The sequence below is a fragment of the Rhinopithecus roxellana genome, chromosome 7, assembly GCF_007565055.1.
Source record: "Rhinopithecus roxellana isolate Shanxi Qingling chromosome 7, ASM756505v1, whole genome shotgun sequence".
NCBI classification, from domain to species: Eukaryota; Metazoa; Chordata; class Mammalia; order Primates; family Cercopithecidae; genus Rhinopithecus; species Rhinopithecus roxellana.
In genome coordinates, this window is record NC_044555.1 from 21786605 (window position 1) to 21856335 (window position 69731).

The 69731-nt window shown below is 44.2% G+C and overlaps 3 protein-coding genes and 1 pseudogene across 9 annotated transcripts; 3 read left to right on the plus strand and 1 right to left on the minus strand.

Annotated features, from left to right (window-relative positions):
• Positions 1–1925: 1925 nt before the first annotated feature.
• Positions 1926–7462, plus strand: LOC115898706 (G antigen 10-like). Of its 2 annotated transcripts, XM_030934368.1 has the most exons (5): positions 1926–2018; positions 2495–2615; positions 5404–5529; positions 5916–5917; positions 6775–6837. In XM_030934368.1, the coding sequence occupies exons 1-5, from the start codon at positions 1938–1940 to the stop codon at positions 6835–6837; spliced, it is 393 nt and encodes a 130-aa protein (XP_030790228.1). In that variant the 5' UTR covers positions 1926–1937. The 2 variants fall into 2 exon arrangements, with proteins under 2 accessions (XP_030790228.1, XP_030790229.1); XM_030934369.1 differs by lacking the exons at positions 5916–5917; positions 6775–6837 and adding an exon at positions 7440–7462.
• Positions 7463–9780: 2318 nt separating this feature from the next.
• Positions 9781–16547, plus strand: LOC104659057 (G antigen 10-like). Of its 3 annotated transcripts, none has more exons than XM_030934371.1 (5): positions 9781–9895; positions 10932–11020; positions 11498–11618; positions 14397–14522; positions 16431–16547. In XM_030934371.1, the coding sequence occupies exons 2-5, from the start codon at positions 10940–10942 to the stop codon at positions 16451–16453; spliced, it is 351 nt and encodes a 116-aa protein (XP_030790231.1). In that variant the 5' UTR covers positions 9781–9895; positions 10932–10939; the 3' UTR covers positions 16454–16547. The 3 variants fall into 3 exon arrangements, with proteins under 3 accessions (XP_030790231.1, XP_030790232.1, XP_030790230.1); XM_030934370.1 differs by lacking the exons at positions 9781–9895; positions 16431–16547 and adding exons at positions 14909–14910; positions 15768–15830 and having other exon boundaries at positions 10928–11020; XM_030934372.1 differs by lacking the exon at positions 14397–14522 and having other exon boundaries at positions 9785–9895.
• A 31870-nt stretch (positions 16548–48417) lies between these two features.
• Positions 48418–53920, plus strand: LOC104676935 (G antigen 2D-like). 3 transcript variants are annotated; one of them, XM_030934373.1, is made up of 5 exons: positions 48418–48498; positions 48982–49102; positions 51887–52012; positions 52393–52394; positions 53233–53295. In XM_030934373.1, exons 1-5 carry the CDS (start codon positions 48418–48420, stop codon positions 53293–53295), a joined length of 393 nt encoding a protein of 130 aa, XP_030790233.1. The 3 variants fall into 3 exon arrangements, with proteins under 3 accessions (XP_030790233.1, XP_030790234.1, XP_030790235.1); XM_030934374.1 differs by lacking the exons at positions 52393–52394; positions 53233–53295 and adding an exon at positions 53898–53920; XM_030934375.1 differs by lacking the exons at positions 51887–52012; positions 52393–52394; positions 53233–53295 and adding an exon at positions 53898–53920.
• An 8793-nt stretch (positions 53921–62713) lies between these two features.
• LOC104670287 lies at positions 62714–63223 on the minus strand (annotated as a pseudogene). Its single transcript, XR_749120.1, has one exon. The product of XR_749120.1 is annotated as a 60S ribosomal protein L32 pseudogene (transcript).
• Positions 63224–69731: the final 6508 nt, after the last annotated feature.

The window sequence follows — 69731 nt, forward strand, 5'->3', positions numbered from 1 at the left end:
AAGAGCATGATGAAATTTATCATTCTGTTGATTTAAAGACAACTATCCTTGACTTACCAGTGTGTAAGTCCATGAAAGCATAATTATGTTGAAAGCATATATTGTTATGGGTGTTGGGAGCCCTGCAGTTTCGGCTGCTGTGGGAGCATGTCCTTGGAGGTACCTTTCGTCTGTTTTCTCAACTCCAAACATCTTAGGACCATGGGTTGTGACTGGTAGGACTATGTATCTTGCTAGTTTCAAGACGGAGTTGATTTTCACATGGTGCCACCCTGGCTGTCCCGTTTCCCTAATACTGTCACTTCTCCTTCTGTGATTCTGATGCTACAAATGATAGATATCGTTTTAGTATTTCTTTACAGGTCCTAGAGATTGTATTCATTTTTCTTTCAGTCTCTTTCTGTGACTTGTTCACATTGAACAATTTCCTTTTGGGGTAGGTTGCTATTGCTGTTTTTGCAGGTGGTCTACCTGTCTTCCCAGGCAGTCACCGTGCTTCTTGTCCCCATGGTGGGGCCAGGGCAAGAGAGGACCCTGGGGGTGTGTGTGTGTGTGTGTGTGAGGGGTCGGTTCAGTTGAAAATCGAGTGAGTTTTGAGGGGAGCACTACTTGAGGTATTTGAGTCCCAGAAGCATAGGAAACAGCAAAGGGAGGTTGGATTCCATTATCCTCAGTGTGGATGGGAATCGGGGGTTTGGGGCATTGGGCTGGGAACGGCAGCCCGCCCAGGCCCACAGCCGCGCATGCTCCCTGGGCCCGCGTCTCAGTGCGCATGTTCACTGGGCGTCTTCCGCCCGGCCCGTTAGCCCACGTGAAGAACGCCAGGGAGCTGTGAGGCTGTGCGGTCTCGTTCCTGCCGTCCGGACTCTCTTTCCCCTGCTGAGATTCATCTGGTAGGTCTGCAGGCCAGTCATCCCGGGGGCTGAAGTGTGAGTGAGGGTGAAGAGGGCCTCGGGTGGGTCCGGTGGATCCCGCTTCCTGGTCTGTGGCCTCTGAGGGAGAAGGGCCTCGAGGTCGTCCTCCTTCTCTTCTCAGGCCGCCAGGCCACCATCGACTTTGTGGTCCTGAGGGGGCCTGGGCAGGGAGGAAGGTGGGCCGCGGAGGGAAGGCGGTCAGGGGCTCAGGTGAAGATGGGGTGAGTGCTGTTTGGGGGATGGAAGTCCCAAGGTGCCGAGAACCCCCGACGACACAGGGCAGATCCCTGAATGGGGTGCCCGGTGGGGGCGAGGCGGGCGGTAAAGAAGGAACCTGGCACCTGGGAAGGCTACGGCCTGGTGAGCGCCCCCCAGCGGTGTGGAGTGTGGCGCGCCTGAGTGAGAAGCACTGCAAGATCTCACCTCCGCCATGGAAGGTCCGGGAAAAGTGGGAAGGAGTGGGCGAGGCAGTGCGGTGCAGCCAAACTTGATGTGAGAGGGGGTGAATGGCTCTAGGAAGCGGGAGTGTGCCCAAAGCAGCCATCACGGGAATTGTGATTCACTAGTGTTTTCGTGGGGAGTCCGCTTGTGAAACTAAACCTCATCAGAAACGACCTCTGTCTGCGGGGCACAGTGGCGCTCGCCTGTAGTCCGAGTTACTCGGGACACAGAGGCGGGAGGATCCCTTGAGCAGGAGGTCGAGGCTGCAGTGAGCTGTGATCGCGCTGCTGCACTGCAGCCTGAGCAACCCAGCGAGACCGCGCGTCCAAAAGAGATTTAGAAAAAAATGTCCTCTGCCTCTTGCCACACGCCTTAAGATGACTGCTCTGCCAGCTTGGCCAGCATAAACGGCTTTGTAGGCACTTAGAAAACGTACACACGTATGCTTAACTCTGGGACTTATTTTGAGAGTGTTTTCAAAATTAAAACGACAAGTTAACATTGATCCATGGAAGTGATCGAATATAGCAGCCCTCTGGAGCGCATGTTCCCAATCACGGTTGTCTGTTTTCAGTGTGAAATATGAGTTGGCGAGGAAGATCGACCTATCGGCCTAGGCCAAGACGCTATGTAGAGCCTCCTGAAAGGATTGGGCCTATGCTGGTGAGCGCTTAAACGTTAATTCGATGTTTTCTATGATCAGAAATTAATTTTTGCGATAGTGTTGTTGCATTAGTATGGAAATGCCGAGAAACGTCTTTCCTGCTGATAAAACATGATTGTGGCGTCTCATGAAGGAAACATTGATTCTTGGAGGATGTTTTGTTTTTCCTCTCCTGTTCTTCAGCTGTTGCCCATGACTTCTTTCTCATGCTTTGTTTGTTAATGACAGATCGTACACATGTATTCCAACACAGAGTATAATAGCTTCCAAAGTCCATGTGCGTCACTTTTCTCACAGTAACCTCCCTGTGGGTAGAGTAACCTTCTTGGGCATAGAGAATAGAGTTGGAGAAATGTCTTTAGGCTTAGTTATGATCAGAAACAACTATGTATTCTGTGTATATATGTAAAATTTTGTATCAACAGCAAAACTTGTTTTTTTTTTCTTTATTTGCACACCCACACATGTTCCCCAGCCCGAGCAGTTCAGTGATGAAGTGGAACCACCAACCCCTGAAGAAGGGGAACCAGCAACTCAAAGTCAGGATCCTGCGCCCGCTCAGGAGGGAGAAGATGAGGGAGCATCTGCAGGGCAAGGTGATGGAAAGGGAAGAAGAATGCTCGCTGGTGTGTGTGTCTGTGTGTGTGCGTGTGCGTGTGCGTGTGTGCATGTGTGTGTGTGTTATGCTTTGTCACATAGCAGGAACAGGAGGAAAGAAATCAATGGAAAGAATGCCTGAAATTGACTGGAAAAGCCAGGAGGCTGTGTAGTTTGCAGCTTAGCTTAGGCAAATCCCTCACTCTGATAAAATTTCTCGACTTTATGAATGAGAGAATAGAGGTGCCGGGATTGTGTTTTATCCGAGAACCCTTGACTGGTGAATACACAATTTGCACTTTGTTCCAGGGTTTGTGTCTTCCTATCATCTGTGTCGCTATAAAGAAGGAAATGATTTTGCTGACAATGCTTAAAACTCAAACGCTTTACTGTAAGGTAGCTTAGTACTGGCCCAAGAAGAGACCCGGTTCAGAGGAGCAGGAGCAGCTCCGAAAACCGAGTCGCTGAATGTTGGCCACCGTTTCCTTTGATTGATATTTTTATATGGTACGTTTGATAAAGGCTGGATAAACGAGGATACTGCCATACAGGTAGCTGGTTTAGTGATTTTCTAAGTGGCTTTTAGGAGGTGATGAAATCCTTTTATGGTTGAAAAAGCAGAAAAGGGGTTATCCTGGGATTAACATGAGATGGAAGTCATTTCTCCGAGGTAAAATGTTTTGAAAGGAAACATTTATGTAACTGAGGTCATGGATTATTCCAGGGATTCATTGTTAAAAGTTTCTAGAGTATGACTGATAACAATGCCCGTTAATTGCTGTCCACCCACTCCCTTATTCTCAGTGCGGGACAGTATATTTTGTGTGATTCACAACCAGTGTTATATTTGGTGCTTTGTTCTTCACGGGGTTCATTTGTGGAATATTACATTTGGGACCTTCGGACCTAAATATAACTTTGTTTGAACAAAGTTAAGTTTCTGTGTACCCCAGTAGGTAATGGGTGTCGTGACTGTAAGATTTTCCATAGTCCTCAAAGCCATTCAGCTAATCAGTCCTTCAGAAATGGACCTTGTAATTGTAACTGAAATCCTATCCATGTGGTAGACTTCAGATTTCTTAGGTGATGCACACTGCTCTTGGTACTCTACGGCTGAATATAAGCATTATGCATGTCCTGTGGTTTATCCTCAGATTGTCATTTAGGAGAAAGGTCTCAAGCTGGGCTGAATGTCGTGCACTCATAGTCCCAGCTACTTGGGAGGCTGAGGTGAGAGGATCGCTTGAGCCCTGGCGTTGAAGCCCAGCCTGGGAAACACAGCAAGACCTCATTGCTAATAAACAAAGAAACAAGTAAATAAATAAAGGTTTCATGGTATAGGAAAACACAGATTCAAAGTTTGTGCCTAGTGGCTGCTAATGTTGCAGACATAACTCCTCAGTGAACTGTACCACTTACAAATAGTTAAGACGGCAAATTTGATGATATGTGTGTGTGTGTGTGTGTTTTTAACCACAATTAAAAGAAAACCTCGTGTCTTCCCAAAGTTCCGTGTAGTTGTCATATATTCTTTAAAATTTTTACTGTGTCTATATTCAAGACATAACATTTATAGAAAATTTGCAAGAATAGTACAAGGAACTGGTATACTTTTCACCTAGATTCACCAGTTGTTAATAGCTTTCGCTCCGTAGGTTTCATATGTCTTCCCTCCCTCTCTTACCCGGCTGCCCACACACTCACACACACCCACACGCGGATATATGTTTACTGTTATTAATGCTGACTTGTTTAGATAAAGTTTCAGGTGTCATGGTCCTTTCCCCTGTGTACTTGAGGGTGTGTATATCGTCAGCACAAAGAGAAAGTCATTTCTTGGATCATCACTGCAGAAAGATCAAAATCAGGAAATTTAACAATGAGAAAATGCAGTCATTTAATACACAGTGCATACTGAAATTTTGCCAGCTCCCCAGACAACTTCTTTCTTCCTTTCGTTATTCTTTGTTGAGACGGAGTCTCCCTCTGTTGCCCAGGTTAGAGTGCAGTAGTGCGATCTTGGCTCACTGCAACCTACACCTCCCAGGTTCTAGGGATTCTCACACCTCAGCCTGCCGTGTAGCTGGGCCTAGAGGCGCCGGCCACTGCGGTCTTGAACTTCTGACCTCACCTGATCTGCCCACCTTGGCATCCCAAGGTGTTTGGATTGCAGGCGTGAGACCCCACGCCCGGCCCAGATAATGTTATTGATAGGATTTCTTTTTCTGATCCAGAGTCAGGTTCAGGATCACGTCTTGCATGTGCTTTTCCTTTAATCTGGAATGTTTCCTTAATTTTTCTTTGTCATTCGTGATACGGACATTTTTGAAGAGGATAGACCAGTTGGTTTGCAGAATGTTCTGCAGTTTGGGCTTTTTCGTGTATTTCTTAAAGATCTTTCTTCAACTCAGCGTGGATTGGTGGCCACTCAGGCCACAGGAGAGTCTAAGTGCTAGGAGTGTAAGTGCTGTGAGAGACAGGATTTCAGCCTTGAGTCATTTGATGAGGTAAGGACAATCAGAAGTAGAATAACAGAGAAGAGCAAAGGAGGCCACAAAGTTGTCTGAGGGCAGTCTTCGGAAAGGAAGAGGGTAATATTTGGAACACCTTGTTTTCCTGTTTTCAGCTAATAGACTCCTGAAATAATGTTCCTGGGATTCTCATCAACACATCTGTTATTACAGTAGCTAAAGCTTTGATATAATAACACAGAGAGCATGAGTGTTATTTTCTTATTGATATTTTATGTTTTACTGCTTAAATTGATACGTAGTTTTTATTTTTAAGGGCCGGAGCCTGAAGCTGAGAGCCAGGAAGAGGTTCGCCCGAAGACTGATTGTGAGCCTGAAGATGGTCCTGATGTCCAGGAGATGAGCCTGCCAAATCCAGAGGAGGCGAAAAGGCCTGAAGAAGGTAGGCAATCCATGAGGCATGCAAATTGTAGGGTGTCTGTTTCCACAGTATCATATTATAATAATAATAGTTATTTTTTGAGCCAGAGTCTCGCTCTGTCGACCAAGCTGGAGTGTAGTGGTACCACCTCGGTCACTGGAACTTCAGCCCCCCCGGGTTCAAGTCATTCTCCTGCGTGTGCCTCCCGAGTAGCCGGGCTTACGGACGTGCTCCACCGTTCCCAGCTAACTTTTGTATGTTTAGTAGAGATGGGGTTTCTTTCCATTGCACAGGTTGGTCCCGAACTCCTGGCCTCAGGTTATCCACGTGCCTCGCCCTTTGAAATTTCCGAGATTACAGGCGAGAGCCACGGAGCCCGACCCAGCATTATATTTTTAATAGCAGAGAGGTAACACTGCTGCCTCTGTAATACTGGAGTTCTTATATAGAAAGGTTATTTGAAACGTAGTTCAGGCCCCAGCACCCGACTGATAGGCTGTCAGATATAGAAAGAAACTGAGTCAAAGCCATGTTGAATGAAGATTTGAGTATAAATCCTTGAACCAATAGCTCATAATTTTCAGATGCTTTTGTAAAGATCTGCTTTTAACAAATACATAACACATGTGTAACACCCATCACTTGGTGTGAAAAATGCCGAAGCACTGATGCGGGTTCTGATACCAGCTCTTACAGGCTTGGCGAGATTCTGAGTGAGTCCTTTCACTTCTAAACGTGTCTTTGGTTCTTATGAAAATAGTGAGTTGAAGTCAGAGATTTTAAAACCATTTTCCCTTCTGGTTCTGTCATACTCTGATCCTGTTGCATAGAATGCATGGGATACAGAGGTCATCTGCTTCGCATGATGTGTTGATCCCAAATCATGAAACCCTGGCCTGAGTCATCTGAAAATCTCTCAATTGAGATTTCATTGCTACTAAGAAAGTGAGCGGTGACTCTGCTTCGTCCTAGTTTTTCCGTGTGGAGAGCTGAATACCTATCCTAGTATCTTGTCAAATTGTGAATGCTCTCTCCTCTTTGTTTGTTTGTTTGTTTGAGACAGAGTCTCAGTCTGTCACCCAGGCTGGAGTACAGTGGTGTGATTTCAGCTCACTGCAACCTCTGGCTCCCTGGCTAAAGCAGTCCTCCCACGTCAGCCTCCTGAGTGGCTGAAAGTACATGCACAAGCCATCGTGCTAAGGTGTTTTTTTTTTTTTTTTAATATTTTTAAAGTTTTTTTTTTTTTTTTTTTTTTTTTTTGTCGAGATGAGGTCTCACTGTGTTGCCCAGGCTGGGATTCTCTGGCTTTTAATGCACAATTGCTTTTAAAATCTTTCCTCACGGAAACCTTGAGTGATGGAATTATCAACTGGCGAGAGACCGGTTAGTTCCTATCATCTGTGGCATGTAGGTCAGTGATGCTCAGCCTGCGTGTGATTAAGATGCCTGTGCTAAGCACGCTCCCTGCCGCACCGTCAGTCTTCATGGGCCAGTATTTCTAATAAGACTGTCGACACATATGTGATATAAGCATCTCTCACCATATCAAATGTTACATGTAAGTTTCAGCTTTAGAGACATGGATTGATCAGATTTAAAGTTGAAAGACCATGACTTTAGTACTTCCTGACTAATCAACGGAAGTATGTTTTACACATGTGTTTTCCAAATTGCTGACTGTGAGTTGTAAGTGCGTCTGAATTGAAAGGAAGCACTGGATGTTCAGGGAAGAAATTACCTTTAAATTCTGCAGGTCTGTCCTCAAAGTGTATAGAGAGGTTTAATTGGATGTAAGACAGAGGATCACCCTTAGGGTTCTGTTTCTAGTCCATTTAATAAAAGCCAAACTGTAGTGTGCTTTGTATGCCTTTAGGGTCATTTAAATAATCTATTGCTAAGTCATGTTCCCAATTGTTACGTTTCTGTTGCAGGTGAAAAGCAATCACAGTGTTAAAAGAAGACACGCTGAAATGATGCAGCCTGCTCCTATGTTGGAAATTTGTTCGTTACAATTCTCCCAATAAAGCTTTACAGCCCTCTGCAAAGAAGTCTTGCGCATCTTTTGTGAACTTTATTTCTAGCTTTTTGATGCTGTGAGACATGTATCATTCTTTGAAATATTATATTCTAACTGTTTGAGCTGGTAATGTAAAGACATCATTCTTTTTCCTTTTTTTCATGTTTCTCTTTGGCGACAAGAGTCTCGCTGTGTCACCCAGGCTGGGGAGTGCAGTGGCGCGATCTCTGCTCACTGCAACCCCCGCCTCCCGGATTCAGGCAATTCTGTGCCACAGCCTCCCGAGTTGCTGGGATTACGGGCGCCCACCAGCACGCCGGGCTAAGTTTTGTATTTTTAGTAGAGATGGGGTTTCACCATCTTGGCCAGGGTGCTCTTGAATTCCTGACCTCATGATTCACCCGCCTCGGCCTCCCAAAGTGCTGGGATTACAGGCGTGAGCCACCGCGCCCGGCGGAGACATAATTCTTATATATTGGTTTTCTATCCAGCAGCCTTGTGAAATATGCTTATGAATTCTAAAAGTTTACTTCTAGATCGTTTTCAGTCTTCAACATACAGTAACATATCATCCTTCAATAAGAGCAATTTTGTTTCTGCCATTTATTTTTCTTTGTCCTTTTGTATTGTTTGTAGAGACGGGGTTTTGCCATGTTTCCCGTGCTGTTCTTGCACTCCTGAGTGCAAGTGATGCATCCGCCTTGCCTCCCACAGTGCTGGGATTACAGGCGTGGGCCTCCGTGCCAGGCCTGTTGCTGCCATTGTAAAGAGTTTTATTTCCTTTTCTGGTTTTATGGCATTGCGCAGACCCACCTGTTACCATGGTGGTAGCGGACCTCCTTGTCTTATCCCTGATGAGAAACGGAAAACTTTCAACATTTCACCGTCATATTTACTGTCCTTTCTTTGTAGACGGACTTCCTCAGAGTAAGTCATTCCATTCTGTTCTAAATATGCTGAGCGTATTCATTTGAATCTATGTTGAATTTCATCAAACAGTGCATCTATTTCGATTACCACAGCATTTTTTCCCATTCATCTGTTAATATAGTGAATTCGATTGATAAAATTGTACGTTTTTATGTTCAATTTTTAAAACTTGAGACAGGGTCTCACTCTGTCATCCAGGCTGGGGTGCAGTGGTGTTATCAGAGCTCGCTGCAGCCTTGACCTCCTGGGCTCAAGGGATCCTCCCACGTCAGCCTCCTGAGTAGCTGTGAGTCTAGGTACATGCCACCATGCCCAGGTAATTTTTTGACGGCTTTTTCTTTGTGTTTTGTAGTGACGAGATTTTCTGATGTTGCTCAGGCTGGTCTCGATGGAAGTCCTGAGCTCAGGTGTTCTGGCCAGCACAGCCTCCCAAAATACTAGGATTACAGGCGTGAGACTTGGCCTGATCAGGTTTTTCTTATATAGGGGTCTTACCTATATAAAGACTAAACCTATCTGTACCTTTGTGCAGGTGGGCAAAGAGCATGATGAAATTTATCATTCTGTTGATTTAAAGACAACTATCCTTGACTTACCAGTGTGTAAGTCCATGAAAGCATAATTATGTTGAAAGCATATATTGTTATGGGTGTTGGGAGCCCTGCAGTTTCGGCTGCTGTGGGAGCATGTCCTTGGAGGTACCTTTCGTCTGTTTTCTCAACTCCAAACATCTTAGGACCATGGGTTGTGACTGGTAGGACTATGTATCTTGCTAGTTTCAAGACGGAGTTGATTTTCACATGGTGCCACCCTGGCTGTCCCGTTTCCCTAATACTGTCACTTCTCCTTCTGTGATTCTGATGCTACAAATGATAGATATCGTTTTAGTATTTCTTTACAGGTCCTAGAGATTGTATTCATTTTTCTTTCAGTCTCTTTCTGTGACTTGTTCACATTGAACAATTTCCTTCTGGGGTAGGTTGCTATTGCTGTTTTTGCAGGTGGTCTACCTGTCTTCCCAGGCAGTCACCGTGCTTCTTGTCCCCATGGTGGGGCCAGGGCAAGAGAGGACCCTGGGGGTGTGTGTGTGTCTGTGTGTGTGTGTGTGAGGGGTCGGTTCAGTTGAAAATCGAGTGAGTTTTGAGGGGAGCACTACTTGAGGTATTTGAGTCCCAGAAGCATAGGAAACAGCAAAGGGAGGTTGGATTCCATTATCCTCAGTGTGGATGGGAATCGGGGGTTTGGGGCATTGGGCTGGGAACGGCAGCCCGCCCAGGCCCACAGCCGCGCATGCTCCCTGGGTCCGCGTCTCAGTGCGCATGTTCACTGGGCGTCTTCCGCCCGGCCCGTTAGCCCACGTGAAGAACGCCAGGGAGCTGTGAGGCTGTGCGGTCTCGTTCCTGCCGTCCGGACTCTCTTTCCCCTGCTGAGATTCATCTGGTAGGTCTGTAGGCCAGTCATCCCGGGGGCTGAAGTGTGAGTGAGGGTGAAGAGGGCCTCGGGTGGGTCCGGTGGATCCCGCTTCCTGGTCTGTGGCCTCTGAGGGAGAAGGGCCTCGAGGTCGTCCTCCTTCTCTTCTCAGGCCGCCAGGCCACCATCGACTTTGTGGTCCTGAGGGGGCCTGGGCAGGGAGGAAGGTGGGCCGCGGAGGGAAGGCGGTCAGGGGCTCAGGTGAAGATGGGGTGAGTGCTGTTTGGGGGATGGAAGTCCCAAGGTGCCGAGAACCCCCGACGACACAGGGCAGATCCCTGAATGGGGTGCCCGGTGGGGGCGAGGCGGGCGGCAAAGAAGGAACCTGGCACCTGGGAAGGCTACGGCCTGGTGAGCGCCCCCCAGCGGTGTGGAGTGTGGCGCGCCTGAGTGAGAAGCACTGCAAGATCTCACCTCCGCCATGGAAGGTCCGGGAAAAGTGGGAAGGAGTGGGCGAGGCAGTGCGGTGCAGCCAAACTTGATGTGAGAGGGGGTGAATGGCTCTAGGAAGCGGGAGTGTGCCCAAAGCAGCCATCACGGGAATTGTGATTCACTAGTGTTTTCGTGGGGAGTCCGCTTGTGAAACTAAACCTCATCAGAAACGACCTCTGTCTGCGGGGCACAGTGGCGCTCGCCTGTAGTCCGAGTTACTCGGGACACAGAGGCGGGAGGATCCCTTGAGCAGGAGGTCGAGGCTGCAGTGAGCTGTGATCGCGCTGCTGCACTGCAGCCTGAGCAACCCAGCGAGACCGCGCGTCCAAAAGAGATTTAGAAAAAAATGTCCTCTGCCTCTTGCCACACGCCTTAAGATGACTGCTCTGCCAGCTTGGCCAGCATAAACGGCTTTGTAGGCACTTAGAAAACGTACACACATATGCTTAACTCTGGGACTTATTTTGAGAGTGTTTTCAAAATTAAAACGACAAGTTAACATTGATCCATGGAAGTGATCGAATATAGCAGCCCTCTGGAGCGCATGTTCCCAATCACGGTTGTCTGTTTTCAGTGTGAAATATGAGTTGGCGAGGAAGATCGACCTATCGGCCTAGGCCAAGACGCTATGTAGAGCCTCCTGAAAGGATTGGGCCTATGCTGGTGAGCGCTTAAACGTTAATTCGATGTTTTCTATGATCAGAAATTAATTTTTGCGATAGTGTTGTTGCATTAGTATGGAAATGGCGAGAAACGTCTTTCCTGCTGATAAAACATGATTGTGGCGTCTCATGAAGGAAACATTGATTCTTGGAGGATGTTTTGTTTTTCCTCTCCTGTTCTTCAGCTGTTGCCCATGACTTCTTTCTCATGCTTTGTTTGTTAATGACAGATCGTACACATGTATTCCAACACAGAGTATAATAGCTTCCAAAGTCCATGTGCATCACTTTTCTCACAGTAACCTCCCTGTGGGTAGAGTAACCTTCTTGGGCATAGAGAATAGAGTTGGAGAAATGTCTTTAGGCTTAGTTATGATCAGAAACAGCTATGTATTCTGTGTATATATGTAAAATTTTGTATCAATAGCAAAACTTGTTTTTTTTTTTCTTTATTTGCACACCCACACATGTTCCCCAGCCCGAGCAGTTCAGTGATGAAGTGGAACCACCAACACCTGAAGAAGGGGAACCAGCAACTCAAAGTCAGGATCCTGCGCCCGCTGAGGAGGGAGAAGATGAGGGAGCATCTGCAGGGCAAGGTGATGGAAAGGGAAGAAGAATGCTCGCTGGTGTGTGTGTGCGTGTGCGTGTGCGTGTGTGCATGTGTGTGTGTGTTATGCTTTGTCACATAGCAGGAACAGGAGGAAAGAAATCAATGGAAAGAATGCCTGAAATTGACTGGAAAAGCCAGGAGGCTGTGTAGTTTGCAGCTTAGCTTAGGCAAATCCCTCACTCTGATAAAATTTCTCGACTTTATGAATGAGAGAATAGAGGTGCCGGGATTGTGTTTTATCCGAGAACCCTTGACTGGTGAATACACAATTTGCACTTTGTTCCAAGGTTTGTGTCTTCCTATCATCTGTGTCGCTATAAAGAAGGAAATGATTTTGCTGACAATGCTTAAAACTCAAACGCTTTACTGTAAGGTAGCTTAGTACTGGCCCAAGAAGAGACCCGGTTCAGAGGAGCAGGAGCAGCTCCGAAAACCGAGTCGCTGAATGTTGGTCACCGTTTCCTTTGATTGATATTTTTATATGGTACGTTTGATAAAGGCTGGATAAACGAGGATACTGCCATACAGGTAGCTGGTTTAGTGATTTTCTAAGTGGCTTTTAGGAGGTGATGAAATCCTTTTATGGTTGAAAAAGCAGAAAAGGGGTTATCCTGGGATTAACATGAGATGGAAGTCATTTCTCCGAGGTAAAATGTTTTGAAAGGAAACATTTATGTAACTGAGGTCATGGATTATTCCAGGGATTCATTGTTAAAAGTTTCTAGAGTATGACTGATAACAATGCCCGTTAATTGCTGTCCACCCACTCCCTTATTCTCAGTGCGGGACAGTATATTTTGTGTGATTCACAACCAGTGTTATATTTGGTGCTTTGTTCTTCACGGGGTTCATTTGTGGAATATTACATTTGGGACCTTCGGACCTAAATATAACTTTGTTTGAACAAAGTTAAGTTTCTGTGTACCCCAGTAGGTAATGGGTGTCGTGACTGTAAGATTTTCCATAGTCCTCAAAGCCATTCAGCTAATCAGTCCTTCAGAAATGGACCTTGTAATTGTAACTGAAATCCTATCCATGTGGTAGACTTCAGATTTCTTAGGTGATGCACACTGCTCTTGGTACTCTACGGCTGAATATAAGCATTATGCATGTCCTGTGGTTTATCCTCAGATTGTCATTTAGGAGAAAGGTCTCAAGCTGGGCTGAATGTCGTGCACTCATAGTCCCAGCTACTTGGGAGGCTGAGGTGAGAGGATCGCTTGAGCCCTGGCGTTGAAGCCCAGCCTGGGAAACACAGCAAGACCTCATTGCTAATAAACAAAGAAACAAGTAAATAAATAAAGGTTTCATGGTATAGGAAAACACAGATTCAAAGTTTGTGCCTAGTGGCTGCTAATGTTGCAGACATAACTCCTCAGTGAACTGTACCACTTACAAATAGTTAAGACGGCAAATTTGATGATATGTGTGTGTGTGTGTGTGTTTTTAACCACAATTAAAAGAAAACCTCGTGTCTTCCCAAAGTTCCGTGTAGTTGTCATATATTCTTTAAAATTTTTACTGTGTCTATATTCAAGACATAACATTTATAGAAAATTTGCAAGAATAGTACAAGGAACTGGTATACTTTTCACCTAGATTCACCAGTTGTTAATAGCTTTCGCTCCGTAGGTTTCATATGTCTTCCCTCCCTCTCTTACCCGGCTGCCCACACACTCACACACACCCACACGCGGATATATGTTTACTGTTATTAATGCTGACTTGTTTAGATAAAGTTTCAGGTGTCATGGTCCTTTCCCCTGTGTACTTGAGGGTGTGTATATCGTCAGCACAAAGAGAAAGTCATTTCTTGGATCATCACTGCAGAAAGATCAAAATCAGGAAATTTAACAATGAGAAAATGCAGTCATTTAATACACAGTGCATACTGAAATTTTGCCAGCTCCCCAGACAACTTCTTTCTTCCTTTCGTTATTCTTTGTTGAGACGGAGTCTCCCTCTGTTGCCCAGGTTAGAGTGCAGTAGTGCGATCTTGGCTCACTGCAACCTACACCTCCCAGGTTCTAGGGATTCTCACACCTCAGCCTGCCGTGTAGCTGGGCCTAGAGGCGCCGGCCACTGCAGTCTTGAACTTCTGACCTCACCTGATCTGCCCACCTTGGCATCCCAAGGTGTTTGGATTGCAGGCGTGAGACCCCACGCCCGGCCCAGATAATGTTATTGATAGGATTTCTTTTTCTGATCCAGAGTCAGGTTCAGGATCACGTCTTGCATGTGCTTTTCCTTTAATCTGGAATGTTTCCTTAATTTTTCTTTGTCATTCGTGATACGGACATTTTTGAAGAAGATAGACCAGTTGGTTTGCAGAATGTTCTGCAGTTTGGGCTTTTTCGTGTATTTCTTAAAGATCTTTCTTCAACTCAGCGTGGATTGGTGGCCACTCAGGCCACAGGAGAGTCTAAGTGCTAGGAGTGTAAGTGCTGTGAGAGACAGGATTTCAGCCTTGAGTCATTTGATGAGGTAAGGACAATCAGAAGTAGAATAACAGAGAAGAGCAAAGGAGGCCACAAAGTTGTCTGAGGGCAGTCTTCGGAAAGGAAGAGGGTAATATTTGGAACACCTTGTTTTCCTGTTTTCTGCTAATAGACTCCTGAAATAATGTTCCTGGGATTCTCATCAACACATCTGTTATTACAGTAGCTAAAGCTTTGATATAATAACACAGAGAGCATGAGTGTTATTTTCTTATTGATATTTTATGTTTTACTGCTTAAATTGATACGTAGTTTTTATTTTTAAGGGCCGGAGCCTGAAGCTGAGAGCCAGGAAGAGGTTCGCCCGAAGACTGATTGTGAGCCTGAAGATGGTCCTGATGTCCAGGAGATGAGCCTGCCAAATCCAGAGGAGGCGAAAAGGCCTGAAGAAGGTAGGCAATCCATGAGGCATGCAAATTGTAGAGTGTCTGTTTCCACAGTATCATATAATAATAATAATAGTTATTTTTTGAGCCAGAGTCTCGCTCTGTCGACCAAGCTGGAGTGCAGTGGTACCACCTCGGTCACTGGAACTTCAGCCCCCCCGGGTTCAAGTCATTCTCCTGCGTGTGCCTCCCGAGTAGCCGGGCTTACGGACGTGCTCCACCGTTCCCAGCTAACTTTTGTATGTTTAGTAGAGATGGGGTTTCTTTCCGTTGCACAGGTTGGTCCCGAACTCCTGGCCTCAGGTTATCCACGTGCCTCGCCCTTTGAAATTTCCGAGATTACAGGCGAGAGCCACGGAGCCCGACCCAGCATTATATTTTTAATAGCAGAGAGGTAACACTGCTGCCTCTGCAATACTAGAGTTCTTATATAGAAAGGTTATTTGAAATGTAGTTCAGGCCCCAGCACCCGACTGATAGGCTGTCAGATATAGAAAGAAACTGAGTCAAAGCCATGTTGAATGAAGATTTGAGTATAAATCCTTGAACCAATAGCTCATAATTTTCAGATGCTTTTGTAAAGATCTGCTTTTAACAAATACATAACACATGTGTAACACCCATCACTTGGTGTGAAAAATGCCGAAGCACTGATGCGGGTTCTGATACCAGCTCTTACAGGCTTGGCGAGATTCTGAGTGAGTCCTTTCACTTCTAAACGTGTCTTTGGTTCTTATGAAAATAGTGAGTTGAAGTCAGAGATTTTAAAACCATTTTCCCTTCTGGTTCTGTCATACTCTGATCCTGTTGCATAGAATGCATGGGATACAGAGGTCATCTGCTTCGCATGATGTGTTGATCCCAAATCATGAAACCCTGGCCTGAGTCATCTGAAAATCTCTCAATTGAGATTTCATTGCTACTAAGAAAGTGAGCGGTGACTCTGCTTCGTCCTAGTTTTTCCGTGTGGAGAGCTGAATACCTATCCTAGTATCTTGTCAAATTGTGAATGCTCTCTCCTCTTTGTTTGTTTGTTTGTTTGAGACAGAGTCTCAGTCTGTCACCCAGGCTGGAGTACAGTGGTGTGATTTCAGCTCACTGCAACCTCTGGCTCCCTGGCTAAAGCAGTCCTCCCACGTCAGCCTCCTGAGTGGCTGAAAGTACATGCACAAGCAAGCGTGCCAAGGTTTTTTTTTTTTTTTTTTTAATATTTTTAAAGTTTTTTTTTTTTTTTTTTTTTTTTTTGTTGAGATGAGGTCTCACTGTGTTGCCCAGGCTGGGATTCTCTGGCTTTTAATGAACAATTGCTTTTAAAATCTTTCCTCACGGAAACCTTGAGTGATGGAATTATCAACGGGCGAGAGACCAGTTAGTTCCTAACATCTGTGGCATGTAGGTCAGTGATGCTCAGCATGGGTGTGAGTAAGATGCCTGTGCTATGCATGCTCCCTGCCGCACTGTCAGTCTTCATGAGCCAGTGTTTCTAGTAAGACTGTCGACACATATGTGATATAATCATCTCTCACCATATCAAATGTTACATGTAAGTTTCAGCTTTAGAGACATGGATTGATCAGATTCAAAGTTGAAAGACCATGACTTTAGTACTTCCTGACTAATCAACGGAAGTATGTTTTACACATGTGTTTTCCAAATTGCTGACTGAATTGTAAGTGCTTCTGAATTGAAAGGAAGCACTGGATGTTCAGGGAAGAAATTACCTTTAAATTCTGCAGGTCTGTCCTCAAAGTGTATAGAGAGGTTCAATTGGATGTAAGACAGAGGATCACCCTTAGGGTTCTGTTTCTAGTCCATTTAATAATAGCCAAACTGTAGTGTGCTTTGTATGCCTTTAGTGTCATTTAAATAATCTGTTGCTAAGTCATGTTCCCAATTGTTACGTTTCTGTTACAGGTGAAAAGCAATCACAGTGTTAAAAGAAGACACGCTGAAATGATGCAGCCTGCTCCTATGTTGGAAATTTGTTCATTACAATTCTCCCAATAAAGCTTTACAGCCCTCTGCAAAGAAGTCTTGAGCATCTTTTGTGAACTTTATTTCTAGCTTTTTGATGCTGTGAGACATGTATCATTCTTGAAATGTTATATTCTAACTGTTTGAGCTGGTAATGTAGAGACATCATTCTTTTTCCTTTCTTTCATTTTTCTCTTTGGCGACAGAGTCTCGCTGTGTTACCCAGGCTGGAGTGCAGTGGCGCGATCTCTGCTCACTGCAACTCCCGCCTCCTGGATTCAAGCAATTCTCTGCCTGAGCCTCCTGAGTAGCTGGGATTACCGGCGCCCACCGGCATGCCGGGCTAAGTTTTGTATTTTTAGTAGAGATGGGGTTTCACCATCTTGGCCAGGGTGCTCTTGAATTCCTAACCTCATGATTCACCCGCCTCGGCCTCCCAAAGTGCTGGGATTACAGGCGTGAGCCACCGCGCCCGGCGGAGACATTATTCTTATATATTGGTTTTCTATCCAGCAGCCTTGTGAAATATGCTTATGAATTCTAAAAGTTTACTTCTAGATCGTTTTCAGTCTTCAACATACAGCAACATATCATCCTTCAATAAGAGCAATTTTGTTTCTGCCATTTATTTTTCTTTGTCCTTTTGTATTGTTTGTAGAGACGGGTTTTGCCAAGTTTCCCGTGCTGTTCTTGGACTCCTGAGTGCAAGTGATGCATCCACCTTGCCTCCCACAGTGCTGGGATTACAGGCGTGGGCCCCCGCGCCAGGCCTGTTGCTGTCATTGTAAAGAGTTTTATTTCCTTTTCTGGTTTTACGGCATTGGGTAGACCCACCTGTTACCATGGTGGTAGTGGACATCCTTGTCTTATCCCTGATGAGAAACGGAAAACTTTCAACATTTTCACCGTCATATTTACTGTTTTTTTTTTTTTTTTTGTGTATGGACTTCTTCAGAGTAAGTCGTTCCATTCTGTTCTAAATATGCTGAGCGTATTCATTTGAATCTATGTTTTCATCAAACAGTGTATCTATTTTGATTACCACAGCATTTTTTTCCATTTATCTGTTAATATCAGGAATTAGATTGATAAATTTATGGTTCATTTTGTATTTTTAAAACTTCATTCATTTTTATTTTTTATTTTTAAAACTCCAAAAACCGTGTTGCTGAATGTTGGCCACCATTTCCCTCTGTCACCCAGGCTAGAGTGCGGTGGTGTTGTCAGAGCTAACTGCAGCCTTGACTTCTTGGGCTCAAACAATCTTCCCACCTCTGCCTCCTGATTAGCTGTGACTATAGGTACATGCCAGTATGCCCAGCTCATTTTTGTATGATATTTTGTTTGTTTTGTAGTGATGAGATTTTCTCATGTTGATTAGGCTGGCATCTCATGATAATGGTTATGGCATCTTATGAAGGAAATATTATTTCAGGAGGATTTTTTTCCTCTTGTGTTCTGCAGCTTTTGCACATGACTTCCTTCTCATGCTCGTTAATTTTAAAGTGTATACTTCTACCATAGCGTATAATAGCTTCCAATGTTTTTGTGGGTATCTCTTATCAGAGTTACCTTTCTGTAGGTAGAGTAACCTTATTAAGCATATAGAATAGAGTTGGAGAAATGTCTTTAGGCTTAATTATGATCAGAAGATTCTATGTATTCTGTGTGTGTATTTATATATATGTTTCTACATGTATATGTATATATTTTATTGACATGTATTAATAACGAAACTTTTTAATTGCACACACACACGTTTTCTAGCCCATCCAGTGTGTTCACGAAACACCTGAAAAAGTGGAACCACCAACTCAAAGTCAGGATCCTGCACCTGCTCAGGAGAGAAAGGATAAGGGAGCATCTGCAGCTCAAGGTGAAGGGCAAAGAAAGAATGCCTGTGGAAGTGTGTGTGTGTGTGTGTGTGTGTGTGTGTGTGTGTGTGTGTGTGTGATGCGTTGTCACATACCAGAAGCAGGAGAGAAGAAAACAACGCAAACAATGCCGGGAAATTGACTGGAAATCGAAGAGGGTATAGTTTGCAGCTTAGCTTAGGGAAATCCCTCTCTATGATAAAATTTCTCCACTTTATAAATTAGAGAATGAAGCCTCGGTGACTGTGTTTTATCCAAGAACACTTGACTGGTGAATACAGAATTTATATTATTTTTCCAAATATCCAAGAACACTTGACTGGTGAATACAGAATTTGTATTATTTTTCCAAAGTGTGTGTCTTCCTACCATCTATGTTGCTGTGAAAATAGTAAATGATTTTGCTTAAAATGCTTAGAACTGCAATGCTTTACTGTAAGGAAGCTTAGTACTGGCCCCAAAATAGACGCAGTTCTTAGGAGTGGGAGCAACCCCAAAAACCATGTCGCTGAATGTTGGTCACCATTTCCTTTGATTGATATTTTTATATGGTAAATTGGATAAAAGCTGGATAAATCAGGATATTGCCATACATGTAGCTGATTTAGTATGAGTTTTTAAGTGGCTTTAAGAGGTGACTAAATTTTTTTTATGGTTAGAAAATTTAAAAGTAATTATCCTGAGATTAACAGAAGATAGAAATAATTTCTCCTACATAAAACATTTTGAAGCAATACTTTTATGTATCAAGTCATGGATTAGTCTAGTAATTCACTGTTAAAGTTTTCTAGACTATGACAGACAGCAATGCCCACTAATTGCTGTCCACCCTCTCCCTTATTCTCAGTTTGGGGCAGTATATTTTCTGTGATTGACAAATAATGTTATTTTGTACTACCTGGGGTTCATTCATGGAATATTACATTTAGGACCTTTGAACCTAAATATAACTTCATTTGAACAAAGTTGAGTTTCTGTTTACCCCAATAGGGAATGGATGTCCTGACTGTAAGATTTTTCATAGTCCTCAAATCCATTCAGCTAATCAGTCCTTCAGAAATTTACGTTTTAATTGTAATTGAAATCGTTTCTGTGTTGTAGACATCAGATTTCTTATTTGATGCGCACTGCTCTTAGTACTCTATGGCTGAATATAGGAATTATACATGTCCCATGGTTTATCCTTAGATTGTAATTTAAGAGGAAGGTCTCATCTGTGCTCAATGGGCTCAGTGCCGTGTACTCATAGTCCCGGCTACTTGGGATGCTGAAGTGAGAGATTTGCTTGAGTCCAGGAGTTCAAGCCCAGCCTGAGAAGCACAGTGAGACTTTATCGCTAAGAAATAAGTAAATAAGTAAGTAAATAAGTGAATGAATGAATAACTAAATGTTTCGTGGTATTGGAAAGCAAACATGTAAAATTTGTTCCTAGTTGCTGGTAATGTTGGAAACATAAGTCTTTATTGAACTGTAACACTTTCAAATAGTTAAGTTGATAAATTTTAAGTTATGTGTAGTTTTTACCACAAATTAAAAAATCTCCTGTCTTCATAATGTTCAGTGTAGTCATCATATATTCTTTTAAGCTTTCATTTGATATATTTTGTAAACATAATATTTATAGAAAAGTTGCAAGAATATTACAATCAATTCATATATTTTTCATCTGGATTCACCAACTGTTAATAGTTTTTGCCTCATTGGTTTCTTATCTCTTCTCTCCCTCTCTTACCCTGCTGCCTACATGCTCACACACCCTTATTTGTATTATATTTATTGTTATTAATGGTGAATTATTTGCATAAAATTTCAGGTATTATGGTCCTTTACCCAAAGTACTTGAGTGTGTGTATATCCTCAGAAAGAAAAAGTCATTCCTTGGATAATCACTGCACAATGATCAAAATAAGGAAATTTAACAATGAGAACCTGCAGTCATTTAATATACAGCGTATACTCAAATTTTGCCAGTTATTCAAGTAATTTCCCATTTTTTGTTTTTTTGAGACGGAGTTTCACTCCGTCAGTCAAGCTGGAGTGCAGTGGTACGATCTTGGTGCATCGCAACCTGAGCTTTTCAGGTTCAAGGGATTCTTATGTCTCAGTCTCCTGAATAACTTGGATTACAGGTGCCTGTCATGGCAGCTGGCTAATTTTTTTTTAATGTATTTTTAGTAGAGACAGGGTTTCACCATGTTGGCCAGGTGAAACCCCTAACCTCAAGTGCTCTGCCTACCTCAGCCTTCCAGACTGTTGGGATTATAGGTGTGAGCCACCACGTCCGGCCCAGATAATTTCCTCTATAGAATTTAATTTTCTGATCCAGAGTCCAGTTCAGGATCATGTCTTGCATGTAGTTGTCATGTCTTTTTAGTTTCATCTGGAATGGTTCCTTAAATTTTCTTTGTCATTCATGATACTGATGTTTGTGAAGAGGATAGATAGAACAGTTGGTTTGCAGAATGTTCACCAGTTTGGGCTTTTTCATTTATCGTTTAGAGACCTTTTTTCACTCACCATTTATTGGTGGCTACTCATGCCATATAACTTGCTAGGTGCTAGGAGTCTAATTGCTAATGAGAGACAGGATTTCAGCCTTGAGTGTTTAATATGACAAGGACAATGAGAAATACATTCACAGATATGTGCAAAGGAGGCGACAAAGCTGTGTGAGGGCAGTCTTCAGAAAGGAAGAGGGTAATATTTGGAAAACCCTGTTTTCCTATTTTCTGGCAACAGACTCCTCAGATAATGTTCTTGTGATTCTTATTAACACAGTTATTATTACACGAGCCTAAGGCTTTCATTTAATAACATTGTGAGCATGAATATTATTTTCTTATTCATATTCCACGGTTTACTGCTTAAATTGATTTTTTTTTCTTTTAAGGGTCTGAGCTGCAAGCTGATAGCCAGGAACTGGTTCAGCTGAAAACTGGGTGTGAGCGTGGAGATGGTCCTGATGTGAAGGGGATGTGCCTGTCAAATCCAGAGCCGGGGAAACTGCCAGAAGAAGGTAGGCAATCTATTAACCATGCAAATTGTAGGGTGTCTGTTTCCAGAGTATTATGGTTTTAATAACACAGAGGTAATGATACTGCCTCTTTAATATTAGAGGTTTTTTTTTTATTTTGTACTTTTATTTTTTATTTTTGGAAACAGAGTCTTACTTTGTCACCCAGCCTGGAGTGCAGTTTCCTGATCTTGTAGGTCACTGCAACCTCTGCTGTCTCAGCCTCATGAGTAGCTGGGACTACAGGCACACACCACCATGCCTGGGTAATTTTTGTATTATCAGTGGAGATGGGTTTCGGCATATTAGTCAGGCTGATCTCGAACTCCTGACCTCAGGTGATCCACCTGCCTCGGCCTGCCAAAATGCTGGGATTATGGCGTGAGCCACCTCTTCTGGCCAATAATAGAGTTCTTATATAAAGGTTTTTTGTAATGTAGTTCCAGCCCTAGCAACCGACTTATAGACTGTCATATAGAAACAAATTGAGTCAAAGCCCTATTGAATTATAGCTTTTGAGAATAAGCCCTCAGACCAACAGCTCATAATTTTCAGATGCTTTTTAAAGGTCTGCTTTTAACAAATATATAACACATTTTTAACACCCATCAGTTGGTGTGAAATATGCTGAAGCACTGATGCAGGTTCTAATACCAGCTCTTACAGTGTTGGCGAGATTCTCGGCAAATCCCTTAACTTACAAAGCTATCTTTGGTCTTATAAAAATAATGAGTTTAATGAAGATATTTTAATATCATTTTCCATTCTGGTTTTTTCATACACAGATCCTGTTGGATAGAATGCATAGGATACAGAGATTATCTGCTGTGCATGATTTCTTTATCCCAAATCATCAAACCCTGACCTAAGTCATCTTAAAACGTGTGAATTGAGATTTCATTGGTACTAAGAAAGTGAGCGGGCACTCGGCTTCATGTTTGCATTTCTGTGTGGAGACTTGAATGCCTACTCTTAGATTCTGCCAAATTGTGAATTCTCTTCATTTTATTTTTTTCATTTTATTTATTTATTTTTTTAGACACGGGTTCACTCTGTAACCCAGGCTGGAGTGCAGTGGTGCAATTTCAGCTCACTGCATCCTCTGCCTCTGAGCCTCAAGCCATTCTCTCACTTCAGCTTCCTGAGTGGCTGGAACTACAGGCCTAGGCCACCGTGCCTAACTTATTTTGTTTTTTTAAAAATAAATTTTTGTAGAGATGAGGTCTCACTATGTTGCCCAGGCTGCGATTCTCTGGCTTTTAATTAATAATTGCTTTTTAAATCTTTCCCCCAAGGAAACCTTGAGTGACGGAATTATCAAATGGCGAGAGACCGTTTAGTTCCTATCATCTGTGGCATGTAGGTCAGTGATGCTCAGCATGGGTGTGAGTAAGATGCCTGTGCTATGCATGCTCCCTGCCGCACTGTCAGTCTTCATGAGCCAGTATTTCTAATAAGACTGTCGACACATATATGATATAATCATCTCTCACCATATCAAATGTTACATGTAAGTTTCAGCTTTTGACACATGAATTGATAAGATTTGAAGACCAAAGACCAGGACTCTAGTGCTTCCTAAGTAGTCAACCGAAGTATGTTTCACACATGTGTTTTCCAAATTGCTGACTGTGAATTGTAAGTGCTTCTGAATTGAAAGGAAGCACCTGATGCTTAGGAAGAAATTACCTTTAAATTCTGCAGGTCTACCCTCAAAGTGTGTACAGAGGTTCAATTGGATGTAAGACACAGGATCACCCTTAGGTTTCTGTTTCTAGTCCATTTTATAAAACCCAAACTGTAGTGTGCTTTGTATACCTTTAGGGTCATCTAAACAATTTGTTGCTCGGCCGGGCACGGTGGCTCACGCCTGTAATCCCAGCACTTTGGGAGGCTGAGGCGGGTGGATCACGAGGTCAGAAGTTCGATACCATCCTGGCTAACACGGTGAAACCCTGTCTGTTCTAAAAATACAAAAAATTAGCCAGGTGTGGTGGCATGCGCCTGTGGTCTCAGCTACTCAGGAGGCTGAGGCAGGAGAATTGCTTGAACCCAGAAGGCGGAGGTTGCAATGAGCCGAGATTGCACCACTGCACCCCAGCCTGAGTGACAGAGTGAGATTCTGTCTAAAATAATAATAATAATAATAATCTGTTGCTCAGTAATGTTCCCAACTGTTGTTTTTTGTTTCAGGTGAAAAGCAGTCACAGAGTTAAAAGAAGACACGCTGAAATGATGCAGGCTGCTCCTATGTTGGAAAAATTTTCATTAAAGTTCTCCCAATAAAGCTTTACAGCCTTCTGCAAAGAAGTCTTGTGCATCTTTTGTTAATTTTATTTCTAGGTATTTGATGCTATGAAATGTATCATTCTTTGAAATTTTGTAGTCTAACTCTTTGAGCTGGTGTGTAGAGGCATAATTCTCATATATTGATTTTCTATCCAGAAACCTTGTTAAATATGCTTATGAATTTTAAAAGTTTACTTCTAGATTTTTTTTCAGTTTTCAACATGCAGAATCGTATCATTTTTGAATAAGAACAATTTTGTTTCTGCCTTTTTTTTGTTTGTTTTTTCTTTTGTATTTTTCATAGAGATGGGATTTTGGCCTGTTGCCCAGGCTTTTTTGAACTCCTGAGCGTAAGTAATCCACTCTCCTTGGCCTTTCAAAGTGTTGGGATTACAGGCATGGGCCACTGTGCTGGGCCTGTTTTTGCCATTGTAAACACTTTTATTTCCTTTTCTGATTTTATGGCATTGAGCAGACCCACCTGGTACAATTGCAATAGTGGAAATTTTTGTGTTATTCCTGATGAGGAATGGAAAAAATTCAACATTTCACGACAATATTTACTGTGCTTTTTTTGTGGATGGGCTTTTTCAGAGTAAGTCATTCCATTCTGTTTTAGTGTGCTGAGAGTGTTCATTTTGAATATATGTTGAATTTCATCAAACACTGCATCTATTGTGATTACCACAGGGGTTTTTTCCCCAGTAATCTGTTTATGTAGTCAATTACGTTGATAAATCTGTACTTTTTAAATTTTAACAATTGAGACAGGTCTCACTCTGTCACCCATGCTGACTGCAGTAGTGTGATCACAGCTCACTGCAGCCTCAACCTCCTGGGCTCAAGCGATCCTCCCACCTCACCCTCCTGAGTAGCTAGGACTATAGGTACATGCACCATGCCAAGCTAATTTTTCTATTTTAGAGATGATATTTTTTCATGTTGCCCAGGCTGGTTTTATATTCCTAGGCTCAAGTCGTCTGCTTGTCTCGGCCTCCCAAAGTGCTGGGATTACATAATGAGCTTTTCTAGAATGCTTCTCTCAGATTTGGACCCTTCTTAAACGGCAGTGACCAAACGGACAGCTCCAGGTACCTATCCCCTCAAACTTTGTGAGGGTCATGTACTCTGAAGATGCCACTTCAATTTGAAAGCTGTCTGTTCTTGTTTCTCTGCTGATACTAACTCTCTGTGCACAGAAAGTTAAATGTCACCGGTTATTATTTTCCCTAGATTTTGATCTGTGCTATGTGGCTGAGAATGGCCTGGCTGACCCTAGATCTGTGTGTAATTATGACAATGGCTCCATTTATTTTTAAAATAATAAGAGGAATTGTTATAAAATTTCTATTTACTGGATGTGTACTATGTATGAATTACTTCTTTGTTCTAGGTTCTGTACATGTATGACCTCTTTAGATCCTCACAAGATAAGGCAGAATTTTCATGAAATTGACGACTGACTCCAGTAAGAAGCAGATTTGGGGGGATTTCAATTTCTAAGCTCAAAGCCCTTGCACTTTTCTCAAAGTAAAGCTTTTGAAAGTGTTAAATGTAGACGAACTGATGGTGTATATGATGACTTTAGTTGTAATCTGATGTTTTCTTAAAAAAATTACATATACAAAAGTGTTTGACTTAAAAGGCTTTGTTCTCCCTTTAAAGGAAGCGTCTACCAAAATGTGGTGCACAGACCTTGCATGGTGTCTCTAGGGCCTCCCACCCCCCATTTCCCCTCCTTTTTCTCTTGTTCTGACTGAAAAACAAAGTGCTTTGACTGCACTGTGACCCAGCCAGCTGCATGTTTACCCAGCGTGCTTGAACCCAAGCTGGAGCCTTGAACATAAAGGTATTTAAGTTGTTGCTCAAAATACTGAAAGAAACTAGCTCTGGCCCTGAACCAAATCCCTTAAACTCTCCTATAAAACTCCATAACCTGACCCCCTCTCTGCGGATATACCTAGGCACGACATCCTTGTTGTCTTTTGTGAGGATGCTTTAGTCTACTCTGTAAGTTCTCCCAATAAATGCTTTGGATTGATCACCCTGGTGTTTAGTGCTCCTTGGAAATCCTGACAGGCACAATCTTTAGATGGTCTGGGGCACTCCCTTGTGGGAACTCTCCTACTTCTGCTTTTGGGGCAGCTCCAGCCATGGATTTGGCTGGATGAAATCATTAATACAAAAACAAACATTTAAAAACTTTTTTTTCATGATAATGTGCTTATGTTACAGAAAATATAATACTAAAGCCATTTGCAACCATTTGTGGGGAGAAAGTTAAGAACGTGTGTCACAAATCACATGGCAAAACACCACAACATCCCCTACAAACACATCTGTCCTTCGAAGTTACTCAGAGGTGGAGAAGGAGCAGCCACAAATCTCTTTTTTTCTTCCACAAAATCCTCTGTTGGCTTGATAGTCAAGAGATCTCACTCAAAAGCCCCCCTTGCTGCCTGATTCCAGACGTCTACCCCTATTACTATACTCAAAGACAGGTTATACCTCTGAGGTCTTGTTTGCATCTTCACAGCCCCCCACCCCAAGGAAACAGTTCTGCCAAAAATAAAAAAGTAAAAAAAATCCTATTCAGAATCCACCCTGCTTAGGGAATGACAAGGGATTATAAACAGCAATGATTTCTCCCTCTTACAGATGCTTAAAAATATTTCCTGATCCAAGAGGACTTAAAATCTATGGTTCAAGTAAAGAGTGAGGCTAAATGCAGGGTATCTCAATTTACCCCAAATACATGAGGGGGTCCCTTGGTTGTGGAGGTAGCAGAAAGGATTAGAGCCTATATAGAAGAAAAGGGAAAGCAACCAGGAAAATTTGCTTAGGCAAAATTACTTGGGTCCTACTTACACTGTCTCCTTATAGGCAATGGCATGAAATAGCCATGGGTTTCCACCCTGTCTCTGACACACTGACCTTGCAATGGTGAAATGGTGGGAAAGGTTCTTACATTCTTTGGGCCTGTTTCCCCACCCCATTTCTAAAGTACGGATTACAATATCTACGCTAAATGATTGCTATGGAGAATGAGATGTCAATACATATGGTGTTTCCCACGAGGGATATCATGTTCTGGTGGGGCAGACAGACACATAAACAGAAGAGCAGTTGAGGTGCACACACGCACACCCAACAGTGAATGGGGTAGCTAAGAAGCAAGATTAAAACAAGGAGAGAAGCCTTGTGAGAGTGAAAGAGATCTACTGGATTTCTCATATCCACTGATTGCTGGGTTCATCTACTTGATTCTGTTGATATAAGGCTGAATGACGGCCAGGCACGGAGGCTCACACCTGTAATCCTAGCACTTTGGGAGGCTGAGGAGGGAGGATTGCTTGAGCCCAGGAGTTCAAGACCAGCCTGAGCAACAGAGCGAGACTCTGCTTCTATTTTTTTTTTTTTTTTTTGAGACAGAGTCTCGCTCTGTCGCCCAGACTGGAGTGCAGTGGCACAATATTGGCTCACTGCAACCTTTGCCTCCCGGGCTCAAGTGATTTTCCCACCTCAGCCTCTCAGGTGGCTGGGATTACAGGTGCACGTCACCACACCTGGCTAATTTTTGTATTTTTAGTAGAGATGAGGTTTCACAATGTTGGCCAGGCTGGTCTCGAACTCCTGACCTCAAGTGTTCTGCCTGCCTTGGCCTCTCAAAGTACTCAGATTACAGGCGTGAGCCACCACGCCTGGCCTCTTTATTTTTTGAAGGCTGAGTGACATCTGTGCTTCACACTCAAAAACTAAAATAACCGGAATGGCAGTGTTGTGTTTATTCAAAAAGTATTTATTGAGGGCTGTTTCTTTATCAGCTCCTTTATATATGAGAAGACATCAGCGAATTAGCCAGTGTAGCCCCTAACTGAGAAATGGTCTAAGAAAGTAGCAGTGTCCAAGATTCATTATAAATGTAAAAGTGTTTAATATTTATAAAATATTATATCTATTCACTGTAAATACAAAAGTATAAAAGGTAATACATTGGTACTAGATGCTTCTGGGCAAAGTGCATGGTGAAGGGCACAAGCCCTCTATGACAGATCCCCAAGACAACCTTCAGCTTGATGATCTTCCAGACGCACAGTATTCAGAAGCTGTTATACTCGCAGTTATAGTTTATTAAAGTGAAAGGATACAGATTAGAATCAGCAAAGGTAAAAGGCGCATGGGGTGAAATCAGGGAGAGACTGGGGGCAAGATTTTAGGTGTTTTTTCCCAATAGAGTGGTACAGGGACACGTTTATATACTGTCCCAGCAATGATGTGTGACAACATGTGAAGTATTATCAACCAGGGAAGCTCACCTGACCTTGGTGTTCAGGGTTTTTATTGGGAATCATGTAGGCATGCATAGCTTGTGTAACTGACCTCAGCTACTCAGACTCTAGCCTTCCTGAGCAAAAACAAACATTCACCATAAATCACATTGTTCAACAAACTTATAAGATCCCACTGTTACAGTATGGCCCAAAGACTCAGGCATAAAAACACTCTTATTAGGCGGTCCTGCTGAGTTAATCCTTTCCTGCACAACCTCCTCTAAGAGAAGAGAAGTTTGCAAAGAGAGATTTCCTGTGATCTCTCATCTGCAATGTATTATTTCCAGGAAGCAAATTACTAGTTCAATAATGGCTACACTTAAGTAAGCAAGGAGCATGTCATCATCTCTCTCTCTGTCAACAATAACAGCAGCAGCAACAATGAAACAATGCAAAGACCAACAACAAAAACTTGTTTGAGAATCAGCTGCTGGGAATCAGGCTCTGTGCTCTGGGCTAGAAAGACTCTGAGGATCGAGGAATGATTCATGTAGGATAAGAGTTATCATAGAGCTCAGAGTCTACTCCTAGGGGATGATGCATGTGTTCTAGGTACTGCTTCACTGTAAATAACTTTTTATTTATTTATTTATTTATTTATTTATTTATTTATTTATTTATTTAGACAGAGTCTTGCTCTGTCACCCAGGCTGGAGTGCAATGTCACAATCTCGGCTCATTGCAACCTCCACCTCCCAGGTTCAAACGTTTCTTCTGCCTCAGCCTCCCCAGTAGCTGGGATTACAGGTGCCCATCACCTTGCCCAGCTAGTTTTTGTATTTTTAATAGATGGGGTTTCACTGTGTTGGCCAGGCTGGTCTCCAACTTTTGACCTCAAGCGATCCACCTGTCTTGGCCTCCCAAAGTGCTAGGATTACAGGAGTGAGCCACTGTGCCAGGCCAGTAAATAACTTTTATTTTATTTTATTTATTTTTTGACAGGAGTCTCACACTTGTCACCCAGGCTGGAGTGCAGAGGCGTGATCTTGGTTCATTGCAACCCCTGTCTCCCGGGTTCAAGCAATTCTCCTGCCTCAGCCTCCCGAGTAGCTGAAATTACAGGTGCCTCCCACCACGCCTGGCTAATTTTTGTATTTTTAGTAGAGACGGGGTTTTGCCATGTTGACCGGGCTGGTCTTGAACTCCTGACTTCAGGTGATCCGCCCTCCTCAGCCTCCCAAAGTGCTGGGATAACAGGCATGAGCCACTGTGCCAGGCCAGTAAATAACTTTTAATCTCTGTTCATTATCCCCCTTTTCATTAAAAAACAAAAATCTCACTGCTCAATTTATTCTCATGTTATAGATGAGGTAACGAGATCAGAGAAGATAAGTATCTAATTCAAGGTCAAGTCAGTAGTTCCTGGCGCAGCCAGTTTTCAACCTAGGACTCTTGGAACACCCACGTACTTTTCATTATAAGCATTTTTGGTGCTCTTAATATTGTCTTCTGTTTTAATTCACACTCACCATAAATACAGTTCCTTGCTCAGCTTGCCCCCAAAGTTCCTTTTTATTTTACAGCTTTATTGCTAAAGTGCTAACATGTTTTTCAGAGGCTGAGACATTTTGCACTCTTACCAGCAGTGTATGAGGGCTGCATTTGCGCTACATCTCCATGAACACTTGATACTACCAGTTCTTTACATTTTAGCCATTCTAATAGGTGTGTAGTGGTACCTTCTTGCAGTTTTAATTTGCATTTCAACACGTTGAACATATTTTATTCTTTCTCTCTCTCCTTTTTCTCTCTCTCTCTCTTCTTTCTCTCTCTCTCTTCTTTCTCTTTTCCTTTCTTTCTTTCCTTGAGTCTTGCTCTATTACCCAGGCTGGAGTGCAGTGGCACGATCTCGGCTCACTGCAGCCTCTGCCTTCTGGGCTCAAGTGATTCTCCCTGCCTCAGCCTCCTGAGTAGCTGGGACCACAGGCATGCGTCACCACGCCCCGCTAATTTTTGTATTTTTAGCAGACACAGGGTTTTGCTGTGTTGGCCAGGCTGGTCTTGGACTCCTGAGTTCAAGTGATCTGCCAGCCTCGGCTTCCCAAAGCACTGGGATTACAGCTGTGAGCTACCGCGCCCAGCCAGGAAATTTTCTTTGCCAGGGAATTTTCTTTTTCTTCTTTCTTCTTTTCTTCTTCTTCTTTCTTCTTTCTTCTTTCTTCCTTCTTCCTTCCTCCTTCCTCCTTCCTCCTTCCTCCTTCCCCCTCCCCCTCCCCCCTCCCCCTCCCCCTCCTCCTTCTTCTTCTTCTCCTTCTTCTTCTTTCTTCTTCTTTTCCTCTTCTTCTTCTTCTTCCTCTTCTTCCTCTTCCTCTTCTTCCTCTTCTTCTTCGTCTTCTTTTTCTCCTTCTCCTTCTCCTCCTTCTCCTCCTCCTCCTTCTTCTTCTTCTTCTTCTCCTTCTCCCCCTCCTCCTTCTTCTCCTCCTTCTCCTCCTCCTCCTCCTCCTCCTCCTTCTTCTTCTTCTTTTCTTCTTCTTCTTTTCTTCTCCTTCTCCTCCTCCTCCTCCTTCTCCTCCTCCTCCTCCTCTTTCTTCTTTTCTTCTTCTTCTTCTCTCTCTCTCTCTTTTTTTTTTTTTTTTAAGACAGAGTCTCATTCAGTCATCCAGGCTGGAGTGCAGTGATGCCATCTTGGCTCACCGCAACCACTGCCTCTGGGTTCAAGCAATTCTCCTGTCTCAGCCTCCCAAGTAGCTGGGATTACAGGTGTGCACCACCACGCCTGGCTAATTGTTGTATTTTTTTAGTAGAGATGGGGTTTTGCCATGTTGGCCAGGCTGGTCTTGAACTCCTGACCTCATGTGATCCGCTGGCCTCGGCCTCCCAAAGTGCTGGGATTAAGGAAATTTTCTTAACCTGATTCTAGACCATCTTTATTAAGACTTTATTTTTATATTGTTTCACTCCTTTTGCCTATTTATTCAACTTTGTTGAAGGTTTGCTCACCTGGCTTTTTCAAGTCTTCCCATTGAATGTTTTTTATTAACTACCTGATTTCCAGGAAATTTTTAGAAATCTACTTTTGTTTCACCTTTGTAAAAAGCAAGACCAGGCACGGTGGCTCACGCCTGTAATCCCAGCACTTTGGGAGGCTGAGGTGGGCGGATCACTTGAGGTCAGGAGTTAGAGACCAGCCTGGCCAACATGGCAAAACCCCATCTCCACTAAAAAATAAAAAAAAAATTAGCCAGGCGTGGTGGTGGGCACCTGTAATCCCAGTTACTTGGGAGGCTGAGGCAAGAGAATCGTTTGAACCCAGGAGGTGGAGGCTACAGTGAGCCGAGATGGTCCCATGGCACTTCAGCCTGGGCAACAGAGCGAGACTCTGACACACTCTCTCTCTCTCTCTCTGTATATATATATGTGTGTGTGTGTGTGTGTGTGTGTGTGTGTGTGTGTGTGTGTATTTCCTACAAAGTAATGGAAAGTCATTCTTTCCCTCCCCAGTGGAAGGGTTCACATAGCCCTGGAGTTGTATGGTGCCCATAGACTTTCATGCCCTGACATTCCCCAGCCTTGACAACAACCTAAATGTTTTTATTTTGTTTTGTTTTGCTTTTGAAAAGGAAAAACGATGGCCTGTGGAGACAGGGATTTTTCAGTTGTATCAATGTGGGAGTGCTTTCATCGAGCTAAGCTCAATTTAGGGCAAACTGAAAGTCAGGAAAACTGGCTGATGTCTGTTTTCTCCCTGTCACCCAATGATTGCCTTTGATTCAGAAATTTGAGTGTGGAGGCACTTGAAGGGAAGATAGAAATTGTGGGCAATGACGAAAGGTGGGAAGAGTTTTTTTTCTTACAGAAAAAGATAGACCCACGAGGTTTGATTTATTTAGACTCCAGTCTACCCATTAAAGGTGTCTGGAATTGTCTTCTTATTATTCAAGCTTTGGATCACAGACCTCTGTCAGGAACTGTGTGGCTGCATCAGAAGCCATGCAGAAGACAGGTTCTAGCCCCCATCAGCCAAGGCACCTGGCAGAGGAAATATTAACCTGGGCTACTGGGATTACTGTCCCAGGTAAGGTACATAGTTATTATATACAAACTGGTCTATGTCACAGGGAATGAAGGCCTCAGGAGGACCATAACCCCGCCCCACCCCCAGACTTGTCTATTGGGTGTCATGACATTGAGATATCCACGATGAATTCCACAAGGAGAGGTACTAGCTCCACCAGACTGCTCAGCCCAAGAGTCTTAGGTCAATGAGGGCTATAGGCATCTGAAATTCCAGAACTCGCAGGATGAGTGTTTGCAGAAGTTGTGGCACCTCCTCCTCCTTCACCAAAACTGTCTTCTTTGGTATACTGGTAACAGCCATTGATTAGCTTTAAAAGTTTATTTATTTTAAAATTGTAATAAAATGCATATAACATAAAATTTACCATCATTGCTTTTTCTTTTCCTTTTTTTTGTTTTTGAGAGAGTGTCTTGCCCTTTTGCCCAGGTTGGAGTGTAGTGGCACAATCATAGCTCACTGCAGCCTTAAACTTCTGGGCTCAAGTGATCCTCCCATCTCAGCCTCTTGAGTAGCTGGGACCACAGGCATGAGCTGCCATGCCCAGGTAAATCAGAAATTGTTTTGTAGAGATGGGGTGTTGCTATGTTCCCCAGGCTGGTCTTGAATTTCTGGCCTCAAGCAATCTTCCTACGTCAGCCTCCCAAATCCCTGAGATTACAGGTATGAGTCACCAAGCCCAGTCCATTTCAGGCATTTTAAACTGTACAGTTCAGTAGCATTAAGCAGATTTACATCATTTATCATTGTCAAGAACTTTTTCACCTTGCAAAACTGAAACTGTACCTATTAAACCATAACTCTCCCTTTACCTTTCTGTCTCTGTCTTTCACTGTTGATATTGGTTTTATGTCTTCTCTTTGTTTTTTGTTTGTTTGTATTTTTGGTCAGTCTGGGTAGTTAGATCAATTTGATTAATCTTTCCAGGGAACTAGCTTTTGGTTTCATTGATTTTTTTCTGTTGTTATTCTATTTTCAATTTTCTTGATTTCTTCTCTTATCTTTATCATGTTCTTCCATCAGCTTGCTTTAGGTTTAATTTGTCTTTTTCTCATTTTGTAAGGTGGAAGCTTAGATGTGAGGCTTCCGTTTCTATTTTTTTCTTCCCATTGTCCAAATCCAAGCCTTCATTTCTAACATAAGCATTTCATGCTATAACTTTTCCTCTAAGCACGGCTTTAGCCTCGTCACAAATTTTGATATGTTGTATTTTTGGTGTCATTTAATTCAAACTATTTTCTAAGCTGCTTTGCGACTTATTCTTTGACTCATAGGTTATTTATAAGTATGTTCAACTTCCAAATATTTGGAGATTTTCTAGATATTTTTGTCATTGATGTCCAGTTTAGTTTCGTTATAGTTAGAAAACATCCTGTGCATTATTTCAGTTCTTTTAAATTTGTTTAGATTTTTGTTATGACCTAGATAATCCAAGATTATCTCCCCATGTCAATATGCTTAACTTAATCACATCTGCGAAGTTCCTTTGCCGTGTAAGGTAATATATTCACAGATTCTGGAAATTAGGACATGGGCATCTTTGGGGGCCATATTCTTCATACCGTACCCGGTTTCCCTCCCTAAGCCTTTGTGGTGACTGTCACTGTCCCCACGTTGGACCACAGAGGTGGACACAGATGGGGCCTAGCTCTGTGAATATCAAGGAGAAAAATACAGCAGTGGTTGACAGCCACTAGGAATAATAATAATGACAATGTTGATAATAACAGCTACCATTTACCCCAGGCTTGGCATGTGCCATCACCTTGCAGGGATCATAGGTGCCACTATCCCCATTTTACAATGAGAAATCTGAGGCCCAGGGAGGCTCTATGATTTGCCTGGTGTCACACAGATGGCAGGCAGCAGAGGAGCCAGGGTTAGTGCTCAGGTTTTTTCTGCAGCCTGTGCCCCTAAGCCCTACCTCAAGTCATTACCCCCGAGAAGTTGGGGAAGGCCTCCTCAGAGTGGATCGTTTATGGAGCTAGAACTGTAGGATGGATTTTAGGAATTTGCTAGTGGCCAAATCGCTATCACTTCTGGACCTGCAAAGAGGCTGTTTGACTCCACCTTTCTCTCTCTCCCCCTTCCTCCTTCTCTCTCTCTCTCTCTGACACACACACACACACACACACACACACACACACACACACACACCATGGTGTCTTATATTCATGGTTTAACCTCTATTACTCAGGGTTGTTTACGAGTGGGTCATGACCCTCAGCACACATGGGGGCCTGCTTTACACAAAACTCTGCAGCTAGTGTAGAAACACCCAGAGCCCTGTCTCCCATTAAAGTGGCCTCTGCTGTTGAAGGTCAGCAGGAGACAGTCAGGGGGAGTTAGTTTCCTGTGGGCATCTTGGGAACGGGTGAGCAACAGACTGTGAATGATGCAGGTGTCTGGACCAGGACTTCTGGGACACCTCACCATATCTTTCCCCAAATCCCTATGCCTGCTGGCTACTGGGGTCTGTCACAACATCCCTATTAGGGCAGAACTGGAAATGTCTCCCAGATCCAGATGAAACTCCAGACCCAGACTGACAGTCCAGGGCAATTCGCCTAGGGCTGGAGAAGGCGGCGTGGGATTCCTGAAGGAGATGCTGGGGTGAGTGTCACCTCAGGAGATGGAAGGACACTGCAGAGCTGGGTCTGTGAGGACAGAGAAGGGACCCTGGGAGGGACAGGGGCAGCGTGAGCATAGGGAGTGCCCCAACTGCGGTCATCCTGGCATTGGCATCTGGCCCCAGCTCTGCCCCACCCTAGCTGGAGGGCCTGAGCCAGGGACCTGCCTTCTCAGTGCCTCAGTGTACTCATCAGTGACAGGGGTGACAGGGTTTTTCTTCCAAGGGTCCTGGTGGGAATTAAATGAGATAGCACATAAGAAGTGCTTAGGATACTGCAAGTCAGATCTGTGGTGACCTAAAACAAAGTTGTTCTTTAAATTTAAGATTGATGCTTTCTTGTTATGGCTCATGGAAATAATTAATTAATTAATTAAAAAATAAATTTAAGATTGAAAGCTTCATGACACTTTTACCATATCTCATCAAATCTCAGATACTACAGATTGTGTGTCACACTCTTCTTGTAGGTAACCCTAAGAAAGAAAGAATGCTACTAATTGAACTATGACCTGTTGCCTTCTCACCTCAGTGACTGTATGATGCATTCCTGATTTCAGATACATTAAAATATTTTAAGATTGGGTGCACTGGCTCACACTGGTAAACGCAGCACTTTGGGAGGCCAAGACAGGATGATCACTTGAGCCTAGGAGTTCCAGACCAGCCTGGGCAACATAGAGAGACCCCTTATCTACAAAAAAAATAAAAAATTAGCCAGGCATGGTGGTGCATGCCTGTAGCCCTTGCTACTTGGGAGGATGAGGTGGGAGGATCATTTGAGACCAGGAGTTTGACGTCGCAGCGAGCTATAATCATGGCACTGCACTCCAGCCTGGGTGACAGAGTGAGACCCTGTCTTAAAATATATATATTTATATATAATATCAAAATATATTTTAAAGTACATTTTAGAATTGATAAAACAGGGTATTTTTCATTGTTTACTTTTACAGTTACCTTCTGTGGCAACTGTTTCTAATTTTGTATAGTGATAGAATCTTTTCAAAACATTTAATTTAAGAACAAAAGCGATTTGACTTTAGGGAAAATTTGAGATGGCTCTACTAGTCTGAATGGGATTGTGACAGGGCAGTTCCCTCAGGTGGGAAGTGAGTGACTGGAGTTCAGCAACCACTGCTGAAGTCACGCCTCAGGGCACGCCTGGCCCCTCAGCCTCTCCCAACTGCCCAGAAGGACCTTCTTGGGGGCAGGTACACAATCACACCCCATGGTGGCCACTCTGAGGATGGATGCCCAGGATGGAAGGAAGAGGAGTTAATCCACTGATTCAGCATCTGTCCAGGGATGCCCACACAATGTCAGGTGCATCCTGACTGCTGGAAACCCGGCAGTGACACAAGCATCACACAAATCCTCAGGTGTCACAGTGTGTGGTGAGGGAGACTGACACACACAAGCACAACAAAAAGAAAAAGAAAAGGCATAGCAGTAGGTAGTTATGAGGATAGAACTCTGGATCCAGATGGATTAGGTTCAAATCCTGGTTCCATGATTTCCCAGCTGTGTGATCTCTGGCAGGTTACTTAACCTGTTTCTCAGGTGCCTCATTTGTAAAATGGAGGAAACAACATTATTTATTTCATTAGGTTATTGTGAGGACTATTAGGTGAGTTAATATTTGTAAAAAACTTAGAATGGGTCTTGACATAACATTAAATGTTCAATACGTGCTTGCTAATGAAAACACTTTAAAGCATTGAATTAGAAGTGCAGCCCATGAGGCTGGGCACGGTGGCTCACGCCTGTAATCCCAGCACTTTGGGAGGGCAAGGCGTGCAGATCACCTGAGGTCAGGAGTTCGAGACCAGCCTGGCCAATATGGTGAAACCCCCGTCTCCACTAAAATACAAAAATTAGTGGGGGGTGATGGCGCATGCCTGTAATCCCAGCTACTCGGGAGGCTGAGGCAGGAGAATCACTTGAACCTGGGAGTCAGAGGTTGCAGTGAGCCGAGATCACACCACTGCACCAGCCTGGGCAACAGAGAGAGACTCTGTCTGAAAAAAAAAAAAAAGAGAAAGAAATGCAGCCCATGGAAGATCAAGAAGGGACACGGGAAGAGAACATAATGTAAAGTGGGGATGCTGAAAGCACTACCCTCCAAGGTTTGCTGTGCTTATTTCATTATGTCTTTCTTAACGTGTAGTCGTAGTGTTAAGTCCCCATCCCTTAGCAGGAGCCCTGTCCCCCTCCTCCATTCTGGATGCCACTTTTGTTATTGTGGCTCCAGGCTCTGAGATTTCCCTGCGGCTCCCAAGGGCCCTTTCCGAACTGATATGGAGTCCCCTTTCCTTGCCTGAAGTCCAGCTGGGCTTCAGGGCTTTACAACGGGCTCCCTGGAGGAGATCTGTCTCCTCCCCGACTGTTAGGATCTGGGGATTCTTGTCCTCTCATTGTCAGTCTGAATGTGTCTTCATCCAAGTCATAAAGGTAAATGTCAGCCCACAGTATTTGTGAGTGAGTGAATGAAGAGTGACCAAATGAAGGCAAAAAGAGATGGTTCACCCTCTCCCAAGCTCCTGAGTCAGCCCTCCCTAAGCCCACCCATCTGAGACAGCCTACGGAGTGGTGTGGGGCCAGACCTCAGGTTAACAAAGCTGTCTTCCCCTCTTTCCATGGGGATGAGGCACTAGCCTCTTGGGATTGGAGACAGACAGACACACACACACACACACACACACACACACACACACACACACCCATTCACTTTTCCCTGCTTACAGTGTTGTCTTGTAAAAGGCATTCCCCTGCCCCCTGTCCCCTGCAGGCACACACAGATCCTATCCATTCTGTTTCATGTCCAGTGAGGGAGGTCTGTGGTATAACATGAACCCCATTGTTAATTTTACTCTGCAAGTCATTGGCTATAAGTGGTCATTTAGAGTCTCCCCCCCTCAGGCCAGTAGTTTGCTCCGGACATTGTTGTCCACATTGCTCTGTGCACACGTGTGAGCGTTTTTTCTTTTTCCTTTTCTTTTCTTTTTTTCTTGTTGTTGTTTTTTAGACGAAGTTTCATTCCTGTTGCCCAGGCTGGAGTGCAATGGCAATCTCGGCTCACCGCAACCTCTGCCTCCCAGGTTCAAGCGATTCTCCTGCCTCAGCCTCCCCAGTAGCTGGGACTACAGGCATGCGCCACCACGCCCAGCTAATTTTGTATTTTTAGTAGAGCCGGGGTTTCTCCATGTTGGTCAGGCTGGTCTCGAACTCTCGACTCAGGTGATCCGCCCGCCTCGGCCTCCCAAGGTGTTGGGATTACAGGCGTGAGCCACCGCGCCCGGTGAGTTTTTCTTTTAAGGTCACATTCTTAGAAGTGGAATAGTTTCGTCAAAGGAGCCATTCATTCAACAAACACCTAATGACTGCCTACTATGTGATGGGTGCTGTTCTAGGTGCTGGGAAGACATCAGGGAATTAGAAAGTCACATGTGCCTGCCTTGATGGAGCTGACATTCTTGTGAAGGATGTTTCCAGTTTTTATTTTGGTAGATGCTGCCACATTGCTGTCCAATTACCGGCATCCTCGGCTCACTCCTGGGGTGGGGGCTTTGAGGCAGGTGAATAAAAGCCTTGGCCTTTGCTCTCTGCATGATCTTCAGGGCCAGGACCTGGGACGGGCGATCCCTCTGGGGTCGTGAGTATGAAATGACGGGAGGTGGGGATGGAAGGGTCCACTGGGCAGTAGGGAGGCGGAGAAGGAACGGTTTACAAGGCATTTGCACAGAAGCTTCCTCGATCGCACCACTAGGGGGCCTACGGGAGGCGGGGACAACAAATCAAGGATGGAAACATCCTGCCAGGCGATAGCACTGCGGTAGGCAGAGACAGAACAGTCAGCTCTGGGAGGCACCACTGGGTAGGGGGCTTGGATCAAACTATTGTGTGTGTGTTGGGGGGACTCGAAGGGCCGCTTCCACCCCATGCAAGTGGTTTCAGCCCAAGCCTCTGAAGAAGGCAGGAATGACACTACCTTGACGGTCCGTAGCGCACACCCATCCTCTCGTTTCCCATCCCAGGCAGCCACCTGCTAGCATTAGAGGCCTCCACCTCTCCCCGGCTCCAGTTCCAGCTCCTCTGGCTCCGCCTTTCTTGGCTTTTTGACTTTGAAACCTTGGCTTGCGCGTGCAAGGGCACGCGATTGGATCCCAGCAGAAGGGAGCGGGCCGCAAGGCTCGTTCTGGGATCTGACTGGTCAACGCGAGCTTTCATTTCTCCTAAGCTTTTTCTGCGCGCAAAAGGGGCAAACTGGCGCACCTCAACTCGGTGGCGCGCCGAGCTCCAATTGGCCGCTGGTTTGGCGCCGGCGCAATGGTTGCTTGGCTAGAGTTCCGGGCTGCGGTTCCTGGGACTTTCGGGATGAGAAGAGAGGTTCGAATCCTGTCTCGATGCCTCAAGACTGACATCTGTCAAAGGGGCCAAAGATAGTAACTCCTGTAGTAGAATTCACAGAGATCACTGGCTCGTAGCGGTGCTCTGCCTCTTAGTGCACGGGTGATGGGGGCTGACTTCATGTAAGCTCCTGCAGTCAGTCTTGTGCTACCCATTCATCCCTAAACTCAGTCATAAGCCCAGCAGGCGCCCTGCCTCCACTCAGTCATTCTTGCAGTGTATTCATTCATTCATTCATTCATTCATTCATTCATTCATTCATTCTTTCTTTCCATTGCTAAAATTGCATCGTCGGATTTGGGATTTAGGGAAACTTCAAAGAAAAAATTTGATTAAGTAGAATTCCTGCCCTGGTAGAGGCCCCTTACCCCAGGATCACAGAGCAGGAGTCCCTTAGACAAGCCCAGTCTCCAGCAGCTGGTACTTCTGTGATGAAATATTTTCCCATGTGGGGTTTCTTTCTTTGATTTTGATTTTTCCATCAAATATGGCTTTGTGATTTTGTTATTTTTTATTTATTTATTTATTATTTTTTTAAATTATACTTTAGGTTCTGGGTTACAGGTGCAGAACGTGCAGTTTTGTTACATAGGTATACACGTGCCCTGGGGTTTGCTGCACCCATCAACCCGTCACCTAAATTAGGTATTTCTCCTAATGTTATCCCTCCCCTAGCCCCCTACCCTCCGACAGGCCCCAGTGTGTGATGTTCCCCTCTCTGTGTCCATGTGTTCTTATTGTTCAGCTCCCACTTATGAGTGACAACATGCGGTATTTGGTTTTCTGATCTTGTGATAGTTTGCTGAGAATGATGGTTTCCAGCTTCATCCATATCCCTGCAAAGGACATGAACTTTTCCTTTTTTATGACTGCATAGTATTCCACGGTGTATATGTGCCACATTTTCTTAATCCAGTGTATCATTGATGGACATTTGGATTGGTTCCAAGTCTTTGCTATTGTGAATAGTGCCACAATAAACATACGTGTGCATGTGTCTTTATCATAGAATGATTTATAATCCTTTGGGTATATACCCAGTAATGGGATTACTGGGTCAAATGGTATTTCCAGTTCTAGATCCTTGAGGAATTGCCACACTGTCTTCCACAATGGTTGAACTAATTTACACTCCCACCAACAGTGTAAAAGCATTCCTATTTTTCCACAACCTCTCCAGCATCTGTTTTTTCCTGACTTTTTAATGATAGTCATTTTAACTGGCGTGAGATGGTATCTCATTGCGGTTTTGATTTGCATTTCTCTAATGACCAGTGACGATGAGCATTTTTTCATATGTCTGCTGGCTGCATAAATGTCTTCTTTTGAGAAGTGTCTGTTCATATCCTTTGCCCATTTTTTGATGGGGTTGTTTGTTTTTTTCTTGTAAATTTGTTTAAATTCTTTGTGGATTCTGGATATTAGCCCTTTGTCAGATGGATAGATTGCAAACATTTTCTCCCATTCTGTAGGTTGCCTGTTCACTCTGATGACAGTTTCTTTTGCTGTGCAGAAGCTCTTTAGTTTAATTAGATCTGATTTGTCAATTTTGGCTTTTGTTGCCATTGCTTTTGATGTTTTAGACATGAAGTCTTTGCCCGTGCCTATGTCCTGAATGGTATTGCTCAGGTGTTCTAGGATTTTTATGGACCTAGGTCTTACGTTTAAGTCTTTGGTCCATCTTGAGCTGATTTTTGTAAAAGGTATAAGGAAGGAGTCCAGTTTCAGTTTTCTGCATATGGCTAGCCAGTTTTCCTAACACCATTTATTAAATAGGGAATATTTTCCCCATTGCTTGTGTGTGTCAGGTTTGTCAAAGATCGGATGGTTGTAGCTGTGTGTTATTTCTGAGGCCTCTGTTCTGTTTCATTGGTCTATATATCTGTTTTGGTACCAGTACCATGCTGTTTTGGTTACTGTAGCCTTGTAGTGTAGTTCGAAGTCAGGTAGCGTGATGCCTCCAGCTTTGTTCTTCTTGTTTTCTTTTTGCTATTAATTCCAGAAGTACATTAAGGACCTGGAGCCAGGTGTGATATCTTGAGATGGTATAGCAATCTAGTTTTTTTTTTTTTTTTTTTTTTTTTTTTGAGACAGAGTCTTGCTCTGTTGCCCAGGCTGGAGTGCAGTGGCACAATCTCAGGTCACTGTAACCTCTGCCTCCCGGGTTCAAGCGATTCTCCTGCCTCAGCCTCCCGAGTAGCTGGGATTACAGGCATGCACCACCACGCCAGGCTAATTTTTGTATTTTTAGTAGAGGTGGAGTTTCTACACATTGGCCAGGCTGGTCTCAAACTCCTGACCTCAGGTGATCCACTCGCCTCGGCCTCCCAAAGTGCTGGGATTACAGGCGTGAGCCACCTTGCCTGGCCCAGCAATCTACTTTTAAAACACAACGTAACTCTTTATCTAAAGGCAATTAAAAATTCTTCTGTTTGCAGTGTATGTTTCCAACATTTCCTCTTGTGATGCATAGGAAAATGAGAAAAAGCTACGTAGTAAAAAAAAAAAAAAAAAAAAAAAAAAAAAAAAAAGGTAAAAGTAAATGGGAGAAATAAAGCAAACCCCAAAAGTGAATACAAGCATACGTATATGAGCCTAACTCTTAATCAAAACCATAACCCACAGGGAAAAGTATTCTTCCAGATAACTTTGAATACAGTTTCCTGGCTGTGTCAGTCTTGGTTATCACAGAGGAAGGGCTCCATGTGCACAGCCTTCATTATTCAATTTTATTTTCTTTTTGTCAAGAGTTCTGAATGCTTCCTGTTTCTTTTAATCAGACGTTGACATTTACCTGAAGCCAATTTCTCCAGGACAAGGGCAGCAAACTGTTAGCAAACAATCCGGACTGTTTTCAAATCAGTTCTTTGTTGGGAATTGCCTGGGAATACAAGTCAGAACTCACAAGAAGGTGGCTGGAGCAATCTCACTCTTCTCCCTGGTCCCGTCACTTCTCCAGCCCCTGGAGTAGCCCGGGCCACTTGTTTCTGGCTGCTGAAGGCCATGCTTGTCACTATCCCTTTCCTAGGATCCCACTCTAAACTCTGTCTTTTCATATCAAAGTGGCTGCTGAGAAGTCATGATTTGTGACTGCTTCTTGCAACTGTCTGTCCTATTGGCCCTAATATGGCTCTAAAACCCCACATTATACTCCTCTCCTGGAAAAAGCATAGAAATGGGACTGTTCACAGTGCTACTAGCAGCTATTAATAGCCTGATTGACCAGATGAATGAGTCACTTAGCACCTGTCTAAGGGAATGAGACATTAGAGGGGTAATGAAGCATTGGTCCTTTTTGGTGGACAGGGGAAGGGGATGGAGGAAAAGGTCCTGGAGATTTTCTGGGGACCCAAGTCGCAGTGCAGTTGGCATGGATAATAGAGAAGAAGGAAGAGAGTGTAGAGGGGATGCCAAAAGGATAAAGGGAAAACCCTGAAGAAACACACCCTGTTTACAATGTTACTGAGAACGTTCCCTTTCCTTTACATCTTTTAGTGTATGCACTGCCCTTTCTCTGTTAGAGAGCCTCAATGTGTTCCCAAGGCAGGGTACCCAGAACATAGCAGTTTTGTTGAGATAATAGTAAAGATATCAATTGACCTCACACAGGTCTTTTTTTTTCAAAAAAAATTAAGTTCTGGGGTACATGTGCAGAGCATGCAGGTTTGTTACATAGGTATACATGTGCCACGATGGTTTGCTGCACCTATGAACCCGTCATCTAGGTTTTAAGCCCCGCATGCATTAGGTATTTGTCCTAATGCTCTCCCTCCCCTTGCTCCCCACCCTCCGACAGGCCCTGGTGTGTGATGTTCCCCTCCCTGTGTCCATGTCACACGGCTCTTAATAAAGAACTGATTCTCTGTCCTATCCAGGCACTTGCCCTTGTAATATTTCTATGCTGCCTTTGATATCTGTTGAAGTACACTTTTCAAAAAGTCACAAGCATGACCCTGATACAAATAGGGAGTGAACATGTATCACAAGGTGCATTCTCTAGCAATTGTTGCTGAGATGGGGTCTGTTGGCAAGACTTTGCTTATTTATTTAGAGATAGGGTCTCGCTATGTTGCCCAGGTCGGAGTGCAGTGGCACGATCTTGGCTTACTGCATCCTCCAACTCCTGGGCTCAAGAGGTCCCCCTGCCTCAGCCCCCAAGTTGCTGGGACTATAAATATGCACCACCATGGCCAGCTAATTTTTTTTTTTCTTTTTTGAGACAGGGACTTGCTCTGTCATCCACGCAGGAGTGCAATGACATGATGGCTAATTTTTTTTTTTTCAGAGATGGGTGTCTCTCTGTGTTGCCCAAGCTGGTCTTGAACTCCTGGCCTCAGGCAATCCTTTTACCTTGGCCTCCCAAAGCTCTGGGATTGCAAGTGTGAGCCACTGAGCCTGACAAGACCTTTAGTAAGCATCAGTACCTGTAAAAGGGAGGGGACAGAAGTATGACTGGGCAGAGGAACAAACAGAACTACAATGGAGAGCCCATCAAAGCCCTGGTCAGCTAATCTGGACAGGAGTTCTGGAGTAAGTGTCTTAGCTTGGGCTACTGGAACACATTAACTATAGACTGGGGGGCTCAAACACAAAAAGTATTTATTTCTCCCTGTTCTGGAGGCTAGAAGTCCAAAATCAGGGTGCCAGTATGGCTGGGTTCTGGTGAGGGCCCTCTTCCGGTTGCAGACATGCCTACTTCATGTTGTGTCCTCACATGGTGGAAAGAGAGCTAGCTAGCTCTCTGGCCTCTAATCCCATTAGCAGGCGCTAATCCCATTAGCAGAATCCTCATGACCTCATGACCTCTCACAGGCCACACCTCCTAACACTATCACATTGGGATTAGGGTTTCCATATGTGAATTTCGGTGGAGTGGGGAGTGTAGAGGAACAAACATTCAGTCCATTGCAGTGCGTACTGCTCACCTGAGTGTCTTGTGTTGGGCCAAGATGGCTGGCCCTTTATTCCCCTGTGGCTTCACTGAGTCACTGCATGTGGGCCATCCTAGGAAACATGTGAACTCAGCCCAGGCAGCTGTGAAGGTGAGGCAGGCCCTGAAAGAACTTGAAGGGGGTCTCTTGGTATGGGTTTATGTTTGCATGGTCTATTCCTCTACATATAATCAAGGAGCTGTTCCTCTAAAATTCTGGTGGCCTGGTGTTCTTTCAGGGTAACTTAATGAGGGCAACTAGTGGGATGAATCATAACCCTTGCCACTGGAGCTGGTCTTAGACAACTGCACTAGGAAAAGAAAAATATCCAGACTTTTTAAGGACTATTGGACACAGGGTCTGAGTTTACACTGATATCTAGAGACGCCAAGTGTCATTGTGGCCCCTCTGTTAGAGTAGGGTATACAAAGGCCAGATAATAAATAGAGTCCTGGCCCAAGTCCACCTTATAGTGGGACTTTATGGTGCTTACAGTGGGGCAATGGGGCCAAGGTCCCAACTGGTTGTCATTTTACTGGTCTTTGAATGTATAATTGGGATTGACATAATCGGTAGTTAGCGTAACTCCTACAGTGGTTCCTTGGCCTGTGGGGTAAGAGCTGGGATGTGGAGAAGGCTAAGTGGAAACCTCTGGAACTGCCTGTGTTGGTTTCCTGGGGCTGCCATAACAAAGTATTACAAACTGGGTGACTTAAATAACAGAAGTTCATCATCTTACAGTTCTGGAGGCCAGAAGTCCAAAATCAAGGTGTTCTCAGGGTTGGTTCCTTCTGATGGCTACGAGGGAGAATATATTCCCTGCCTCTTCCCCAGCTTCTGGTGGTTTGCTGCCAATCTTTGGCTTCCTTGGCTTGTAGAAGCATCACTCCATTTTCTGCCTTCATCTTCATGTAGTGTGTGTGTGTGTGTGTGTGTGTCTATGTGTGCCTGTGTGTCTGTATCCAAATTTCCCCTTCTTATAAGAACACCAGTCATATTGGATTAGGGGTCCACCTGCTTCAGTATGATCTCATCCTAACTTAACTAATTTACATCTGTAATGCCTTTATTTCCATATAAGATTACTTTCTGAAGTACTGGGGGTTAGGACTCCAACATCTGAATTGTAGTGGGGTGGAGGAACACTATTCAACCCACAACACTACCCTCCACTCAGCAGAGTATCAAAAGCAATATTGGATCCTGGGGGTATGGCTGAGATTAGTGCCACCTTTAAGAATCTAGAAGATGCAGGGATGGTGAGTCTCATCGTGTCTCCATCTAATTGGTCAGTCTGGCTCCTTCAGAAACTGGCTGGATCCTGAAGGTTGACAGCGGACTGCCACAGTTCAACCAAATAACAGCAGCTCCAGTGGCAGCCAGATGTTGTATCATTTCTGGAGAACCTTAACCTGGCCTCAGGTCCATGGTATGTGGCCCTCAATTTGTCGAATGCATGCTTTTCTATTCCTATCAGAAAATAACATCAAAAACAGTTTACAATCATACAGAATGGGAAACAATATTCATTTACAGTTTTGTCCCAAAGGTATTTTACCTCTCCTGCCTTCTGTCATAATTAGTAAAAGGGGATCTGGACAGTCTGGATACCCCACAGAACATCACATCAAGTCATGATGTCGATTACCTTATGTAAGAGGGGGCAGGCACAATGAAGGACTTGGTAAGACACATGGGCTCCAGAGGGTGGGAGATGAACACTGAAAATTCAGGAACCTGCCACATGCCTACAAATGTTAGGAGTTCAGTGGTCTGGAGTTCAGTCCTAGAACGTTCCCTCCAAAGTAAAAGGACAAGTCAGGCATGGTGACTCATGCCTGTAATCCCGGCAGTCTGGAAGGCCAAAGGAGCCAGATCGCTTGAGGTCAGGAGATCAACAGCAGACAGGCCTACATGGTGAAACCCAGTAGCCGAGCATGATGGTGCACGCCTGTAATCTCAACTACTTCGGAGGCTGAGGGAGGAGAATTGCTTGAACTCAGGAAGCGGAGGTTGCAGTGAGCTCAGATTCATTTGAATCAATGTTGAGTTTCATCAAACAGTGCATCTATTTCGATTACCACAGCAATTTTTTTCCAATTCATCTGTTAATATAGTGAATTCAATTGATAAAATTGTACGTTTTTATGTTCAATTTTTAAAACTTGAGACAGGGTCTCACTCTGTCATCCAGGCTGGGGTGCAGTGGTGTTATCAGAGCTCCCTGCAGCCTTGACCTCCTGGGCTCAAGCGATCCTCCCACCTCAGCCTCCTGAGTAGCTGTGAGTCTAGGTACATGCCACCATGCCCAGGTAATTTTTTGACGGCTTTTTATTTGTGTTTTGTAGTGATGAGATTTTCTGATGTTGCTCAGGTTGGTCTCGACGGAAGTCCTGAGCTCAGGTGATCTGGCCAGCCCAGCCTCCCAAAATACTAGGATTACAGGCGTGAGACTTGGCCTGATCAGGTTTTTCTTATATAGGGGTTTTATCTATATAAAGACTTATCTGTACCTTTGTGCAGGTGGGCAAAGAGCATGATGAAATTTATCATTCTGTTGATTTAAAGACAACTATCCTTGACTTACCAGTGTGTAAGTCCATGAGAGCATAATTATGTTGAAAGCATATATTGTTATGGGTGTTGGGAGCCCTGCAGTTTCGGCTGCTGTGGGGGCATGTCCTTGGAGGTACCTTTCATCTGTTTTCTCAACTCCAAACATCTTAGGACCATGGGTTGTGACTGGTAGGACTATGTATCTTGCTAGTTTCAAGACGGAGTTGATTTTCACATGGTGCCACCCTGGCTGTCCCGTTTCCCTAATACTGTCACTTCTCCTTCTGTGATTCTGATGCTACAAATGATAGATATCGTTTTAGTATTTCTTTACAGGTCCTAGAGATTGTATTCATTTTTCTTTCAGTCTCTTTCTGTGACTTGTTCACATTGAACAATTTCTTTTTGGGCTAGGTTGCTATTACTGTTTTTGCAAGTGGTCTACCTGTCTTCCCAGGCAGTCACCGGGGTTCTTCTCCCCATGGTGGGGCCAGGGCAAGAGAGAACCCTGGGTGTGTGTGTGGGGGGGTTCAGTTGAAGATCAAGTGAGTTTTGAGGGGAGCACTACTTGAGGTATTTGAGTCCCAGAAGCATAGGAAACAGCAAAGGGAGGTTGGATTCCATTATCCTCAGTGTGGATGGGAATCGGGGGTTTGGGGCCTTGGGCTGGGAACGGCAGCCCGCCCAGGCCCACAGCCGCGCATGTTCCCTGGGCCCGCATCTCAGTGCGCATGTTCACTGGGCGTCTTCTGCCCGGCCCGTTAGCCCACGTGAAGAACGCCAGGGAGCTGTGAGGCTGTGCGGTCTCGTTCCTGCCATCCGGACTCTCTTTTCCCTGCTGAGATTCATCTGGTAGGTCTGCAGGCTAGTCATCCCGGGGGCTGAAGTGTGAGTGAGGGTGAAGAGGGCCTCGGGTGGGTCCGGTGGATCCCGCTTCCTGGTCTGTGGCCTCTGAGGGAGAAGGGCCTTGAGGTCGTCCTCCTTCTCTTCTCAGGCCGCCAGGCCACCATCGACTTTGTAGTCGTGAGGGGGCCTGGACAGGGAGGAAGGTGGGCCGGGAGGGAAGGCAGTCAGGGGCTTAGGTGAAGATGGGGTGAGTGCTCTTGGGGGGATGGAAGACCCGAGGTGCCAAGAACCCCCGACGACACAGGGCAGATCCCTGAATGGGGTGCCCGGCGGGGGCGAGGCGGGCGGTAAAGAAGGGTCCTGGCACCTGGGAAGGCTACGGCCTGGTGAGCGCCCCCCAGCGGTGTGGAGTGCGGGGCACCGCAGTGAGAAGCACTGCAAAGTCTCACCTCTGCCATGGAAGGTCCGGGAAAAGTGGGAAGCAGTGGACGAGGCAGTGCGGTGCAACCAAACTTGATGTGAGGGGATTGAATGGCTCTGGGAAGTGGGAGTGTGCCCAAAGCAGCCATCACGGAAATTGTGATTCACTAATGTTTTCGTGGGGAGTTTGCTTGTGAAACTAAACCTCATCAGAAACGACCTCTGTCTGCGGGGCACAGTGGCGCTCGCCTGTAGTCCGAGTTACTCGGGACACAGAGGCGGGAGGATCCCTTGAGCAGGAGGTCGAGGCTGCAGTGAGCTGTGATCGCCCTGAGCAACACAGCGAGTCCCCGCGTCCAAAAGAAATTTCGAAAAAAAAGTCTTCTGCCTCTTGCCACACACCTTAAGATAACTGCTCTGCCAGCTTGGCCAGCATAAATGGCTTTGTAGGCACTTAGAAAACGTACACACGTATGCTTAACTCTGGGACTTATTTTGAGAGTATTTTCCAAATGAAAACGACAAGTTAACATTGATCCATGGAAGTGATGGAATATAGCAGTCCTCTGGAGCTCATTTTCCCAATCACAGTTGTCTGTTTTCAGTGTGAAATATGAGTTGGCGAGGAAGATCGACCTATCGGCCTAGGCCAAGACGCTATGTAGAGCCTCCTGAAAGGATTGGGCCTATGCTGGTGAGCGCTTAAACGTTAATTCGATGTTTTCTATGATCAGAAATTAATTTTTGCGATAGTGTAGTTGCATTAGTATGGAAATGCTAAGAAACATCTTTCCTGCTGATAAAAATATGATTATGGCGTCTCGTGAAGGAAACATTGATTCTGGAGGATGTTTTGTTTTTCCTCTCGTGTTCCTCAGCTTTTGCCCATGACTTCTTTCTCATGCTTTGTTTGTTAATGACAGATCGTACACATGTATTCCAACACAGAGTATAATAGCTTCCAAAGTCCTTGTGCATCACTTTTCTCAGAGTAACCTCCCTATGGGTAGAGTAACCTTCTTGGGCATAGAGAATAGAGTTGGAGAAATGTCTTTAGGCTTAGTTATGATCAGAAACAGCTATGTATTCTGTGTATATATGTAAAATTTTGTATCAATAGCAAAACTTGTTTTTTTGTTTTTTTTTTTTTATTTGCACACCCACACATATTCCTCAGCCGGAGCAGTTCAGTGATGAAGTGGAACCACCAACACCTGAAGAAGGGGAACCAGCAACTCAAAGTCAGGATCCTGCGCCTGCTCAGGAGGGAGAAGATGAGGGAGCATCTGCAGGGCAAGGTGATGGAAAGGGAAGAAGAATGCCCGCTGGTGTGTGTGTCTGTGTGTGTGCATGTGTGCATATGTGTCTGTGTTATGCATTGTCACATAGCAGGAACAGGAGGAAATAAATCAGTGGAAAGAATGCCTGAAATTGACTGGAACAGCCAGGAGGCTGTGTGGTTTGCAGCTTAGCTTAGGCAAATCCCTCACTATGATAAAATTTCTCGACTTTATGAATGAGAGAATAGAGGTGCCAGGATTGCGTTTTATCCGAGAACCCTTGACTGGTGAATACACAATTTGTACTTTGTTCCAAGGTTTATGTCTTCCTATCATCTGTGTCACTATAAAGAAGGAAATGATTTTGCTGACAATGCTTAAACTCAAATGCTTTACTGTAAGGTAGCTTAGTACTGGCCCAAGAAGAGACCCAGTTCAGAGGAGAAGGAGCAGCTCCGAAAACCGAGTCGCTGAATGTTGGCCACCGTTTCCTTTGATTGATATTTTTATATGGTACGTTTGATAAAAGCTGGATAAACGAGGATACTGCCATACAGGTAGCTGGTTTAGTGATTTTCTAAGTGGCTTGTAGGAGGTGATTAAATCCTTTTATGGTAAGAAAAGCAAAATAGGAATTATCCTGAGATTAACATGAGATGGAAGTCATTTCTCCGAGATAAAATGTTTTGAAAGGAAACATTTATGTAACTGAAGTCATGGATTATTCCAGGGATTCAGTGTTAAAAGTTTCTGCAATATGATGACTGACAACAATGCCCATTAATTGCTGTCCACCCACTCCCTTATTCTCAGTGCGGGACAGTGTATTTTGTGTGATTCACAACCAGTGTTATATTTGGTGCTTTGTTCTTCATGGGGTTCATGTATGGATTATAACATTTAGGACCTTCGGACCTAAATATAACTTTGAACAAAGTTAAGTTTCTGTGTACCCCAGTAGGTAATGGGTGTCGTGACTGTAAGATTTTCCATAGTCCTCAAAGCCATTCAGCTAATCAGTCCTTCAGAAATGGACATTGTAATTGTAACTGAAATCCTATCCATGTGGTAGACTTCAGATTTCTTAGGTGATGCACACTGCTCTTGGTACTCCACGGCTGAATATAAGCATTATGCATGTGCTGTGGTTTATCCTCAGATTGTCATTTAGGAGAAAGGTCTCAAGCTGGGCTGAATGTCGTGCACTCATAGTCCCAGCTACTTGGGAGGCTGAGGTGAGAGGATCGCTTGAGCCCTGGCGTTGAAGCCCAGCCTGGGAAACACAGCAAGACCTCATTGCTAATAAACAAACAAAGAAAGAAGTAAATAAATAAAGGTTTCATGGTATAGGAAAACACAGATTCAAAGTTTGTGCCTAGTGGCTGCTAATGTTGCAGACATAACTCCTTAGTGAACCGTACCACTTACAAATAGTTAAGATGGCAAATGTGATGATATGTGTCGTTTTTACCACAATTAAAAGAAAACCTCCTGTTTTCCTAAAATTCAGTGTAGTTGTCATATATTCTTTAAATTTTTTACTGTGTCTATATTCAAGACATAACATTTATAGAAAATTTGCAAGAATAGTACAAGGAACTGGTATACTTTTCACCTAGATTCCCCAATTTTTAATAGCTTTCATTCCGTAGGTTTCATATCTCTTCCCTCCCTCTCTTACCCGGCTGCCCACACACTCACACACACCCACACGCGGATATATGTTTACTGTTATTAATGCTGACTTGTTTAGATAAAGTTTCAGGTGTCATGGTCCTTTCCCCTGTGTACTTGAGGGTGTGTATATCGTCAGCACAAAGAGAAAGTCATTTCTTGGATCATCACTGCAGAAAGATCAAAATCAGGAAATTTAACAATGAGAAAATGCAGTCATTTAATACACAGTGCATACTGAAATTTTGCCAGCTCCCCAGACAACTTCTTTCTTCCTTTCGTTATTCTTTGTTGAGACGGAGTCTCCCTCTGTTGCCCAGGTTAGAGTGCAGTAGTGCGATCTTGGCTCACTGCAACCTACACCTCCCAGGTTCTAGGGATTCTCACGCCTCAGCCTGCCGTGTAGCTGGGCCTAGAGGCGCCGGCCACTGCAGTCTTGAACTTCTGACCTCACCTGATCTGCCCACCTTGGCATCCCAAGGTGTTTGGATTGCAGGCGTGAGACCCCACGCCCGGCCCAGATAATGTTATTGATAGGATTTCTTTTTCTGATCCAGAGTCCGGTTCAGGATCACGTCTTGCATGTGCTTTTTAGGTGTTTTTAGTTTCCTTTAATCTGGAATGTTTCCTTAATTTTTCTTTGTCATTCATGATACGGACATTTTTTGAAGAGGATAGACCAGTTGGTTTGCAGAATGTTCTGCAGTTTGGGCTTTTTCGTGTATTTTTTAAAGACCTTGTTTTCAACTGAGCGTTGATTGGTGGCTACTCAGGCCACAGGAGAGTCTAAGTGCTAGGAGTGTAAGTGCTGTGAGAGACAGGATTTCAGCCTTGAGTCATTTGATGAGGTAAGGACAATCAGAAGTAGAATAACAGAGAAGTGCAAAGGAGGCCACAAAGTTGTCTGAGGGCAGTCTTCGGAAAGGAAGAGGGTAATATTTGGAACACCTTGTTTTCCTGTTTTCTGCTAATAGACTCCTGAAATAATGTTCCTGGGATTCTCATCAACACATCTGTTATTACAGTAGCTAAAGCTTTGATATAATAACACCGAGAACATGAGTATTATTTTCTTATTGATATTTTATGTTTTACTGCTTAAATTGATATGTATTTTTTATTTTTAAGGGCCGGAGCCTGAAGCTGAGAGCCAGGAAGAGGTTCGCCCGAAGACTGATTATGTGGGTGAAGATGATCCTGATGTCCAGGAGATGAGCCTGCCAAATCCAGAGGAAGTGAAAACGCCTGAAGAAGGTAGACAGTCTATGAGGCATGCAAATTGTAGGGTGTCTGTTTCCACAGTATCATATAATAATAATAATAATAATAATAATAATAATAATTTTTTTTTTTAAGATAGAGTCTCACTCTGTCGACCAAGCTGGAGTGCTTCAGCCTCCTGGGTTCAAGTCATTCTCCTGCGTGTGCCTCACAAGTAGCCCGGCTTACAGACGTGCTCCACCGTTCCCAACTAATTTTTATATTTTTAGTAGAGATGGGGTTTCGTTAGGTTGCACAGGTTGGTCCTGAACTCCTGGCCTCAGGTTATCCACATGCCTTGCCCTTTGAAATTTCCGGGATCAAAGGCGAGAGCCCCGTAGCCCGAACCCAGCATTATATTTTTAATAACGGAGAGGTAACAGTACTGCCTCTTTAATACTCGAGTTCTTATATAGAAAGGTTATTTGAAACGTTGTTCAGGCCCCAGCACCCAACTGATAGACTGTCAGATATGGAAACAAACTGAGTCAAAGCCATGTTGAATTAAAAGTTTTGAGTATAAATCCTTGAACCAATAGCTCATAATTTTCAGATACTTTTGTAAAGGTCTGCTTTTAACAAATACATAACACATCTGTAACACCCATCACTTGGTGTGAAAAATGCCGAAGCACTGATGCGGGTTCTAATACCAGCTCTTACAGGCTTGGCGAGATTCTGAGTGAGTCCTTTCACTTCTAAACGTGTCTTTGGTTCTTATGAAAATAGTGAGTTGAAGTCAGAGATTTTAAAACCATTTTCCCTTCTGGTTCTTTCATACTCTGATCCTGTTGCATAGAATGCATGGGATACAGAGATCATCTGCTTCGCATGATGTGTTGATCCCAAATCATGAAACCCTGGCCTGAGTCATCTGAAAATCTCTCAACTGAGATTTCATTGCTACTAAGAAAGTGAGCGGTCACTCTACTTCATCTTAGTTTTTCCGTGTGGAGAGCTGAATACCTGTCGTAGCATCCTGTCAAATAGTGAATTCTCCCGCTTCTTTGTTTGTTTGTTTGAGACAGAGTCTCAGTCTGTCACCCAGGCTGGAGTACAGTGGTGTGATTTCAGCTCACTGCAACCTCCGGCTCCCTGGCTAAAGCCGTCCTCCCAGCTCAGCCTCCTGAGTGGCTGAAAGTACATGCACAAGCCATCGTGCCTAAGTTTTTTTTTTTTTTTTTACTTTTTTTTGAACTTCTTTTTTTGTCGAGACAAAGTCTCACTGTGTTGCCCAGGCTGGGATTCTCTGGCTTTTAATGAACAATTGCTTTTAAAATCTTTCCTCACGGAAACCTTGAGTGATGGAATTATCAACTGGTGAGAGACCGGTTAGTTCCTATCATCTGTGGCATGTAGGTCAGTGATGCTCAGCCTGGGTGTGAGTAAGATGCCTGTGCTATGCACGCTCCCTGCCGCACCGTCAGTCTTCATGAGCCAGTATTTCTAATAAGACTGTCGACACATATGTGATATAATCATCTCTCACCATATCAAATGTTACATGTAAGTTTCAGCTTTAGAGACATGGATTGATCAGATTTAAAGTTGAAAGACCATGACTTTAGTACTTCCTGACTAATCAACGGAAGTATGTTTTACACATGTGTTTTCCAAATTGCTGACTGTGAATTGTAAGTGCGTCTGAATTGAAAGGAAGCACTGGATGTTCAGGGAAGAAATTACCTTTAAATTCTGCAGGTCTGTCCTCAAAGTATATAGAGAGGTTCAATTGGATGTAAGACAGAGGATCACCCTTAGGGTTCTGTTTCTAGTCCATTTAATAAAAGCCAAACTGTAGTGTGCTTTGTATGCCTTTAGGGTCATTTAAATAATCTATTGCTAAGTCATGTTCCCAATTGTTACGTTTCTGTTGCAGGTGAAAAGCAATCACAGTGTTAAAAGAAGACACGCTGAAATGATGCAGCCTGCTCCTATGTTGGAAATTTGTTCATTACAATTCTCCCAATAAAGCTTTACAGCCCTCTGCAAAGAAGTCTTGCGCATCTTTTGTGAACTTTATTTCTAGCTTTTTGATGCTGTGAGACATGTATCATTCTTTGAAATGTTATATTTTAACTGTTTGAGCTGGTAATGTAGAGACATCATTCTTTTTCCTTTCTTTCATTTTTCTCTTTGGCGACAGAGTCTGGCTGTGTCACCCAGGCTGGGGAGTGCAGTGGCGTGATCTCTGCTCACTGCAACCCCCGCCTCCCGATTCGAGCAATTCTGTGCCTCAGCCTCCCGAGTTGCTGGGATTACAGGCGCCCACCAGCACGCCGGGCTAAGTTTTGTATTTTTAGTAGAGATGGGGTTTCACCATCTTGGCCAGGGTGCTCTTGAATTCCTGACCTCGTGATTCACCCGCCTCGGCCTCCCAAAGTGCTGGGATTACAGGCGTGAGCCACTGCGCCCGGCGGAGACATAATTCTTATATATTGGTTTTCTATCCAGCAGCCTTGTGAAATATGCTTATGAATTCTAAAAGTTTACTTCTAGATCGTTTTCAGTCTTCAACATACAGAAACACAATCATCCTTCAATAACAGCAATTTTGTTTCTGCCATTTTTTTTTCTTTTTCCTTTTGTATTGTTTGTAGAGACGGGGTTTTGCCATGTTTCCCAGGCTGTTCTTGAACTCCTGAGTTCAAGTGATGCACCCGCCTTGTCTCCCACAGTGCTGGGATTACAGGCGTGGGCCTCTGCGCCAGGCCTGTTGCTGCCATTGTAAAGAGTTTTATTTCCTTTTCTGGTTTTACGGCATTGCGCAGACCCGCCTGTTACCATGGTGATAGTGGACATCCTTGTCTTATCCCTGATGAGAAGCGGAAAACTTTCAACATTTCACCGTCATATTTACTGTCCTTTTTTTGTAGACGGACTTCCTCAGAGTAAGTCATTCCATTCTGTTCTAAATATGCTGAGCGTATTCATTTGAATCTATGTTGAGTTTCATCAAACAGTGCATCTATTTCGATTACCACAGCATTTTTCCCATTCATCTGTTAATATAGTGAATTCGATTGATAAAATTGTACGTTTTTATGTTCAGTTTTTAAAACTTGAGACAGAGTCTCGCTCTGTCATCCAGGCTGGGGTGCAGTGGTGTTATCAGAGCTCGCTGCAGCCTTGACCTCCTGGGCTCAAGTGATCCTCCCACGTCAGCCTCCTGAGTAGCTGTGAGTCTAGGTATATGCCACCATGCCCAGCTAATTTTTTGATGGTTTTTTCTTTGTTTTTTTGTAGTGATGAGATTTTCTGATGTTGCTTAGCCTGGTCTTTGTTGAAGTTCTGAGCTCAGGTGATCTGGCCAGCGCCACCTCCCAGAATACTAGGATTGCAGGCATGAGACTTGGCCTGATCAGGTGACAGAGTGAGACTCCGTCCGTCTAATAAAAAAAAAAAAGGTGTTTGGGGAATTAGACATACCGTTAGTAAGGATTCACAAACGGCTGTTCTATGGGCAACACTACAGATATGACTTTTGAGAGGATAAAGGATGATAAAGGAGATATACAAGAAATTTCTTCAGATTTCCAAAAAGATTGCTTTCTGACTAAGGAGAAGTAGGGGTCCATCTGAGGGTCCACCTTAGCCACCATTTTTGCCTTGGAAAACAGAAGTTTTCTGATAAAAATAGTAAGTCGCAATCACTAGAAAGGAGGCTTAGCTTCAATGTGATTGCTAAATTTTAAGAAAAGGAGACAAGGAAACCATGGGCAGCAATTGTATTCAACTCTTCAAAGCTCCTGGAAGGCAGTAAGCAGTTCCTGACAAAACAAAGATCCAATTCCAAGGACAAGTGTAAAGGGTGAGGGGGAAGAGGCTGGTTGTTCAGCACTAGAGGAGGGATGTTCTGCCTTAGAGATGATAAGAATATTTATCCAAAAACTTGGAAATAGAGCAAGTGGAGATCAGTGTGCCTTATTTATGTATATATGTATGTATGTAGAGATGGTTTCTCGCAGTTGCCCAGGCTGGAGGGCAATTGTATGATCAAGCTCACTATAACCTCAAACTCCTGGGCGCAAGCAATAGCATGTCTTTTTAATGTCATATTGGAGCACTGTTTAACAGGCTCGCCTGGGAACTACTGAATTCTGTAGGTAGAATGTGCCTTTCTTTGATACACTGTCTACTATTGATCAAAAGCCTAGACTCTGTGAAGTTTTCTATTAACTTGCAGATGTTTGTCCAGTAGAGAAACAAATGATTTTTGTTCTATCAGAAAGATAACTCCAAAGGATATGGTTCTATTGCCCTGTGACACATTAATCAGTTTTGTACCTAACAGTATTAATCGAATATTCTTTTTTATAAAGGATTATATAAATCCAGTTCCTCAAATGCTCTTGGAACCAGCATTACCATACTGCTGGTTCCTCAATGATAAGTTGAATGAAATATTTTATACTTTGAGGTAAACATAGAGATGCACTACCCAGACCACCTTTCAAGTAAAGACTCCCTGTGCAGCTGCAGGGAGTGCAGTGGGCAGGCAGCCTCCAGTTGTCAGCTCCATCAGGGTTCATTCCAGTTGCAAAGAGCTACCTCTTGAAGATCATGCCCTTTCCCCAAAACGGGACACTCTGCTGCGCTATCCCTGCTCCAGAGCTCTCCGCTGGGTTGGCCAAGGCTTTGTGTGGCCTGCATCCCACTCAGCTCTCCCTCTGCCTGATCCTGTTTATTCACCCCTTCCTTTCATATCAATTGATCCCCAATAAATCTCTTGTACCCAAAATTTCATCTTAGCAACTGCCTCAGGAAAACCCACCCTGTGATGGATAATACTGGGAAGGGTCTAAGAAAGTAAGAGACGGACGGGCCCAGTGGCTCACACCTGTAATCCCAGCACTTTGAGAGGCCAAGGTGGGCAGATCACGAGGTCAGGAGATAGAGACCATCCTGGCTAACATGGTGAAACCCCATTCTACTAAAAATACAAAATATTAGCCAGGTGTGGTGGCACGTGCCTGTAGTCCCAGCTACTCGGGAGGCTGAGGCAGGAGAATCACTTGAACGTGGGAGGCAAAGGTAGCAGTGAGCCGAGATCGCACCACTGCACTACAGCCTGGGCGACACAGCAAGACTCCGAACAAGAGAGAGAAAGAGGGGGGAGGGAGGGAGGGAGGGAGGGAAAGAGAAAGAAAGAAAGAAAAAGAAAAAGAAAGAAAGAAGGAAAGAAGGAAGGGAGGAAGGAAGGAGGGAAGGAGGGAGGGAAGGAAGGAAGAAAGGAAGGAAAAGTAAGAGATAAGGTGGGCATTTGGAGCTGGATCATTCACCATCAGCTGGCAATGAGGACCCTGTCCTTGGCGGCAGGTGGAGCACAGACAGCCCCCGGTACAAAATAGGGGTTTGGCTGTTAAAGCTTTCACTGCTTGTGATTTGGGAGGCTATACAGGTGGGCAAGAATGCATGACTGGATAAGATGTATCAGGCGTTAGAGACATAGGAGGGAAACAGTAGATGAAAGGATCTAAGGGTAAAAGCATTGGATGGCTATTGCAAGTACCACTGATGCTCTACAAAAAGATAATGCTATTCAGACAACTGGACTGGACTGTGACAAATGACTAAAAACCAGATGTGAACACCAGAGGGCCTCCTTATTTGCATTCAGAATCCCAGCTTATGACAGGCAGCTCCAGATGCATGATGTCTAAATGCTCCATGGCCAAGCATTCCATGTCTACCACAGCCCAGCAACACATCAGGCCTTTTTTTTTTTTTTTTTTTTTTTTTTTTTTTTTTTTTTTTTTTTAGAGGAAACAGTGCTCACCGTTTTTATTTGTAAGATTCTGAAATCTCTTCTTTGTTACCAACTTAACCATTTCCAAGTGTATGGTCCAGTGGTGTTAACTCAATTCACATTGTTGTGAAAAAGATCTCTAGAACATTTTCATCTTGCATAACTGAAATTATTTTCTTTTCTTTTCCTTTTTTTTTTTTTTTTTTTTTTTTGAGATGGGGTCTCGTCTAAGCTGAAGAGCAGTGGTGCAATCTTGGCTCTCTGCAACCTCTGCTTGCCTCCCAGACTTAAGTGATCCTTCTACCTCAGCCTCCCAAGTAGCTGGGACCACAGGACTGTGCCACTACACCTGGCTAATTTTTTGTATTTTTGATAGAGACAGGGTTTCGACATGTTGCTCAGATTGGTCTTGAACTCTTAGGCTCAAGCAATCCACCTGCTTCGGCCTCCCAAAGTACTGGGATTACAGGCGTGAGCCACTGCACCCAGCTGCATAACTGAAATTCTATACCCATTAAACAACTCCCCATTCTCCCAGTCCCCTCAGCCCCTGGCATCCCCCATTCTGCTTTGTCTCTATGATTTTGACTTCTCTAGGTACCTCATAATATGTGGAATTATATAGTATCTGTTCTTTTGTGACTGGCTTATTTCACTTAACATAATGTCCTCCACGTTCATCCATGTTGTAGCCTGTATCAGGATTTGCCTGGGCCTTTTTTTAAAAAAACGATTCACACATTGTCTCGCTAGGTCGCCCAGGCTAGAGTGCGGTGGAGTGATCATGGCTCACTGCAACCTCGGCCTCCCAAAGTACTGGTATTACAGGCATGAGCCACCATGCCCTGCCCAGGGTCTATTTTTTAAAAATGTATAATTCTCCACTGTACATGTCATGGGCCTGCTCCAGAACCTCAGAAGTCTGAGCTTGGATATGCTCACTGGGGCTTACTACAAATTCTATACCATATTTTCCCACCACTGATACTTCCAACACTCTAGTGGCTGCCAGGTCATATGGCCCAAGCAGCAGAGCTCTTTGAACTGCATCCTGAACCTGCTATGAGGCCCTTTCCTGCTCTGGGTTCCATTCAAAGCTGGTAGCCTTCTGTATCATGTGGTATATGGGCCAAAGCAATATTCCCAGGTGTCGAATATGCTGCCTGCAGAATCTGATGAAGCCCGCCAGGCATTGTCCCTCCTTCATGGTGGGAGATGCAAGATGCAATCATCTGTCCCTTACTTTGTGGATTTTTTTGTTTTTTTTGGTTTTTGTTTTGAGGCAGAGTCTCACTCTGTCGCCCAGGCTGGAGTGCAGTGGTGCAATCTCAGCTCACTGCAACCTCTGCCTCCTAAGTTCAAGCGATTCTTCTGCCTCAGCCTCCCGAGTAGCTGGGATTACAGGCACATGCCACCATGTCTGGCTAATTTTTGTATTTTTTGTAGAGATGGGGTTTCACCATGTTGGCCAGGCTGGTCTTGAACTCCTGACCTCAGGTGTTCTACCCACCTCGGCCTCCCGAAATGTTGGGATTACTGGCGTGAGCCACGGCACCTGGCCTGAACACCTTTTGTATTTGTCATCATCTAAGTTTTTTATGTTTCTTCCTGTCAATATCTTCTTACCACTTTATCCCCTACACCAATTCTCTGTATCCGTGCAAATGCTCCTCATCCATCAAGTTTCAGTCTCATCTCCTCCATGAGTAACATTTCCCCAAGGACATTGTGTGCTCTTTGAGGGTAGTAATTGTGTCCTTTACAATTTTTTTACAGTTTTATTGAGGTACATTTATTGATATACAATACATGGCACACATTTAAATTGTACAATTTAGTGAGTTTTGACATATGTTTACACTATGAAACCATCACCACAATCAATATAGTGAACATATTCATCAACACTGAAAGTGTCCTCATGCCCTTCTGTCATCCCTCCTTCTGGGCCCTCCCTGCCACCACCTCCTCAGAAAATCAAAGATCTGCTATCTGTCAGTAAAGGTATTTTTCATTTTCTATAATTTATATAAATGGAATCATACAGTATGCATTCTTTTTTGTCTTCTTTTACTCATATTACTGTAAGATTCATCCAAATCGTTGCACGTATCAATAGGTCATTTATTTTCATTACTGAGTAGGATTTTATTGTGTAAATATAACACAATTTATCTATTCACCTATTGATGAACATTTGGGTTATTTCCAGCTGTGGGCTATTATAAATAAAGCTGCTCTGAACATTTGTGTACAAGTCTTTCTTGGACTTATACTATCATTTCTTTGGGGTAAATACCTAGGAGTGGAATGGCTGAATTATATGTGTATGTTTAACTTTTTAAGAAGCTGCCAAATAATTTTCCAAAGTGGTTGTATCTTACATTCTTACCAGTGGTGTATAAGAGTTCCAGTTTCTTCACATTCTCATCAGCACATAGTATGGTCAGCTTTTAAAAAATTTTTAGGCATTCTAATAAGTGTGTACCTGCAGAATGGTACCTCATTGTGGTTTTATTTTGCATTTCCCTGATGACTAATAACGTTGAGCATCTTTTTATGTGCTTCTTTGCCAATTGAGTGTCTCCTTTGGTGAAGTGTCTGTTCAAATTCTTTGCCTATTTTTTTTTTTTTGGTTGCTTGTTTTCTCATTTTTCAGTTTTAAGAGTTCTTTATAAATTCTGGATAAAAGTCCCTTATCAGATATATGCTTTGCAAATATTTTCTCCTTGTCTGTGGCTCATCAGTTTATTCTCTTGCGTCTTTTGAAAAGCAGAAATGTTTTAGTTTTGATAAAGTCAAATTTATTAATTTGTTCTTTTTGACTTGTTCTGTTGCTGTCATATCTAAGAAAACTTTGCCTAATCCAACATCACAAAGATTTTGTCCTACAGGTTTTATAGTTTGAGATTTTATGTTTAGGTTTATGATCCATTTGAGGTAATTTTGCACATGGTAGGAAGCATGGCTTGAGGTTCTTTGTTCTTTTTCTCGCATATGGATATCCAATTGTTCTATTGCCATTTATTTGTTGAGATTATCCTTTCTCTACTGCGTTTCCTTTGTACCTTTGTAAAATATCAGTGATCTGTATCTTTGTAGGTTTATTTCTTGGATGTTTTCTGTTTCATTGGTCTATTTGTCTACCTTGATGCCAAAACTACACTCTTTTAATTACTATAACTTTATGTGATAGTGGAATGGCTCCCCAAAGATATCCATGCTGTAATCATTGAAACCTGTGAATTTGTTATGTAACATTGGCAAAAATGACTTTTTAAAAAAATTATTTATTTTATTTATTTAGTTTTTGAGACAGAGTCTCATTATGTTGCCCAGGCTGGAGGGCAGTGGCGCAATCTCGGATCACTGCAGGCTCGACCTCCTAGGCTCAAGTGATCCTCCCATCTCAGCCTCCTGAGTAGCTGGGACTACAGGCACATGCCACCACACCTGGCTACTTTTTTGATTGTTTTTTGTACAGATGGAGTCTTGCTATGTTTCCTAGGTTGGTCTCAAACTCCTGGTCTCAGGCAATCCTCCCACTTTGGCTTCCCAAAGTGCTGGGATTACAGGCTTGAGTCACTGCACCTTGCTGGCAAGAAGGACCTTGCAGATGTAAATAAAGTTACGGACTTTAAAATAGGGAAATTATCTTGGATTGTTTGGGTGTGCCCAATCTAATCACATGAACCCTTAAAGCAGATAGCTTTCTGCAGCTGAAGTCAGAGAGATAAGGCGATAGAGTCAGGTAGGAGAGATGCAGCAGACAGATGCGAGAAATCAGAGACATCCCAAGAGTAAGAAGGATTCCACACACTGTTGCTGTCTCTGCGATGGAGGAGTCCACAGAAAGGACCAAAGAGGACTCTAGGAGCAAAGAGTGGCTTCCAGTTGACAGCCAGCAAGACAACAAGAACCCCATTTCTGTAACTGCAAGGAACTAAATTCCGTCAACAGCCTGAATAACCCTGGAAGTGGATTCATAGCCCAACTGAACTACTGACTTACAGGAACTGTGACTTAATAAATTTGTATTGTTTTAAAGGTCTGTGATAATTGTTATGGCAGCAATAAAAATTAATATGCTTTATGATGTCTTGAAATCAGGTAGTGTTAGTCCACCTTTTTCCTCTTTTTCAAAGCTGTGTTGGCTGTTTTCAAATTTATTGGTGTAAAGTTTACAATATTCCCTTAAATCACCTTTAATATCATTTAAATATCATAATATACCCCTAGTTATGCTTTTAATAGAATCAGTAGTGATGTTACCTCTCTCATTCCTAATATTGACCATTTACGCTGTTCCATCTGGTAATTCTTTGTCAACTCTGTAAACCAAAACTAAAATTCTAAGCCCCTTACCCATCTGAATGGGCCCCTTCTCTCAGCCAAGAGTATTCCAAAGTTAACCTGAAAAACTACTTTAGGTCATGATGGGAAGGAGGAGTAGGACATGCCCCATTATGCCCTCCTCCCTTTTAGAATTCTGGCACAGCTGACCAGTATTAACATTAAAACAGACCTTAAGGCTGACAAAGCAGACTCTTTGTAATAAGAAGATATCAAATTCCAGCCTGACTCTAGTATAGCATCACATGACAGATAGCATGCCCTGAAATAAATCAAAGTATTTTACCCCAAATTATGTTTCTTTGCCATATCTTGAAATAGTCCTGCAAAGCTGTCTCTTATGGGGAAAATCTACACTCTGAGGAGAATCCCCTTCCTTTTCCAAGCCTTTTCCCTGATCCAGGAGAGAATCAACTCTGGTAAGAAACATTTACAATCTACTCTCTGAAGCCTTCTACCTGGAGGCTTCATTGGCATAATGGGAACCTTGGTCTCCACAACTCCTCCTTTACCCAGACATTCCTTTCTATTGATTCTGTCTGCATAATGGAAACCCCGGTGTCCACAACCCCTTATCTTTTTTTTTTAATTAATTTTTTTTGGCAGTTTTTACATTTATTTAAACAGAAAACGTGCACACCAGCTGTCTACTCATTTTCTTCACTGCGCAGCCTGGCATTGGGGTTAGTGACTCTGATGTCCAGCTGGGCGGCTCTTTCCACGATGGCTTTGCAGTTCTTGGAGGAAACATTGTGAGCAATCTCGGCACAGTAAGATTTGTTGCACATCAGCAGCACTTCCAGCTCCTTGACGTTGTGGACCAGGAACTTCCGGAATCCACTGGGCAGCATGTGCTTTGTTTTTTTTGTTGCTCCCATAACCAATGTTGGGCATCAAGATCTGGCCCTTGAATCTTCTACGAACCCTGTTGTCAATGCCTCTGGGTTTCCGCCAGTTACGCTTAATTTTGACATATCGGTCTGACTGGTGCCGGATAAACTTCTTGGTTCTTTTTTTGACGATCTTGGGCTTCACAAGGGGTCTGAGGGCGGCCATGATGCCGAGGAGGAGATGGCTGCCACCTCCGTAGGCAGCGCCGAGGAAGAGAGGTACAACCCCTTATCTTAACCCAGACATTCCCTTCTGTTGATTCTAGGTCTTTAAACAATAACTTAACCCTTTCAACCAATTGCCAATCAGAAAATCTTTGAATCTACCTGTAACATGGAAGGACCCCCACACTTGGAGTTGTCCTGTCTCTCCTGACCGAACCGATGTACATCTTACATGTGCTAATTGATGTCTTATGTCTTCCTAAAATGTATATAACCAAACTGTACCCCAACCACCATGGGCACATGTTCTCAGGATCTCCTGAGGGCTGTGTCACAGGCAATTGGTCACTCATATTTGGCTCTTAATACATCTTTTCAAATACTTTACAGAGTTTGACTCTTCATCAACAACACCCATCTCATCTCTGAATCACTCCAAAGAAGGGGCTCCACAACCATTTCTGTTAACTTGTCAGTGGATTAGTTCTGTAGTTATCACAGGATTCCTGGGGTGTTGCTTTTCTGGCTGGAAACCTCTGTGGCCAGTAGCACCTTTGCCCAAGTTTTGCTCAGGCCTGTTGGGCTGGTTTCACCCACTTAGCCTGTCAGGCTGTGCTTGGCTCATGCTATTGCCCTGGACCCCACACCTGCCAAGGGCAAACCAGGCATGGAACAGAGAGAGGTGTGTGAGCAAGTGAGCATGGGGTCCAGCCACTGCACACAGTCAAGCATGTTGGCTGCTGCAGTGGGACAGGCAACTCCAGGTGCCAGCATGGATGCTGGCTCACTGCAAGGCTGCAGCTGGACCAAGCACATCGCAAGCAGCTTCCATGGCTGTCACTGGGGAACAGTGGTGCCTGGAAGCTTGGAGACTCCAGGAACCACAGGACCCCAAAGAGGAAGTCACAGTCCTGGCTCAGGGAGCACCCATGTCTGGGATCCCTGAAAGGCTGCAGCTCTTCTTTCCTTTTCCACCTGCAACATGGAGAGCAAGTGATGTGTTTCAGCTCTGTTTGTGTTACAACTCTTTCAACTCTGCCATTTGGCAGCTCCCGAGTTCTTGTCTTGTGTCCAGGAAGAATGAGGTACATGGACAAGTGGAGGGTGAGCAAGGTGAAGAAGAGCTTTATTGAGTGACCGAATAGCTCAGAGGAAACCCTGGAGTGGGTAGCTCCTCTCTGAAGGCAGGTCATCCTGTTGAGTGTTCAGCTCTCAGCAGAGAGGAGGCCCTGAAGTGGGTAGCTCTTCTCCAAGTAGGTTATGGTAATGTCTCCCAGAGTCTGGCTGAGTCCAGGGTTCTCATGGGCCTCAGAGGGGAGGAAGTGTGTGCTGACTGGTCCATGGGCAGCCATGGGTGGGCCCAGGAGAAACATCACCAGTTCCCCCTCTGGTCAGCAGGACTGGAGGCCTTGCTTCTAGGCTTCAGGCCTTTCCCAGCCTGAAGGTAGGGCTTCACCAGGGACCCACTGCTTTCTACCCTAGAGCCTGTCTCTTATGGTTTTCTATGGTGCCCAAGTTGTTCATGCGAAGAAGTGCCTGCAGGCCATTGTGGAGCTGCCCTTAGCACCCCCTCGGCCTCCCTCCCGTGCTGGTCAGTGCCCAAAGTCTGGAGGGGTCTGAGGCGGCAGGGGGCTGGCATGTCAGCACTGCCTAGGCTGTGATAGCACCTGGGCTTGGCCCCAACCTTGCCCTGAGATTGGAGCAGGCACTGGGAGTGTGGAGAAGCCAGGCAGAAGGAGCAGACCCCTCTGAGCCTGTGGGGGCACAGGGGTCTTCCTGGGACGCTGAGAGTGCAGAGATGCCCAGGTCTGTAGCTGTGACTTGGGTGGTTGCAGCTATGCCCAGGAGGGTGGGGCTCCTACCTGCTCCCAGCCCCCAAGAACACAGGGAGGCCTGGGTCTGGAGCCATGGCAGGGCAGCTGCAGCAGCTCCCTCCCCACCAACTTGGAAGGGACTGGGCTCCTGCTCGTCCTTGGCTCCCACAAGCTCCCTGTAGCTTGCAGCCCCGGCTGTACCTCCCCACTGTAGCCAGCATCTTGGCAATAGCTACTCCAGATGAGTTGCTGCTGCCATCATAGTCGCTCTGGTTCATCTGGCTCTCTCTGATAGTCTTAGCACCTGGAGTGTAAATAGGGCAACCTAGTCCTGCTTATGCTTCCTAAAATCCTAGGCTCCTTCATCTTCTTATGCCAGCTGGAGTATGGGCTCCCTTAAAGCAGGAAATAGTGCTGAGGTTCCTTCTTTTTCTTACATCCCTCTTGGTGCAGTGTACTACCGACCTGGGGACGCGATAGGTATATGATGTATAAGTGAGGATTGGTTCTTTCCTCCTATAGTAAACATTTATGTTTTTGACCTGATTCCATTAATGTCCAAGTTGAGCTTTCTGTTTCAGAGCACATCCAATTTTTCATGAATATTTATAGAGATTACCTTTAATCACACGAGAGTATCCATTAGGGCAAGTTGCCCTCAGAGAAAATTACAGGGACATGTGGGTTCTTTTCCCTATGGTGGTGGGTAGTGGAGCCACACCCAGGATTTCTTCTCTTCCTCCAGCCCATCAGCCCAAGACACTTAATATCACTTGTGTCCGTGTGAAGAGACCACCAAATAGGCTTTGTGGGAGCAACAAGGCTGTTTATTTCACCTGGGTGCAGGCGGGCTGAGTCTGAAAAGAGAGTCAGCAAAGGGAGATAGGGATGGGGCCGTTTTATAGGATTTGGGTAGGTAAAGGAAAATTACAGTCAAAGGGGGGTTGTTCTCTGGCAGGCAGGAGTGGGGGTCACAAGGTGCTCAGTGGGGGAGGTTTTTGAGCCAGGATGAGCCAGGAAAAGGAATTTCACAAGGTAATGTCATCACTTAAGGCAAGGACCGGCCATTTTCACTTCTTTTGTGGTGGAATGTCATCATTTAAGGCAGGGGCAGGGCATTTTCCCTTCTTCTGTGATTCTTCCGTTACTTCAGGCTATCTGGGCATATACGTGCAAGTCACAGGGGATGCGATGGTTTGGTTTGGGCTCAGAGGCCTGACATTCCTGCCTTCTTATATTAATAAGAAAAATAGGCGGATCATGAGGTCAGGAGATCGAGAACATCCTGGCTAACACAGTGAAACCCCGTCTCTACTAAAAAATACAAAAAACTAGCCGGGCGAGGTGGCGGGCGCCTGTAGTCCCAGCTACTCAGGAGGCTGAGGCAGGAGAATGGTGTGAACCCGGGAGGTGGAGCTTGCAGTGAGCTGAGATTGCGCCACTGCACTCCAGCCTGGGCGACAGAGCGAGACTCCGTCTCAGAAAAAAAAAAAAAAAGAAAAAGAAAAAAAGAAAAATAAAACAAAATAGTGTTGAAGTGTTGGAGCGCAAACATTTTTGGCAGTGGTATGGAGAGCTAATGGGCGATGTTTCTCAGGGCTGTTTCAAGGGGGATTAGGGGCAGCGTGGGAACCTAGAGTGGGAGAGATTAAGCTGAAGGAAGATTTTGTGGTAATAGGTGATATTGTGAGGTTGTTAGAAGAAACATTTGTCATATAGAATGATTGGTGATGGCCTGGATGTGGTTTTGTATGAATTGAAAAACTAAATGGAAGACACAAGGTCTGAGTAAGAGAAGGAGAAAAAACAGGTATTAAAGGACTAAGAATTGGGAGGACCTAGGACATCTAATTAGAGAGAGCCTAAGGGGGTTCAGCGTAATTACTTGCTGGGTTGGTGAGTTTTTAGGCTCTAAGTTTTTGGGGTACAGTTCAAGTTGGGCTGCTGTCTGGAATGAGACTGGGACCTAATAAAAAGGAGTGTCCACACAGGAGCTCAAATAGGCTGGAACCTGTAGCATTCCGAGGACAGGCCTGAATTCTGAGAAAGGAAAGTGGTAAAAGTATTGTCTAGTTCTTTTTAAGTTGGTGACTGAGTTTGGTGAGGTGTGTTTTTAAAAGACCATTAATCCGTTCTACCTTTCCTGAAGATTGAGGACAGTAAAGGATATAAAGGTTTCACTGAATACCAAGAGCCTGAAAACCTACTTGGGTGATTTGAATAAAGGCTGGTTCATTATCAGACTGTATAGAGGTGGGAAGGCCAAACTGAGGAATTATGTCTGACAGAAGGGAAGAAATGACCGCGGTGGCCTTCTCAGACCCTGTAGGAAAGGCCTCTACCTATCCAGTGGAAGTGTCTACCCAGACCAAGAGGTATTTTAGTTTCCTGACTTGAGGCATGTGAATAAAGTCAATTTGCCAGTCCTGGGCAGGGGCAAATCACTGAGCTTGATGTGTAGGAAAGGGAGGGGGCCTGAACAATCCCTGAGGGGTAGTAGAATAGCAGATGGAACACTGAGAAGTGATTTTCTTGAGGATAGATTTCCACGATGGAAAGGAAATGAGAGGTTCTAAGAGACGGGCTAGCAGCTTGTAACCTACATGCAAAAGGTTATGAAATGACAACAGAATAGAATGGGCCTGTGAGGCTGGAAGGAGATATTTTCCTTGGTCTAAGAACCATTTGCCTTATGTGGGAAGAGATTGATAGGTGAAAGTTTCAGCGGGGGAGTAGTTGGGAGTGACCGATGTGAAGGAGGAAAACTGCTGTGAGGGATAGAAGTTGGAACACTAGCTGCTTTTTTAGCTAACTTATCAGCATAAGCATTGTCCTGAGCGATGGGATCTGATGCCTTTTGATGGCTGCTTTTTTAAGCTACCTTATCAGCATAAGTGTTGTCTTGAGCGATGGTGGGGGGAAGAAAATAGATTTTGGAAGTTATGAGAACTGTAGAGAGTGAGTTGAGCAAAGTTTGTGATTTTTAGGGCCTCTAACAGTATTAAAGCAGTGGCAGCCGCTGCATGCAGACATAAGGGCTAGGCTAAAACAGTAAGGTCAAGTTGTTTGGACAGAAAGACTACAGGACGCGGTCCTGGCTCTTGTGTAAGAATTCTGACCGCACTAACTATGCCTAGGAAGGAAAGGAGTTGTTGTTTTGTAGAAGGGACTGGGGTTTGGGAGATTAGCTGGACACTATCAGCAGGGAGGGCACGTGTGTTTTTATGAGAATTATGCCGAGATAGGTAACAGATGAGGAAGACATTTGGGCTTGACTGAAGTAATGGGGGCTGTTTGTGAAGCCTTGTGGCAGTACAGCCCAGGTAATTTGCTGAGCCTGATGGGTGTCAGGGTCAGTCCAAGTGAAAGCAAAGAGAGGTTGGGATGAAGGGTGCAAAGGAATAGTAAACAAAGCATGTTTGAGATCCAGAACAGAATAATGGGTTGTAGAGGGAGGTATTGAGCATTAAGAGAGTATGTGGGCTTGGCACCAGGGGGTGGATAGGCAAAACAATTTGGTTGATAAGGTGCAGATCCTGAACTAATCGTAAGACTTGTCTGGTTTTTGGACAGGTAAAATGGGGGAATTGTAAAGAGACTTTATAGGCTTTAAAAGGCCATGCTCTAACAGGAGAGGGATAACAGGCTTTAACCCTTTTAAAGCGTGCTGTGGGATGGGATATTGGCGTTGAGCAGGGTAAGAGTGATTAGGTTTTAATAGGATGGTAAGGGGTGCATGACCGGTCTCCAAGGAGGGAGTAGAGGCGTCCTATACTTGTGGTTTAAGGTGGGGAGATACAAGGGGAGGATGTGAAGGAGGCTTTGAACTGGGGGAAAAGGCGGCAGTGAGGTGTGGCTGTAGCCTAGGAATAGTCAGGGAAGCAGATAATTTAGTTAAAATGTCTTGACCTAATAAGGGAACTGGGCAGGTGGGGATAACTAAAAAGGAGTGCATATAAGAGTATTGTCTAAGTTGGCACCAGAGTTGGGGAGTTTTAAGAGGTTTAGAAGCCTGGCCGTCAATACCCACAACGATTATGGAGGCAAGGGAAACAGGCCTTTGAAAAGAAGGTAATGTGGAGTGGGTAGCCTCCGTATTGATTAAGAAGGGGACGGACTTACCCTCCACTGTGAGAGTTACCCAGAGCATCTGTGATCATCCTGTAGGCTTCCGAAGTGATCGGGCAGTGTCAGTCTTCAGCTGCTAAGCCGAGAAGATTTGGGAAGGAGTCAGTCAGAGCCTTGGGCCAGAGTTCCAGGGGCTCTGGAAGCGGCTGCCAGGTGAGTTGAACAATGTGATTTTCAGTGGGGTACCGCAAAGATGGGACACGGTCTAGGAGGAATCCTGGGCTGCGGACATTCCTTGGCCCAGTGGCCAGACTTTCAGCACTTGGAGCAAGCTCCTGGGGGAGGAGGTTCTGGAGGAACCCCTGGCAGCTGCGGTTCAGGCCTTTGGAGTTCTTGTGTGCTGGAGATGTGGCTGGGGTTTCTCTCACAGTGGAGGCAAGGAATTGCCACTGAGAAATATGTTGTTACTTGGCTGCCTCTATTCTATTATTATACACCTTGAAGGTGAAGTTAATTAAGTCCTGTTGTGGGGTGTGAGGGCCAGAATTTAATTTTTGGAGTTTTATTTAATGTTGGGAGCAGATTGGGTAATAAAATGTATATTGAGAATAAGACAGCCTTTTGACCTTTTAGGGTCTATGGTTGTAAAGCATCTCAGGGTTGCTGCCAAACGA

Excerpts from the sequence above, each read along its gene's own strand:
- LOC104659057 (XM_030934370.1), top strand. The coding sequence starts at position 10,940 with ATGAGTTGGCGAGGAAGATCGACCTATCGGCCTAGGCCAAGACGCTAT. Across the intron at positions 11,021-11,497 it reads AAAGGATTGGGCCTATGCTG|CCCGAGCAGTTCAGTGATGA; the intron begins GTGAGCGCTTAA and ends CATGTTCCCCAG. Across the intron at positions 11,619-14,396 it reads GGGAGCATCTGCAGGGCAAG|GGCCGGAGCCTGAAGCTGAG; the intron begins GTGATGGAAAGG and ends TTTATTTTTAAG.
- LOC104676935 (XM_030934373.1), top strand. The coding sequence starts at position 48,418 with ATGAGTTGGCGAGGAAGATCGACCTATCGGCCTAGGCCAAGACGCTAT. Across the intron at positions 48,499-48,981 it reads AAAGGATTGGGCCTATGCTG|CCGGAGCAGTTCAGTGATGA; the intron begins GTGAGCGCTTAA and ends CATATTCCTCAG. Across the intron at positions 49,103-51,886 it reads GGGAGCATCTGCAGGGCAAG|GGCCGGAGCCTGAAGCTGAG; the intron begins GTGATGGAAAGG and ends TTTATTTTTAAG.
- LOC115898706 (XM_030934368.1), top strand. The coding sequence starts at position 1,938 with ATGAGTTGGCGAGGAAGATCGACCTATCGGCCTAGGCCAAGACGCTAT. Across the intron at positions 2,019-2,494 it reads AAAGGATTGGGCCTATGCTG|CCCGAGCAGTTCAGTGATGA; the intron begins GTGAGCGCTTAA and ends CATGTTCCCCAG. Across the intron at positions 2,616-5,403 it reads GGGAGCATCTGCAGGGCAAG|GGCCGGAGCCTGAAGCTGAG; the intron begins GTGATGGAAAGG and ends TTTATTTTTAAG.